The sequence below is a fragment of the Electrona antarctica genome (genome assembly GCF_951216825.1).
Source record: "Electrona antarctica genome assembly, chromosome: 11".
Taxonomy (NCBI): domain Eukaryota; kingdom Metazoa; phylum Chordata; class Actinopteri; order Myctophiformes; family Myctophidae; genus Electrona; species Electrona antarctica.
Window position 1 is genome coordinate 40,601,607 of NC_136792.1, and position 68,531 is coordinate 40,670,137.

Sequence of the window (68,531 nt, forward strand, 5' to 3'; positions counted from 1 at the left end):
GCCCAGAATGGGTTAGTGAGTCATTCAGTCAGAGTGACAGTGTGTGTGTTGTGTGTTTCAGGTCAAGGTGGTCCCTACAGTCCAGAGGGAGCAGCTCTAGCAGGCTACAGCCTGGACGGACAGGCCCACCTGCAGCAGCTCAGAGCAGCAGGTACACCACTATATACATTATATATGTTCTCAGAGGAACACCTGAAGATGTTGCTTGGTGCGCACGGCGGGGGCTCTACTACAACGTTATTTTAGTCAGCATGAGATTGCACATGAACTCTGCAGCTGTAGCCTATACTGAGTCACTTCAACACAGATAGAAGGAGTTACTCACCTAATGCCACAGGGGTTCCATGTTGAACGTAATAATTCCAAAGTGGGCCTGGGCCATGGCTCAATGGTCCAGGCACCTTGGCTGGTAATCCAGTCTGGCAGTGTGCCGCGGGTTCGACTCCCGATCCCGACGGCCTTTACTGCATGTCTTCCCCCCCATCTCTCTCCCCATTTCCTGTCAGCCTACTGTCTGTCCCTCCATAAAACATATAAAATAAAAAAGGCGAAAGCCACAAAAAAAAACATTTAAAAAAATAAATAATAATAATAATTCCAAAGTGTATTTAGTGACAGATGCATGGTTTACATATCGTATATATATGAACTTTGGCTAATCCACGTGGGTTTGTGATTTACTTGGTTACTAGTGCTGTGAACGGAATTACCCTGTATTCACCTGTTTCCTAGGCTGTGCGTGTTCCACTTCCTGTCGATTTCATTGGATATCATTGGTCATCTGACCAGTTTCATTGGATTTCATTGGATCAAATCGACAGGAAGTGGAAAACACACAGGTGGCTGGTCATGGCAGCTTGGTTACAACCGAAACGGACTTCCTCTTCCTCTTAAAAATAAGAGCCACTTCTAATGATTAGTCTATGCTACTTTTATTTCTAAGTGTACTTACAGGACGTAGATAGACATTTGTAGTACATGACACCAGAGCTCGTAATGGGGTTTGCTTCTTGGACATTTTGACGAGTGCCTGGCTGTAATGCAGCGGAATGTTGTGTCAGGATTCTCAGGAAGTAAATTCCGTCCCAGCGGCACCAGCTCTTGGTACGCAAAAGCGCCTCCATGCGTTTGATCGGCCGTGCAGCATGCATTTTGATGACGCATGCGCACTGGCACACCAGTTATGTGTACTCCTACATATACAAGTGCTTTCATGTAAGTGCTTTTCATGTGCTGTACCGTATGCTGTCACATAGTTTTACTATGTGACAGCATACAGTACAGCGCTGTTTCCCCAACAGTGGCTCAGGGACCAATTTTTATGGGTCGCGACTCGTGAGTAAATATGCCCCTATTTTTTTAACAAATAAATCACAATATTTTATAAATAAAACCAGAAAATCATTCCCATAAATAAATACATACAAATACACAAATGTTTAAGAAATAGTGAAAATAGCAGCATCATGTCATGTTGTGCTCTCTTATTTTCGCTTGTTTTGGTTCCAGGCAAACATGAAAAACATTATCTTTTGGGTCTTGAGCTGAAAAGTCAGTACAGTACATCACAACCCCCATTCCCTATAAGTGGCCTTCACAATACGTTATGAATTACACAGCGTTTGTCGAACGCTCAAATTCCGTTTGGACAGTCAAGGTATTCTAGGGTCAGACATTTCTGAACTGCAGACTGCCGCTCTTTCTCTATTTATGCTGCTATTGAAAGCAGATGCGTGTAATCTAAGAAAAATCATTTAAAGTCAATAGTTCCTGTCAAAGTATTGATGTCATTCAGAAGCAGCAGTATAATAAGTAAGTGAGATCATGTACAGCGAGGCTGTTGCGGTTTAGCTTCCAATAATGACCAGCCTCACATTACATTATCCCTTACTCATCAAATGTATCCTTCTATTATTAGATGTTATTAAAATGCTCTCTCTCTCTCTCTCTGTCCTCCAGGGCTACAAGGCATGTCTCTGCCAGGTGACTACCCGGGTGCCCTGCTGTCCCAGCCTGGCTACCCGCCCCACCCGGGACCTTCTCTGCACCCGTACCCCGGCCCACACCCCCACGCTGCCATGCTGCTCCACGCCCCACCCCACACGCACCCCGCGGAATCCCTCCTGGCACAGGGACTCGACATCCACGCACACTAGCTGCTGGGAGTGTGTGTGTGTGTGTGTGTGTGTGTGTCTGTGTGTGTCTGTGTGTGTGAGTGGGAAGGGAGGCAAAATATATGTGCGTCTGGGAATACTTATGTATGAGAGGATTTGTATGCGTTGAAGAATGTGTGCACGTGTGGCTGTGCGTGTGTGCGTGCCACGCATCTCTGTGTGCTTGTATATACTGTATGTTATGATGCACACGACACACAGTTTAGAAGAAAGAAAAGACACAGTGCTTTGAAAGTTTACATTCCCTGAAAGACACTGACCTCTACGTAGCTGCTCACATCCTCACCACACACACACACACACACACACACACACACACACACACACACACACACACACACACACACACACACACACACACACACACACACACACACACACACACACACACACCTGCGCACGCGCGCAAACATGCACACTAACAGTCAGAAGCTGTAGGTTTTAAGCCATATCTTTTTCACAGTAGAAGTGCTTCCTCTCTTTCCCAAAACCTTCCATTTCATTCTATGGGTGTGAACACTGCAGGATCAATGCTTTAAACTACACATCACACACACGCACACAGACGGACAAACAGACAGACAGACAGACACAGGCACATGGATGGACATTGGTCCTCTCACGACTTGACCTGGGATATATTGTCGCTGTCTGCCGGGCAAAAAGCTGGTATCTTCGTATTTCAACTTGTTTTGTTTCTTTTGGTTGTTTCTGTAAATTACACCCCAACTTATATCCCCTAAAATAGTAAGAATAGCCGATCACAAGCGAAAGTGGTTATGGTTTTATATCGTATATGATTGAAACAATGAAATGCATTAACAAGAGCTTGTGACTATAACTCACAACCGCATTGGATCCATTGGGACCACAGGTTATTCTCATTGGATCCATTGGGACCACAGGTTATTCTCATTGGATCCATTGGGACCACAGGTTATTCTCATTGGATCCATTGGGACCACAGGTTATTCTCATTGGATCCATTGGGACCACAGGTTATTCTATATATATTTCCATATCCTGAAATGTGACCGTTTTGGACCCGACAGCGACGATAACCAGTCAAAGACCGAAGGGGGAGGTGGAGGGGGTGGTGAACGGACAAACAAATACTGTAATATTTATATATAAAATATCCAGCTGTGTCTTCCTTGCTGCAACTCGTTAAAAGACCACACCCACCAATACCAGCTCCGCCCCCAACGAATGACCTCACTCTGCAGCCCAGGGATGCGATTGGACGGGACCTTTGCGGCGACGTCCCCCTGACCACGCCTACTCAATGCCTGTGGCTCAACGCTACTCCCGTCTTCCTGATCCTGCACATGTGTGGCTGTCGAAGAAACACACACACACACACACACACACACACAAAACACACAGTATTTAATTTCTTTTGTTTTCTAATCTATTTTTGTATTTATGCGTGCCACTCCAAGCGGATGCAGCTTCACGTGCGCTTGTTGAATAGTAGCGTTGTTGTTTTCTCCGCAGCATGAAGCTTCAGACTATGAATGAGCTCCAGTCTGCCTCGCTGTCTCACCACTGACCTCCTTAAGACACCCGCGGGTGTCATTTACCTATGGACCTTGAGATCTCATGCATATGCACACACACATGCACGCGCACGCACGCACGCACGCACACTAGAGCCCGACCAATGCTAGAATACTGAGTCAGATGCCGTATACCCCATTCTGGAGAAACCTAGACCAACGTTTTCTGATATATTTATTAATAACTTCGATTTCATTAAAGTTTCCGTTTGAGAATATTTAACTAGAATATATTTGATTTAAACAGTTTTAAAGCCCTATTGAACCTTTTTCAACAACAGCCGATCTGCCGTTTTTGAAAACCTTTGAACATTTTCACCAAGAATAATGGATGGGAAGTTTTAAAGTGGTTACATATTTCAAACAATAACTGATATAACGGTCGGGCTCTTGAGCTCACACACGCACACACACACACACACGCGTGCACGCGCGCGCGCACACACACACCTCGGAACTTCTTTAAGCATTTGTAGTACATGTTTGTGTGATGTTGGAGTGCACTGTAAAAAAAACCATGAGTGTTAAATTTAACCCTGTGGGTCTACTCTGTTTGTGCACTTTCAGAGTCAAATAAAACACTCAGGGTTTTTTCAGTGTGTGAGGAGGAGCTGCAGCCAAAGGACTTGTGTAAACATTGTGCTCCTGCAGGTCTACAGTATACTGGGTCAGCCAGAACGATGATGGGAAATATAATAATGATGACTATAATGTTATGATTATAGCATTAAATCTTTTTGTACAACTATGGTGTCGGCCGTCATCTGTTTGACTGTGTTTGTGTGTGTGCGTTGAACGTTGGTGTCTCATGAAAAGAGTGTAAAAGTTAGCTGTATACACATCTTGCATTGTCACGACAACATCTGTGCAACATCCTTTTCTTTTGCTTATGTATATTCCCAACTAAAGTGTTAACAGGTTGAAGTTTTGGGGGAATTTCCCCAAAATGTTACTTCCAGTTCTAACGGCCCTCAACGCTGAAATCCATAACTTAATTACACTCCTATGCCAGTGGTTTTCAACCAGTGGTCCGGGGACCACCAGTGGTCCTTGTGGGGGTTCCAGGTGGTCCCCATCTAAACCATTGAGAGTTGGTAACCAAATTTTGTCCACTTTGATCCGCTATCATGGATCATAGATCTGATCATTATCCTTCCAGTGAGAAATATACATATTTTCCACCAGTCCTTTCAAGGACTTTTCTCTCACCTCTCCTCCCAGATTCCTGTGATCTTATCCTGTCTCCATCCATCAGTCTGGCGTGGGCTGACACCCAGATGCGACCCTAAACACTCAGATTTTAATCAGGATAGATTATAGATCTTAACTCTTGAGAGTGTCAAATGAAACCAAATGGACCTTACGGGTCCTTTTGTTTCATTTTACACTCCCCAAGAGTTACATTATTGTTAAACATCTGCATCACTTAATTTATGTGTAAGTCTACACAATTAGAGAATGTAGAAGATAAGAAGGATTGTTATTTTGATCAACCAACATTAATACAGCATGGAAAAGTGGATAAAATCTTATCCAATGGGGTCTGAGGCTAAATCTCATCAAATGGTGGTCCTCAAATGCTAAAAACATAATGGGACTTGATATGAAACAGGTTGAAAACCACTGTCCTACACGGATTCAAACCCTGGTTGACAGAGAGACCACATTTCTACCATTAGGCCAAGGGGGCATCCCCACCCCCTGCCGCCTTGCATTGCAGCTTTACGAAAGTCCAGAACTTTGATCCTTTATAGTTTATACCATGGTATAAATAAAGGATCAGGTTCCCACGGGTTCTCAACCTGTGGGAACTGTGTGCTGTGAGGATATTACAAGTGGGCCCCAGAATAAGATAATAATAACGATAATATAACAAAATATATCGTGTTAAAAACAAATTTGTGGTATTTTTTTCTTTAAAACACACCGTATCACAAAACACATTTTCGTTGTTTGTGATACGCATAGGCGGATTTACCATTGGGCTAGGGTGGGCTGCAGCCCGGGAGCCCCCGACTGGGGGGGCTCAAAAAATAATAATAATAATAATAATTAGAAATTGTAAAGTATTGCAATCCAATTCAAGTGAGATTCATGTTTAGTTATTGCATATTTAGTATTATGGTTAAAACATTGGGGGCTTCTGCTCTGCTGCACTGCAGACAGTGACGCTGTGTTGTGGGGTAGCTGTGGAAACCCCTGCCAATGTCGACTAGTTGTCTGTCTGCCTGCCTGCCTTTCTCTTTTGGGGGGTCTGGGTAAAATATGGCAATTTTTTAATTAAAAAACAAAAAACAAAACGAAATGCACCGCACAGCCCAGGGGGGGCCTGAAATTTTGTCTAGCCCGGGGGCCCTTGGGAGGGTAAATCCGACCCTGGTGATATGGATAAATAGGACATTGAAGAATACTACAGTATGTTAGTTCCATCGACCCAAGCCGGAGCACAATCGATTCATTGATCATTAAAATAGTGGGCCGCGGATGCTTTAGAGAGTTTCAAAGTGGGCCCTGATCCAGAAAGTGTTGCTTTATAACCACTGCTTCATTCCTCTCACAAGATGTTTATTCCAATCTGAGTTGGCTGGCCTAGAGATTGTTTTCAGATCTCCTGCATTCTTTTATCTTGTAATTTCCATATACTGCTGAAAAAAACTGCTGATATTGTCTAGATACATCATAATTTTATCCCTGTACTGTTGCCGTACCTTTAATAACAAATCTAAAAACAGATGCCATGTGTTCTCTCCCTGTCTGGAGACAGAGTGATGCCAAGCGGAGATCAGTTGTTCAGATGTCCTCATTCTTCAGAGTTAATGGGGATGTAAGTCATATTTCTAGTTAAGTGAAATAGCTCTATATAGGCTATGCTCTTAAGACTCATTGTTAGTGTTTGTTCAGTAACACAGGTCTTCCCGTCTCTACAATTTTTAGTAAACAGAAAATACATTTTCAGATTGGGATACCAATTGTATCCAACCGAGAGAGAGAGAGAGAGAGAGAGAGAGAGAGAGAGAGAGAGAGAGAGAGAGAGAGAGAGAGAGAGAGAGAGAGAGAGAGGAGGATCAAATTTAAAAGGAGACAAAACAAACAAATACAATTCCTACTAAATTACTGCTATCATGAAACAGGATCATAGATCTGATCATTATCCTTCCAGTGAGAAATAGAAATATGTTCCACCAGTCCTTTCAAGGACTTCTCTCTCACCTCTCCTCCCAGATTCCTGTGATCCTATCCTGTCTCCATCCATCAGCCTGGTGTGGGCTGACACCCAGATGCAGACCAAAAACGCTCAGATTTTAATCAGGACATATACTTTGTTTTCCATACCTCTCTGAAAGGCAGGACAGAAGATCATTTTGAATGTTAGAAAGACAAATAATGTGAAAACAATTATATGTTGTGTTGGTGTTTGAACGATTAGTTACATCTGCACATGAGTCACATATACACAATTAAGGCCGTGATGTCAGGAGTGGAAGAAGAACTGCCCTGAAAGCACTGCATTGCAAATAGAGAAAGGTTTTAGTGCTATAGACATTTACAATGAATAGTTGTAGGCCAATATTGTATTGTATGAAATAGTAAATAGTAAATAGTGCCGTCAGTCAGTCGGTTGGTTGGTCACCCCATATGGTCATGCCTCGTGACTTCACGTGACATCATCAGGGATGGAGATCCCCGATGTCATCAATATTAAGCCCATATATGGGAATGCCCATATATGGAGAACCCTGATGTCATCAATATTGGCCAGCAACTCTACATCTAACTAGTCTAGTCACTGGAAGGGGGTATCATGCACCCCCCGGAATTATACTTCTAATCAGTGTTTTCTTATTGGAAAAAATGTGCTGAAAATGATGAGTTATGATAAAAAGTTGTCAAAATGTCCCACCTACCTCAAAACCCCCTTTTAGGTATATGGCTCTGGCGAAATTGTGTAAAGGCAAATATTAATTCACTAAAATTACATAAATAGACATGGTGGTCTGAAATTGGTCATGGAGTATCTTGACACATAGGGGTAAGTAGCAGAACAGGATTTGGTTGGTTGCTACCATTATATTCTTAAATATGACCCACATCATCCTCAGAAACACACAAAAATATGGTGTCCGCTTGACTAATAACAACAAAGATGGTTATTTTCCAACACATTATGGTGAGTATCACTGCCTCACTTGTATATAGAAAACTTCCCATATCCCTAAGCTTCAATTTGAGCCCAAGATAACCTTTCTATCTTGTAAATTACTCTTTCTGTCGCCAAAATTCTGAACTATACCTCAAATCGGTGAAAATTGTATATTCAGTCAGTTTCAGCTATACATTTGGAATGAATGATTGAATAACTGAGTTTGAACTGACTCCACATTATGGAATATTTCTTGAATAAGCCATGTTAAAAAGTTGGCAAAGTGTCCAATCTACCATTGTTATGCAAATGAGTTATGAAACAATCGATTTTCACTATATCTCAGCCAATATTGCACTTAAATGAACAAATAAGGTGTCTAGACCTATGTTTTGAGGGTCAACCGGTCAAGGATCTCAGTGAAACTATTCTTAAAGTGACCACATGTGCCCGTGGCATGCTGGTGTACAAATCAGTGCTGCCATTACAATAAAGTCACATTTATACCAAGTAAGAGATACCAATATTGCATATAACTTTTACAAATAAGGTATCTAGACAGGTGCTGTGCATTTAAGCAAGCTTTATAATTTAGAAAATACTGTAGCATAACATAAAAAACTAAAAACATTCTTAGTATGAACAATAGTATACGGCAGTATACACGCTATAGAATGGCCTGCAATATGCAGTACAAAATTCAAACAGTCACACAATCCTGTAACAGTATTCCATCCTATTACTATACACACTCAAAGGCAAAAATGTAAACAGTGTACAAACAGTGACCACCCTAGCCTGCACCATAAAGAACAAAATGCACAAACGTCACATTAATCAGTCATCGTGTTCATAGAACTCATCAGTCTTCTTTGTCTTCTTGTCCATGGTCTCCAATGACAAGGATTTTCAACCATCTCTGCCCTTCATATGGTTTTGTTTTTACCACAATAGCTTCATCAGCTCGCTTGTATAAGGCGATGGTTCTCTTCAGAGCAGAGTAGCATGGAGGAAGACGAGCCAGGTCAACTTTAGATTTAAGAAGTGAGTTTGTCATTGGTGACGTCCACTGGGGCGGCGGTGGCTCAGGGGTAGAGTGGCTGGATGGTAACCGCAAGGTTGCCAGTTCAAACCCGGGCTCCCCCAGAGTTAGTGTCGAAGTGTCCTTGAGCAAGACACTGAACCCCTAACAGCTCCCGATGTGCAGGTTGGTGCTTTGCATGGTTTCCGCTGCCATCAGTGTATGAATGTGTGTGTGAATGTGTGTGTCTATGTAAAGCGCCTTGGATAAAGGCGCTTTATAAATGCACCATTTACCATACTGAAGACTCGCAACTCTGTCCATACAGCAGACAGATGAATTGCTCCAACTATACTAATTAAGGATCTGTTCCATATAGTGTAGCACAAGGCACATTTGAAGGACCCCCATAACCCTTACAGGTCCATTTGGTTCCATTTGTACATTCAGAGTTGCACACCCGTAAGGGGCCCTGCATATCAACAGCTCAGTGGCCTTGTGGTCAGAGCGTTTGCCTTGAGACTGGGAGGTCGGGGTTCGATCCCCGGCCGGGTCATACCAAAGACTCCGAAAAATGGAACCCAGTACATCCCTGCTTGTCCCTGCTTGGCACTCAGCATCAAGGGTTGGATTGGGGTAAGTCCCTGATACATACTAGCGTCATGTCCAGGGGGTGTACTTGTACATCAAGCTGCCTCCTACTACAGAAACAGGAGATAGGCTCCTGCCCTATGGGCCTCATGGCTCTGCAAGGCTTACAGGTCCATTTGGTTCCATTCTGTACACACTGTAAAGTTACACACCCGTAAGAGGCCCTGGATATCATCAACAGCTCAGTGGCCTTGTAGTTAGAGCGTCCGCCCTGAGACTGGATGGTCAGGGGTTCGATCCCCAGCTGGGTAATACCAAAGGGTTGGATTGGGGTAAGTCCCTGCGACATACTAGTCATGCCAGGGAGTGTACTTGTTAGGCTCCTGCCCTATGGGCCACATGGCTTGGCTTGAGCTATAGAGCTATTTGAATTGTGAGTCTTCAGTGAAACAGTGGTGGGAGCAGATGACAAACTAATTTCTAAATCTAAAGTTGACCTGGCTCGTCTTCCTCCATGCTACTCTGCTCTGAAGAGAACCATCGTGTCTTATACAAGCGAGCTGATGAAGCTTTTTTGGAAAAAACAAAACCCTATGATGAAGGGCAGGGGGGGTTGAAACTAAAGAGTTTTTTAATCCAGTGTGTCCTGCGGTGCAGTCCTACCAACCTCACTGGTTGATCTCCTTGACACTGTCTGGAGAGCATGGACAAGAAGCCGACGAGATAGAGGAATTGATTTAATCGGCACTGATTTGTACACCAGCATGCCACGGGCACATGTGGTCACTTTAGGAATAGTTTCACTGAGATCCTCGACCCTCAAAACATAGGTCTAGACACCTTATTTGTTCATTTAAGTGCAATATTGGCTGAGATATAGTGAAAATCGATTAATTTGATAATGGAGACACTCATTTGCATAAAAATGGTAGATGGGACACTTTGCAAACTTTTTAACATAGCTTATTCAAGTAAGAAATATTCCATGATGTGGAGTGAGTTAAAACTCAGTCATTCATTCATTTATTCCAAATGTATAGCTGATACTGACTGAATATACAATTTTCACCGATTTGAGGTATAGTTCATAATTTTGGCGACAGAAAGAGTAATTTACAAGATAGAAAGGTTATCTTGGGCTCAAATTGAAGCTTGGGGATATGAGAAGTTTTCTATATACAAGTGAGGCAGTGATACTCACCATAATGTGTTGGAAAATAACCATCTTTGTTGTTATTAGTCAAGCGGACACCATATTTTTGTGTGTTTCTGAGGATGATGTGGGTCATATTTAAGAATATAATGGTAGCAACCAACCAAATCCTGTTCTGCTACTTACCCCTATGTGTCAAGATACTCCATGACCAATTTCAGACCACCATGTCTATTTATGTAATTTTAGTGAATTAATATTTGCCTTTACACAATTTCGCCAGAGCCATATACCAAAAAGGGGGTTTTGAGGTAGGTGGGACATTTTGACAACTTTTTATCATAGCTCATCATTTTCAGCACATTTTTTCCAATAAGAAAACACTGATTAGAAGTATAATTCCGGGGGGTGCATGATACCCCCTTCCAGTGACTGTACTAAACCTCAAACCCTTAGATCTCCATATATGGAGCTGACCTGTTCTGACATTCCATTTGTTGATCCTTCCCCATCCATCCTTCCTCTTCGATGTCTCCCTTTTGACTTACCTGTCCATTTAAACTCTAGATGGTTGACCCAGGGCAACCAAGGTTAATTAAATAAGGTTAGGAAGCGAAGACGGTGGACTCCATGTTGCTCCCTGTAAAGAAACATGCACCAAGGAAGCGGAATGCGGAAGTGTTGGCTGCATATAGCCCATTGCACATGTTTCTTTCTTTCCAGGGAGCAACATGGAGTATATATATATATATAGTAGTCCCGCGTAGCCAGACAACTATTCCACAATCTCAGAATGCTATAGTCTGGAATTACACATCCCGAAATCCGAGTTAGGAAGCTGCTATTTCCGTTCACAAAAATATATTCTAAAATATCATTACATTTTATTTCTTTTATTTCCTTTTCTGCTAAGCAACAAGCTATATGTTTAGATGATTTCTATTTATATTAGGATAAATCTGTGCGACTGTATAAGAAACGGAAGCGGGGAGGAGGCTCCACTAACGCTTTATATTTTACTCATGATAGAACTTCCGTTGCTCCAGACTGTATGACAGAAGCATTTGGAAATTGCGAGAGGCAACAGTTTGGCAACGTGGTGCCTGACGGGCGCGTCACGGGTTCGAGAAAGGGAGGCGTCATAGCCTATATTGAGATGAGGGTTGGCGGCCTATTCCATATAATTCGAGAGGGTCCTTTGACATAGAAAAAGTTTGCACACCACTGATGTATCAAGTTAGCAACATTTTCCCAGAAAACTGTTTTTGCAGAGCTGGCCTCAGGTCTTAATGTCTTAACAACTAATACATAAACCTATATGCCATGCAATGCAAAGAGGAGATCAGTGTAATTCAGAGCTATGGTGATGCTGTTCAGAGGAATGGTAGCTCAACTCTAGTAGCTGCCTGGGCCTGGGGAGGAGGGGGGGACGACAATAATAGGCCAGTTGTTTTCACAAGTCATAAAGAGGTCCCTTAATGTCAAGTTCCGTCCCTGGCCCTGGGAATATCCATTGCAGCCCCACCTGTGTCACTGCTACTTGTGGTGCCTCATTGTATATACGCCTATAAGTTAGTCCGTTTCAGGATAGAGTATAAGCAGCTTGCACCAGTATATGTGACAGGATTGTTATTTGTAAGCTTTAAACCACTTAAACTCTATATACTTTGTTGTATAAAATAGCACAACTAGCTTGTAGATATTTTCACTCCCAATCATAAAGGCATAGGATATGTTTGAGAACGTTTGACTACAGTAGAGACACCAGGGTTGATGTGGTTAATCTGAGACGCAAAGTTCATGACATTAATTCCTTCCGCTATTCTTTCCATTCAATCATTCATTCAAACCGTATCTCTGGAAAGGGAGAGAGGACATTGCACACCGAGATGCCAAGGTTTAAAACCATAAGATAAGCTCACAAGAATAACCCCTTGCAAACATTCCATCCATCCTAACCTTTCTCACCCCCTTGTGTACGAGTCACATCCATAACATCCACCTCTTCCCCTCATTACGCATTGAAATCTTCACCCTCTGCACCCCAAAAACACAACCGACCCCACTGCACCCCGCCCCGCTACACTACGCCCCCACTGGGCCTGGAGCAGCAGGGGTCAGGGGGCAGAGATCATCCAGAGGTCAACAGGAAATGGTTGTTCTCCCTGGAACTCAGGTCCTGACCCAAGCGCCCCACCACTTTTCATTTCTCTCTTTTCGTTCCCCCTGAAAATGCACGAGCCCGTCCGCACACGCACACGCACACGCACACACACACACACACACACACACACACACACACACACACACACACACACACCCCTCGTCTGTCAAGATGGACCCTTCTCTCACCCTCTCTTCTCCTGCCTTCTCATTAGCTCCTACACAGGAAAAAAAAGTAGGAGTAGAATATCTGAGAGTATAAAAATGCACCCGTAAGAGTCAGAAATGTAGCTGTGTACGGTATTCTGTTCTTGAGCAGTGGCATGTGAAGGCGTTCCATCACACAGAAAAACACACCAACCCCAAACATAATCACAAATATAGCTTTTAAGTATAAGATAACTGTACATCGTATTGCAGTTGTACAGAACAGTATATGAATCCTGAATACGTTCCCGCTGGCATGCCAAACAAAAGATTAAGCCTTGACGAACTACATTTTACAGAATTTATTTTCCCGTCAAAATCAACTGAAATGTAAGCAACGTTACTGCTCAGCACATTATTAAAACTCTGTACAAAACATATATATTTTTAATTCTCACATGCAGGCACATTCAACTGAGCCTGCAGTGAACAAGAATGCAAAGTGCACCGTCTGCCCAGCATAGAACATTGCGATCCTTCAACACATTGAACAGTGGCTTACAGCGTCAACAACACAAGGCAACAGTCTGGGGATGAAGCATCAGAGAAGATGAGAGAGGGCATTCATTCACACAGATCAGGTTTAGGATTGTGTCTGTTGGTTCTGCCCTGCTGCCAGGCCATTCTCTCTCTCACCAACACACACTTCATTAGACAGTGAGAATGCATTATATTATATACAATGCATAAGATATGTGCTACGCGTAGTAGCTTCAGAAGAGAATGGGCGAGGGAGGGGGTGTTGCATCCACACCCGGCGCGATCGTTGCATGTTTTTAGATACATTTTGTGTGTTGCAGTAATGTACTATAAAATGACGTGTTTATATGAGTGTGTGTGTGTGTGTGTGTTTGTGTGCGCGCGCATGCGTGCATGTGCGTGCTTGTATGTCTTTGTGTGAGAGTCGGGGAGCATTTACTGTACATCTGAGGAAGAGTTTGTGCTTTTTAGTAACTAAGTACATTTACTCAAGTACTGTACATACTGTAAGTACAATTTTGAGGTATTTGTACTTTCTTGATTATTTATAATTTCCAGTACTTTTACTTCTACTCCACTACATCTCAGAGGCAAATATTGTACTTTTACTCCACTACATTTATTTGAAAACTTCAGTTACTAGTTGCTTAGTAGATTTTGATTATTATTACAAAACATACAGTAACCACTTCAGCCCTATATACATTTCGGTCATTTGAAAATAGCCAATCTACAAGCTTGTAGATTTTCTATTTTCAAAATGAAATGAGACACTCTGCACAATGAGTACTTTTACTTTTGGTACTTTAAGTACATTTTGATGCGAATTTTTCACCACTGACTCAAACACACACATGTACAGTATATATCAGAAATAATAAATGATACAATATGAAGCTATACATTATGTGAGTTATCAGAGTCATGGACCACATACAAGGTACAATATGCATAGATGTGCACTGTCATGGTACAGCGCAAAGAGATGTGTGAGTCAGTGCACTGTCATGGTACAGTACAGTGTGTGAGTCATGGTAGAGTCATATGGTACAGTATGAAGAGATATGTGTGGTGTCAGACTTCACTGGACGCAGCGTGTCGCTGCATGGCTGCTACACTGTGGCTACAGTGTGCCTCACTGCTCCTGCTGGTTTGAGTTCCAACATTTGAACTTTGGGGATATTAAAAGGCAAAATGAACACACGTGTGCGACGCGAACATGATAATGCCTGTGTGTGTGTGTGTGCGTGTGTGTGTGTGTGTGCGTGTATGAGAGAGAGAGAGAGAGAGAGAGAGAGAGAGAGGGGGGGGAGGTACTCTGGGGATCATTAATCATTCAATTACACACCTGTCAGAGTTCAGACAAGGGGGAGGGGGGAGAGGAGGGAGGGGGAGGCGTGGGGGAGGAGGGGGTGTTAAGCGAAAGAGAAAGGAGTGGAGGACTGCAGGAAAGGGGGGGGAGACATGGAGGAGAGGAGGCATACAGAGGGGGAGGAATAGACACTGGCAGGGAGGGAGGGAGGGAGGGGGGGAGGGAGGGAGGGAGGTGCAATCAAAGCATGCCGATCGAGGGATACAAAACAAAAAAAGAAGGAGAAAGAGGGTTGGCAGAAAGACCAATAACAACCCAACTGACAGGAGAAAGATGCTGGTCTGTGACCGTTGACGAAAGGCCAGGCAAAAGACACACATGCACATATGTGTACACACACACACACACACACACACACACACACACACACACACACACACACACACACACACACACACACACACACACACACACACACACACACACACACACACACACACACACACACACACACACACACACACACACACACACACACACACACACACACACACACACACACACACACACACACGCGCGCACGCACACACACACACACATACACGCACACACACACACACACACACGCACACGCACACGCACGCGCACTCTGCAGGGCAACAGACTGTCCAGGTCAGTCTGGGACAAAACAGATAACACTGTAACATACATAAAAGAATACTTTAAGATGATCCTATGCACAATACATTCCTAACTCTGTGAGCGTATAGTACGAATGGTGAACCATTGTGGGTCTCACAACACTCACAGTCTATCAGCCGGGCAAAACAATTTCAATGTGTTAATTATTCCCTAACACATGCACACATTATTCATAAATAAAATATTCATTCTCCATTGTTACATTGGACGAAAACGTGATGCAGTAAATAAACCACTATGTCTCTGAATTTTACTATTTTGAATTTGAAGACCGACATGAAAAACCTTTAGCTAAAATAAGGCGTCTAGAAACATTTACAAATGGATCGTTTATCCAATGCCATGCATTAATGTATATCTAACCACTTGAACCAAAGTCTATTTTACAAGCTCAAAACGTGTAGCAACGGGACACGCTTTGACCTTGTAGATAGATGGAAAAAGAGCTGACCAAGTACAATGGTAATTCAGGTTAAATGTTTTTTTCTTCTTTTTACAAAGAATAGAGGGTTTAAGTGGTTAGGTCTGATTATAAGAGTGTATCCTTTGCAGTCATTTTCACTGTGTGCTGCTAGCACGATATCAGCATTTCACTGTGTGCTGCTAGCACGATATCAGCATTTCCATAATCTCTGCGAGGGCAAGATGTTGACTGTCTCTGAAACACACACACACATTCAGACATAACCATAACAACATGCATGAGTTACAAGAATGCAGTTGTTTACAGGGATGCACTGAATGGGATATTCTTGGCCGAAACTGAATACCGAATATAGGAAACAGTTGGCCGAATACCGGATAGCCGAAACTGATTACTATTATGTTTTACCAGTTTTTGTACCATTGCTGTCATAGCATGGGGCGGCGGTGGATCAGGGGTAGAGTGGCCGGATGGTATAACCACAAGGTTGCCAGTTCGAACCGGGGCTCCCCCAGAGTCAGTGTTGAAGTGTCCTTGAGCAAGACACTGAACCCCAAATTGCTCCTGATGAGCAGGTTGGTGCCTTGCATGGTTTCCACCGCCAGCTGTGTATGAATGGGTGAATGTAATGCACAATCTATGTAAAGCGCCTTGGATAAAGGCGCTATATAAATGCACCATTTACCATAGCCAAACCTTTGTTGTAGAGCTATCTACAGCTATCTACAATTTGTGTGCGCCGCGCTTGAAGCCGTGTTTTGATCACGTCATCTCAACAAAACGGTAGCTTACAAAAGGTTCTTTGACTACCGGTATTCTGTTTCCGCTCGAAAATCAACCAAACCCGAATACCAAATATGCATTTCTTTTGCCACTATTCCGCCGAATAGTTTTGGTGGCCGAATATTCGGTGCATCCGTAGTTGTTTATGAAAATAAAACAGAAGTGAATCATAAAATGAATTTCTTCCACACACTATATGAAGGATGCTCCATTTCTATAACTGTATGCATGTGTGTGTCTGTGAAGGATTTTGTATTTTTTATGTACTGTATGTAGATGCAGTGTGGCCTCTGTTTGTTGTGTGTACTACGCAAAGGGCGCACACGCATGCATGCAGTGGTGCAGCCTCTATATGTTTAGCAGCAGTACCCAGCACTGTGCCTCAGGCCATAGCCATCTGTGCACCCCCCCCCTCTTCTTTCCTCCTCTCCTCTCCTCTCCTCCCTCCATCCCTCCATCCCTCCCTCCCTCACATGCCACCACCATGGCCATATATCTAATTTATGGCCGCCCTGAGTGTGCTACGCACACCCAATGTATGCATAATATATCACATGTGTAAAAGAAGTGTGTGATCGTCTGTGGGTCTGTGTAAGGCACCAAAAGGTAGGTAGGTGTGTGTGTGTGTATCTCAGACTGTATTCCTTCCTCAGTCGTATCCCCTGATCTGCTACTGTAGTGTGTGTGTGTGTGTGTGTGTGTGTGTGTGTGTGTGTGTGTGTGTGTGTGTGTAGGCCCAGCTGTTTCTGGGCTTGACATCCACATGCAGGCAGAATGCCAGATGTCTCATTAGGCAAATTTGATTGGCTTGGTCATTTAGAATTCAGCAATGAGATGGTTCCATATGTACAGATGCATGTATGAGAAGGTGAGTGTTAGTGTGTGTGTGTGCGTGCATGTGAGAGAGAGAGAGATTTACATAAGAGGCCCGTTCTATAAGTATTTACATGTGTATGTTGTTGCCTATGTATATGCACTCATATGCTTTCATTATGGCTTTGCATGCGTTTGTGTGTGCGGGCAGCAAGGCAATGCATTTATGTGAGTGAAATGTGAGATTATTATCTACGTTGTAAAATGTGTGGAGTGGAGTGTTCCAAATACTACTATAAGTCTACTTGAGGTGATATAAATACATACTGTATGGCCTACTAGTTTTTTTCCACTACATTCGAGAAAAAAACAAAGATATCTGAGTTCTATCAACACTATCGCCTCCCTTACCAACAATCCACTTCATAACACTTAATTTAACAGTCCAAACAGGTAAACATATTCAAACAGTGTTGCTGCAATGCAAAGGCCACACACACACACACACACACACACACACACACACACACACACACACACACACACACACACACACACACACACACACACACACACACACACACACACACACACACACACACACACACACACACACACACACACACACACACACACACACACACACCCAGTATCAGTATCAGTATCAGTAAAAGTACAGTAAACGTGTCTTTTCACAAGGCGTAATGCTGCACTCTAGTGGTCAAAATGGAAAACACACAAATATCACTGCTGGTCATAAAACACAGCAGTTTGGATCATGTTCGCTGCAAGAAATACAAAATGATGACAGATGTTGGAATTTTACCGTAAGTTTAACTTACGGTAAATGTTCAATACAGCCTGTTGCCTCAGGAGAGGATTGAGGTGGCTTCGCTGCTACACATAACTGTAGAGAAATAAAAAATAAACATCATGTAAGTAAGACTATAGTTTAGATCAGAGGTTCCCAGCCACTGGTACTAGTACGACTGGTGGTACTTGAGCCCCCTCTGGTGGTACACAGAGGAGTAGCCCAAAAAGGAGAAAAAAAGACAAAAGTGCCGTGCTGAAATGAGCATGACGTACAGCACACCTAGCCAATAGAAGATTTATTAGAAATAGGATTAATCAGAAATATAGAAATATCATCCGTTGTGCTGATTAGTGATTAGACAGAGTTTTGTCAGAGCAGCAGCATTATTGGCTTAGGAATGGAACAAAAAGGGCAGCTCCTGTATCAGTTATTATATTACTTGGAGGGCCAAATATTTTCTGAGGTGGTACTTCAGTATAAAATGGTTGGGAACCAATGGGTACACCTTCAAAGGAATCCCTGAAAGCAACTGTACAAAAAATAAATAAATATGAAATTAAAGTTAAAAAAATAATAATCATATAAGACAACGAATTGCATACATGTACTGTACAATTTGTTTGTTTTGATCAAATAAACAAATAAACCCAACCAGACAAATCCAGTGCTCAGACTGGGCTCAATGGAACCCTTCAGTGCTCCTCCACCCTGCATGCATCTAAAAAGATTTATTTTAGACCTTTAAAAGGGGGGTCCCCACATGATTTTGGGGCGCCCCCAGATGACAGCGAAGTGACAATTTAAGGATTTTAAAGTCAATTTCAATACCTTAAATACCACAATTTTTGTATTTTCCCAGTTTTTCATGTGTCTATGAGGTGACAGTACTTCATTAGACACCCTGGAGCCGTTTTTATGTGCAATGGCGTATTAACTTTGTATTTAGGGTTTCTTCCTGGAGGCTGAACCCTCGACAGTCAAACGGGCCAATGAAATAAACAGTAATATAGTGACATCACACTATCAGCCCCTCCCCTAACCCCTCCCCCTTTATCATACAACTACAGCTGTGGGTGCGGCTTCAGTTCAGGTGGATCACCACCCACCATTCAGTCGATTTAGGGGTCCTTGACATGAACAAGTTTGGAAACCACTGCACTAAGCTATGGCGGCTTATGTGTTGTCCACATAACATCACAGTGGTGGTAAGTCCTGTGAACAGGAGCGTGCATGCTCTGCCCCTCCGCTCCTTCACCTTCTTCTCCTGGCTCTCTTTCTACTTCATCCTCCACTCCCTCCTTCTTCTCCTCCTCCTCATCGCGTCCCGTCGCGTCCCGTCGTCCGTCACTCCTCTGGGTCGGTGTTGTCCTTTGCGGCGGTGACGGTAGTGACGGAACATCACCACCGTCATCATCATCATCATCATCATCATCATCATCGTCATCCTGTGCTCTCGCCACCGCTTCCATCACCGGCTCTAGGGTTTTACCGTCGCCCTCGCTCGGCTGCGGCGGGTCATCCGCACCGCTGGAGGTCCGGTCACTCTCTCCGTCCTGCTGTCGCTGACGTGCTCTGTCGGTGCTCTGCACCGAATGCCGGCGGATGGTCCTGCGGTGCATGCTGCGGCGCGGCTTGTTGCAGTGCAAGGTGCGCCTGCGGTGCCACTGGTCGAGAGACTTCTGGGCCTCCAAGCTGCGCTGGCGGGCGGCAACCCGCGGTCGGAAGCTGCTGATGTAGTACAGAGAGGCGTAGACCGACGTCAGGTAGTAACCCTCTGTGGAGACAAGGAACGAAAACACACTGAATGACTCTCTCAGAGAGGCGACGTGTCGCTTGCCAAAAAGAACGGATTTTAAAACGTGACATATAGCCTAATTATACAACAGGTCGTTTTGCGGAAGCATTCCGATTGGTTGAAACCGCTTTTTAGCCGTGCTTAAACCACGATATACAGTATGAGCGGCTAATCAAAACAAAGAATTCAGCCGTGCTTTTCTCTCAGAGCGCAGCAGACTCGGTGGCTAGGCTAGCTAGTTTCTTGGGACATTTGTGGTCGTAGTGACATCTGTCATTGATTTTTTTAAATTTTTCAGCGATTCTCTTAGATTTAAAGGTAACTGTTGTATAATTGCAATATTACACTCGAGGGTGTTCTTTATCGTCAGTAATGCACTTCTGCGATACCTTTTGGCACCGCAGGCGTGCATTAATGACTCTCTTGCTTAAATGTGAATGCTAGAAAGTGTAATTGTGTTTGAATGAGTGTCCTGAGAGTAGTATGTGGTGTGTGTGTGTGTGTGTGTGTGTGTGTGTGTGTGTGTGTGTGTGTGTGTGTGTGTGTGTGTGTGTGTGAGTGAGTGTGTCTCACTCTCTCCTTGCAGCTGTGTGGGGTCCAGTAGCTCCATCATATAGTCGGTGTCTAGCTGTAAGGTGACCACATCACTGTGAAGCAGAGTCCACGTCAAGCAGGGCAAGAAGTCATCTGCTCCAAACACCGCTCCTACAGCAGAGGAGAGAGAATGTCATTGGTCTTGAACTTGGAAATATCTTCATCTGAGGTTTACGCAGAGGATCTTGACACAAAACAAGTGGGCCAGTGACGGAAGACAAACGCATGCTAAGTCAAAGACGGTCAGAAGAATCATAAAGCGAGACAGAAATATGGAATATACCTGGGCTTGCATTGGCGCTCATGCTCCCGTAGATGCTCTTGCAAACCTTGAGCAGTATCTCCACCTTCTTGCTGGGGGAGTAGGCGTCGTGCATGAGGCTCCACCTCTGCTGCATGTGCTCCAGGGTCGGGCCGTCGGGGACCCCGACCCCTGCGGACCCTTCCAGCTCCTTCATCGTCCGGCCCTCCAGCACATGCTGATTCCTGCGGAGCGAGTCGAGGCTTCCGTCTTCTTCTCGAGGCGCTCGCAGGGAGGAGTATAGGTGGGTGAAGACTGGCTTCAGCGCCACCTTGTGGAGGGCCAACTCCACCATGGAGTCTAGAGGAGAGGGGAGAAGAACGACACATTCCATACATCATTTATCTGGATGCCTAAGAAATGTATGAAACATTTGTTAGGAGGAGGAGACCATTTATTTTGTTGTCATTTCACCGAAGTGCTGAAGGTGTTACAGAGGGGAGCTCTAATCGCTCTCACCCTCTCTCTTCGCATGGTGTGATTACTTTTCCATTCAATATAGCTACACTTGATCGATAATTGTGTGTATTCGTATCGTAATCGTATCGTATCGCCATCAAGTGCTAAGAAGTTACATCTCTCTCACCCAAGGTTTCTTCGTTCAACAGCGTCTGGACGTCCCGAGAGGCCAGCAGCGGGTCCCTCAGTGCCGTGAGCGACGACCTCACCTCCTGCAGGAACTCCAGGCCTCGGACCCCGCCGGGGTCCATGCCTCCCCTCAGCGTCGTCTCCACGAATCCCCTCACGGCCTCGGCGAACGCCCCGACCCCCCGCTCGCACAGGTCCTGCGCCCGCATGGCCAGCCTCTTGTTGGGACACACCAGGCCGCCTATCGCCTGGCCCACCATGGCCGAGAAGCGGTTCTTCACCTTCAAGCGGTGGGAAAAGTACAAACGTTTTACTTAACCCCCTTTAGGACTATTCCGATTCTAAAAACGCCTTCTAAATACTGATCTAAGTTTTCTGAAAATGTTCAAATATTCATTCAAAAATTACAAAAATGTTATGCTGCCAATATGCATGCAAATGGGGCTGAAGTGTTTAACACCTTGGAGGCCCGTAACTATTTAATCCATTTCATCCATGTGCCCATCATTTATAGCGCACGGACCACTTTTACCGGCGCACCGGAAGCTGGTGTGCATGTTTGTGTAGCAGCTAACAATAGCCACACCACTCTAGAGTCGATCGACAACAATGGGAGGTAATAATAAATCTATCGCGACTAGCGACTGGACCGCGGAAGGCCGTCAAACACAGGATCTTTGTTCAGAATTAGACAGGATGATTTAGATCGGGAGTTATGATTGTTTTAAGATTTTCGTTTTCGTCAGCTAAACAGGCAGGGGACATTTTCGATGACGTGTCACTTTTTGACACGTCATCGGATCGGGCAACAAGCGCTCCAAGGCTCTAGAGCGATGCGAACGGTTTTGTTATCATTAATCTCCGTCCTATTTATCAATCTCCGTGTTGGGCACTTGACCATGACCTTGAACTTGGACGGAGAACTCCGCCCTGGGCCTCCAAGGTTTAATGTATGTTATTACAACTAAAGTTTTCAAATAAACGTAGTGGAGTACTAAAAGTACAACATTTGCCTCTAAGATGTAGTGGAGTAAGAAGCAAAGGTACTGGCAATTGGAAAATACTCAAGTAAAGTACAAAAACACCTCAAAATTGTACTTAAGTACAGTCCTTAAGTACATGTACTCGGTTACATTCCACCACTGTTCACCTTGGCCAAGCGGTGTGCGGACGGCTGGATGCAGGCGGGGCTAGACGTCAGAGCGTCCGGTTCGTCCTGGCTGTCCTCCATGCTGCTGATGGACAGCGAGTCCATCTCCAGGGAGTGGGTGTGCACGGAGGACGGAGACCTGGGCGGATGCCGCCACACGCCGTCCTCGATCCACGAGACCCTGCGAAGTACAGGTATGGGACAGGTTTTCTGAAAAATGTTATCAGCAGTGCAAGGACCCACAGAGTTACCTGTATGTGGCAGCGGACCCCCATCTGAAAAAATGTTGTTCCAGGGACCCCCCCCCCCCCCCCCCAGAAGCACAGAAGCAAATATTTGAGTTCAAAACGTCCAGTAGTCGCTGTAGTTGACAGTTCCCGTTTTTGCAACTATGCCTCAACCTAAACTTAACGCTAACCCTAACCTCAGTAAAACTATACCAAACAAAACCTAACCCTAACCTCAGTAAAACTATACCAAACAAAACCTAACCCTAACCTCAGTAAAACTATAACAAACAAAACCTAACCCTAACCTCAGTAAAACTATACCAAACAAAACCTAACCCTAACCTCAGTAAAACTACACCAAAATCATGGCCCGTAGCACTTGCCCTAGCCCTTAGATACTTTATAGCATGTTACGTAGACAGCACTAGAATTGCATTTTATGTAGTCATAGCACTTTATAGTATGTATATATGTGTATAGTATAGTATGTATCGTGTATATGTATAGTTTCATTATATAGATATTCCACTGTTACGTTCTTAGCTTACGCATGTTTCATGATAACTACTTTTTATGTATGTGATGTATTGCCATGCTTTTTGTTCTTGCTTAATGTAAATCGCTCTGGATTAAGAGCGTCTGCTAAATGCCTAAATTGTACCTAACCCTAACCTCAGTAAAACTATACCTGGTCAGGAGCTAATCATGTTAACCATGTTAAGGCGGGTCTAACCTACTATATAACGTTGGTGGGATTCATAATCACGCCACTCCTACCTACCTGTAAGGGGATATGACACTGCTTGGGGGCTCACTCCTACCTGTAAGGGGATGTGACACCGCTTGGGGGCTGGAGCTCTGAGCTCATATCCATGCTCCCTGCCCTCGAGCTGGAGCCGGAGGAAGAGCTGGGCCGTCTCAGTACCACCTGCTCTGTGGTGGTGGTGGTGGTTGTGGGTGATGTGGGTGTGGTGGTGGGCTGGTGGGAGAATACCTCTGACTGGGCTCTGGTTAGACCTGGAGAGGACAAAACATAATGCTGTGACCACAGACGTAGAATTAAAGAAGAAAGGGAGAGCCTCTTGCAATGAAATAATATGTCTTTGCTGTCGGGAGGGAGATTATCCTTTCATTGTCAATGGCATTTAATGTTTGTGTTGCCACAAAAAGCCGATTTGTTCAGACACATATGACGTAAATTCTCCTTTCATTGTCAATGGCAAATGTGACACATGTTGTGACGAAAAGCTGTATATAGGAGGGGCTAGCGCCCCTAAAAAATAGTGAAAATAGCCCTTCTAAAAGCTCACAAGTAGAAATATGGAGATATGATGTTTCTGCCAAACAATTAACGATAATGTTTTGACCACTTGAAAGGCATACTTCACCCCCAAAATGACTCTTGTTCTTCTATCAATTACTCCATTAATTACTTACCATGAAGCTGTGATTTCACGTTGTTTTGTGTTTTTGTCACTGTTCACAGTGAATGAAGAATTCAAAAAATGAAAGTCACGATTAACAGCAAGACTATATCACCAATCTGTTTATAAACTCCAAATCCAAAACAGCTTCTCACAGTATAATACTTTACTTTATTATTTACATGTCTTGTCTGTAGCGTAGTCAGTCATGATGGAGGCGCAGGTAGCAACATCACAAGCAGGCTCAGCAAGACCAGAAACACCTTACAGAGGCTTAACAACGTCTGGAAGTCGGCCCAGTACAGCACCAACACCAAACTTAGACTGTACCAGAGCTGTGTCCTGTCTACCCTGCTATACGGTTCTGAATGTTGGAGAACGACTCACGAATATGATCTACACAAACTGTCAACCTTCCACACCAAAAGCTTACGGATAATTCAACGAATATTCTGGCCCAAAACCATCTCCAACCAACACCTTCTTGATCTGTGCAAACAAGAAAACATGGATACCATCCTCCTTAATACCAAGACAGGGAAATGGATTGGGCATGTAATACGTAGAGAACAGGACAACATTGCCAAAACTGCACTTCACTGGACACCAGAGGGCAAACGACCCAAGAACACATGGCGTAGGACAGTGGAGGGAGAGTTGAAGACCCTGCATCACACCTGGGGATCTATAAAGACGCTGGCCCAGGACAGACTGAAGTGGAGATCCTTTGTTGCTGCCCTACATGCCAGCCGGCATAAAGGGCAGTAAGTAAGTAAGTACATGTCTTGTATCCAGTTGCATTATTAGTACTACCAATAATCACTCAAAACCTATTAACCTAGTATTAACACTTCTGCTATAAACTGACTCAAGAGTGCCTGGATGTGTGCGTTGGGTTCAACATGAGCCGAGTTCAACTGCACGCAGATTTCTTTTATATAGTTTTGCTGTTGTTAATTTTGGACCCCTAGTGTCTTCAATGCAGCAAGGATTTTTGGAGGATTTTTCCTTCACCGACTAGTCAAGATATTATACCGCAGTATGATGGATTATTGCCATAACGTGACAGTAATCAAAGAACAGTAATCAAAAAAGAATCAAAAGGAAAGTACCAAGTAACACTTCCTTACCTGAGCTCTCTGTGCTGCCGTCCCTGATTCCCTGATCCAATGAGCACGATCTCTGCTGGCTGCGTAGCCCCAAGCGTCCCCATGGCCCGGCGCCGCTGAGACGCCGCTCCTGATTGTAGATGCTCAGCTGGGCGGAGATGCGAGGGCTTAGTGGCTGGTTAGCGAGCCAATCATCTCCGTGCTCGTGCAGGTAGAGCCGGTTGATGAAACACACGGCCTCGTTGGCTGGCGCCATCTGAGAAAACGCATACATACACACACACACACACACACACACACACACACGCATGCACGCATGCACATAGCTGAAAATATCTTGTATGTAATGTTTACCTATGGTATGAATTCACAGATAACAGTAAACATTACAACGCAACTAAAATGTTATTTATATAGCACATTTAACATGACAAAGTCAACCAAAGTGCTGCACAGGTTAAAAGAAAACAAAGGGATATAAACAATGCAATATAAACAGACATTAAAGACACGTAGAATAGAAAATATCTATTCTACGTCCGAGCATAGACATGGTAACGCCCCGCCTGCCTCTGATTGGCCTACCGACACTGCCGGCCACACCAGACTTTCCTCCTTTTGTAGAAGAGGCAAACTAATATATTATTTATGCCGTTTATTTTACATGTGTACAGTGTAAACTAATACACGATAATCAACACTAACACTTTAATTTAGAACACACCCAAATCAAAACATACAAATACGTGTTCAATATATTAGTTTTCCTCTTCTACAAAAATAAAAGTTACAAGTTACTGTCGTGCGTGCCAAGCTGTCATTCTCTTGTTATTATGTCCCACCACAGAGTAACCTTGCGTGTCGGAGGACAGTCTGGTGAGACCATTGGGGCAAGATGGGGCGTTACCATGTCTAGGCCTGCTCGCTTTGCCTAAAAAAATGGCAACTAAAAAATACGGGGAAGCAGCTTTTTGCTTCTACGGGCCGACGGCGTGGAACAAACTCCCACTGTACCTTCGACAGGCAGCCTCTGTAGACATTTTTAAAGCTCAGCTCAAGACCCACTTCTACACCCTTGCTTTTAATTGATTTATTTGTCTTTTAAAAAAATGTTATTCATGTCCTCACTGTATTGTTTATGCCCTGCCTTTCTTTTCTTTTTTTTGTGTAAAGCACTTTGAGCTGCATTTCATGTCATGAAAGGTGCTATACAAATAAAGTTTTATTATTATTATTACTATGCTCGGACGTAGAATTTACACTTTATAGAAACAGTGCAATATAAACAGATATCTGCAGGCAATATAAAAACACAACTAGGAAACATTTGCTTCCAGTGAGGGGGAGATATATGGGGCAACCTCAGCTTTCACTAAAAGCCAAGGAGAAAAAGAATAAGTCTTTAGCAGGGATTTAAAAATATCTATTGACTGGGCGGCTCGGATATGTAGAGGCAAACCATTCCAGAGCCTGGGAGTAGCCGCCGCAAAAGGCCTGGTCGCCCTTAGTTATTTTATTTATCGCTCGCTCGGTCGGTCGGTGACAGACAGACAGACAGACAGACAGACAGACAGACAGACAGACAGACAGACAGACAGACAGACAGACAGTGTGTATACCTGTATTGAACACATGACAAGGTTTGGCTCCATGTTGGTCATGTGATCGTCCTGTGGGTCAGAGTTCACGCAGAGCCAGGATTCTATGTGCAAGAGAAGATTCAACTATAACAGTGGTTCTCAAAGTGGGGTCCGGGGACCCTCAGTGGCCCTTGAGGTGGTTCCAAATCATGGACCCTTATCTGGAACCCTGAGCACGTACACGTGGAAAGTTTTCTTCACTCTCAGAGTTATGAGTGTCCTTGCATTGTTGATTTTAACAGCAACTTTTGATTTCGTTTTAGTCATTGTCTTCTGAATAACATTTCATTTAGTTTTAGTCATTGTCTTTTGAATAACATTTCATTTAGTTTTAGTCAACTAAATATCATAAGATTTTAGTCCACTAAATCCACAGTTGATTTTGTCGATATATGTTGGCTGGCCTTGATTACGTCGAAATGGCAGATTTTACACTTTGTTGCATGCTGAAAATAGCCGATCTACAAGCTTACAACGAGTCGTGCTGCGACACGTTGTGAGCTTGTAGATCGGCTATTTTCAGAGCACAACATCTGAACGCAACCAAACGAAAAATTACGTGTTTTTTAGTTTTACTGGATCTCTTCTCCACTACGAAGAAATTGTCAATATATTTAGTCTTAGTTTTGGTCACCCTAGCTTAGTTTTTATTTAGTTTGTCAGTGAAAAAGGGTAGTCAACGAACATTTTTCGTCCTGGTTCTAGTCGACAAAATCAACACTGTGTCCTTGAAAGTCAAATGTTTGAGAACCACCAATCTATGCTTTCGTGTGACGCTGTAGTGTGATCAAGTAGTAGGTAGGGCGTTAATGTATGGAAAAGCACAAAAAGGCAAAATACGGAGATAAGAGGTTTCTGCCTGACGATGTACCGTATCTGTGTGCATTGTAGCATTTCAAATGAAGCACAGGCTAGTATGACAGAGAGAAGAACTCACTGGGATCCAGCTGAGAGAGACGAGCGTCCGTCTGCTCCGTCACACCGTAGTAGACCCATGACGGGATGGATAGACACACAGACAACACATCCCTGACGCGCACGCACACCCACACCCACACACACACACACACACACACACACACACACACACACACACACACACACACACACACACACACACACACACAATTTATTTATGTCCACATAAAGAAGAAACAGCTGTCGTGTGTATTGCTCTATTTAAGTCACAAGACTAGTGGTTTCCCAACATGCACGTTGGGAAAGCACTAGTCTGATTGAAGCAACACTAGTAAGGTGGGGTGGACCGTGTTGAGACTGTTGACATCTGTGTGAAACACATACAGTACATACATCTGAGTCAACAGCTTTGCATGTATGCCTGTACTAGGATGGAGTGCCAGGAAGGAGAATTATAATTTCAGTATAATTATTCATCTTGAGTTATGTAAATGTTAATTTAAAATTATCTGTATGTGGGACTGTGGTTTGGGTTTGTACTTTGTACAAATTACGAAGTACATTTTCTTTTGCATTGCTGTATTGCAAAACATTTTTTTTTTTAAATTTAAATATCTAGTACGAGCCTTGCTCTATGCTGCTCGGCTGTCAATCCTTCATAAATGGATAGATGACAGCCCTCCTAGTGTTTTTATGGTTATTATGGTTTGAAAAAGTACTACGCTTAATGCCATTGGAGAGGCTCTCATGTGTCCTGCAGGCAACCTGGCCGAATTCGTTGAAGCATGGCTGCCTCTGGCGCCTCATATAGGGGATGAGTGGTCAAATGTTATGTGTATTGGAATGACCGAGGAGGCCAGTTAGACGACACACCAATGAGGAGGTATAGGGGTCAGACTTACATAATCTAAAAGATGATGGTGGCAGCTATATTGTGATGTCTAATATACTCAATTTGGTGTGAAACTGTAAATAGGTACTTATGATTTGAATATACTTTCTGTCCTTGTGCCCCTTTGGCATATGTATTTTATGATTTGCATATACTTTTTGTTTTTGTCCTGTTATTGTACTGTCAACCCATTTGGGATTATGGTTGATCTCATGATTGTCTTATAGTTCTGTTACAGAAAAAAAAAAAAAAAAAAAAAAAAAAAAAAAAAAAAAAATAGTGTACAAATGGAACCAAATCCATTTGGTTATATTTGTACACTCTCAGGGTTACAGACCCATAGGGGTCAATTTGGTTCCAAACTATCATTTAGCTGGGGACCCCCTGGAACTCCCTCAAAGAGGACCTTCCCCGGTCCCCACTTTGACCCCACTGCTGTAAGGATTGGGTTAGATTCCCAATAAAACCGTGTCATGAGGGTTACATCTGATGGAGGTTCATTCATACAACACAAGGTCCCACACTACAGACCAGTGTTTCCCAAACAACGGGTCGGGACCCATTTGCCCCAAATGGGTCGCAGTTGGGACCCATTTTTATTTGTATTTTTTTTTAGCCCATGATTTTGCAACACATTTTTTCACCCAGTGTCAATTATCTAATGTAATCCTGGGCGCTACACTTCCTCTGCCAACCTGGGGGGGCAGCGGGCTGACCTCATGCTTCCTTCTATGCATGAGGAGTCCAAGCGGCTACTTTCACCTGACAGGGGAGAGTTTCCCCGACCGGACGCGTGGAAGGAACACGTTAAGTTTCTTTCCCCTCCATCAGGCGCCAGGGGGAGGTAGTTTAGAGACCAGGATTACTGCATGTTTTTTGTGAGGGTACCTACCCTAGGGGACACGGGGAGAACATGCAAACTCCACACAGAGGGGCCCTTTAGCCAACCCCGCCTCGGGTATGGGCACTGATGACGTGGAGGAGGGAACTTGTGCCCCCAGCACACACAGCGTCCCCAGCGGGAATCGAACCCAGGACCATGCCCCCCATTTTTCCAATTATTATTTCAAAAGATTTTCAAAAAAATAAAATAATAATAATAATAATAATAATAATAATCTAATAATAGTACAAAAATAAATCCATAAATATAAATTAGTTGATATATGAGCTGACAATGCATTGCATCCATAGACTGTAAAAATTGGTCGCATTGCATTTGCTGTTCTCACTAATCAATATTAAATAGGGTCATAACATTTGTAAGTTCAGGTCCTGCGGAGACAAGTTTATCTTTTGGGTTTCGATCTAAAACGTTTGGGAACCAGTTCTAGAGGCACTTTCTGCCAGTAGTTCTTTACCAGGCTTTTCTACGACATTAAGCTTTTGGTTCTTAGATAATTCCATTAAAAGAGATTCAAAGGCATGGTTCACACACATGACATGACCGATCAAAGTGTCTTAATCCAAGTTACTCACCGAGTCAGAGAGTAGAAGAGCACCAGCTGAGGCAAGTCTAAGAAACCTAGATGAGACTGAGACAGCTGGAAGGCTGAGAGTGAGAGAGAGAGAGAGAGAGAGAGAGAGAGAGAGGAAATGACAGAAAATGTTTTTATAGTTTCACAAGATAGTATTACTGTTAATGTAACGCAGCTCCGTTTACACGTTTATGTTATTGTTTAATCTTCATTGTTTTGTTCCACTTTTGCTTTGGCAATGTAAACGTATGTTTTCTCATGCCAATAAAGCTCCTTTGAATTTAATTGAATTGAGTTGAGAGGGAGACAAAGAGAGGAAAAAGTGTACATGTAGTTTTTTGCCCCATTCCATGACACATTGCTAAAAACCTTACTACCGATGCTACCAGGTGTGTGCCTGTACGCACTAGTGAATGTGTGTTATGTGTGTTATGTTATGTGTGTTATGTGTTAACCTGCAGAGGGACGTTGTATGGGGTAGTCAGCAACCTCGTCCCCGCCTGTAGACACACACAACAGCCTGGGCTCAGACAGACAGGTGTCCCTCTCGGTGTCCCTCACAGCCAGGAAACTCTGGAGAGAACAATCACAGAGACCACACACAGACACATGAAAGGTGTTAATAGCATTATGTCTGTGTATGAGGTGCTAACGCCTGTTAAAACAGGAACATGTTTGGAGTGTTAACACAGACTGGCTGCCACAAGGCTTGGCTTTTTCCCTGATGGCTCCTCCTTGGCCACACCTACACAGCAAATACTGTACATTTAAAATGTTTGTTTCAAATTCTAGAAGAATTATCATGGAAAATATGGGAACTTTGGCCTATGCCTATAGGGGAGACGATCTATTATGGGAACTGAGCAAAAATCATTGTATTTCCAAGTCCCAATGTATTAACAACAAACCCATTTTTTCTCACAGTATGAGTAAGGTGTGTGAGAGAAGAGGAAGATATGCAGCATGGGAAAAAATCCTCTTCCTGGGGCATAGTGGCAGCTCAGCCAGTCAGCACACATACCACACACAGTTAGACACACATCCAACTGTCAATCTCAAGGTTCCAGATGACTCACTATATGTCACATGATCACATCCCCTTAAACAAATGCTTTGGAGAATTATTATAGGAATGATGTGACCAGTTTCTGTGTGTGTGTGTGTGTGTGTGTGTGTGTGTGTGTGTGTGTGTGTGTGTGTGTGTGTGTGTGTGTGTGTGTGTGTGTGTGCACGCACATAAATGACAGACACTGTGTATACAAAAGTTAGTGCACCCTTTATTTTGTGGCCTGTGTTCCAGACTCCAGTGAATGGAAATCTTAGTCCTACTGAAGAAGACAATCTCAGCTCTTCCATCCATAGGTAAGTCCATGTCCGGTCTCCTGTTACAGGCCCAATGTTGTGCGTATTTTATTTTATGTTGTTCCGACCGCAGGTCGCAGTTAACTATGAAATCGTGCATTTCCCGTCAGTCAGTCACGCCCCATATATGGTCATGCCTTGTGACATCACGTGGTCATCAATATTAAGGCCTATATGGCCTTAATATCCCTGATGTCATAAAACTAGAGTTCTCGACAGGCCCGAAAATTAAGGCCCGGCCCTACCTGGGCCCTCATCAAACCCTGTACACTCAAGACACTGCCCCCGTTGGCCTGTTCTGACATTCCAATTTCCATATGTTGATCTGACCTCATCAAACCATGTACACTCCATATATGGCCAGTACAGAATTCCTTCCAGTTTTCTGTTTGCCCACAGGAATTGTAGAAGTTGAGGGATTAACATTTAGTTTGACATGGTTCCACAGATAAACCGTGTTGCGAGTTGACGTAAGCTTGTAGATCAGCAATTTGTTTTTTCTTTCTTATATTATTTAACAATTTGGACGTTTGACCAGTTTTTATAGTTTAGTTTGTTTTTGATGCAGTAATGGTATTTTGTCTTGTCTTTTTTGCCTGGCCTATTTTTCGTCTGCCCCGAGTCTGAACCCATACTCTGAAACGCTGCCTAAGCCAATGGGAGTGCCTCCTAAACCCTGAAAGTCCGCAAGGCGGAAGTGTTAAGTAAAATGATACTCATACAATGATGTTACACTTTTAGCAGCCAACTGCTGCTAAAGATGAGAAACAATAGAAATTATCTCACCAAATATGTGAATTTGAAATGCACACACAGGCACGCACACACACACACACGCACGCACGCACGCACGCACGCACGCTCAAACGGATGGAAGAGGAAGTGGGTTTTATTCTCGGTACGTTCAGACTATAAGTCACCAAGCCAAAAGCATCAAACACATGCAGGCAGCATTGGCAGCTCGTGAGCAAGAGAGGCACATACCTGTCGATTGCCAAGAACTCTACACAACCTTCACTTGTTCTACAAGTTCAACACTGACAAAGACAAACTAGACAGACTGTATAGAATTAGAATTGCTCGGCCTCCCTGCAGGTTATAAGGAGAACGCCTGCACCCTTTTTTAAGTGCTCATGAAACTCTGCTGTGTTTTCCTGTGGTCCTATACAGAGAAAAAGGCATAGAGTCAGTTCTTCTATTACCACATTACTCACGTGTCAGTGGCTTCTTGTCGCTTGCTAAATAAGCCTTTGTCTCAGTAACTATGTACAAATACAAGTACGAGCTGTTTTTTGTTGTTGTTTTTTGTCAAGACTTATCTAATATCCCCTTCCTTCTTACCACATGCATTCCGGGTATTTTCCTTTGCAGTGCTAACAGGAGGTCTGTATTGTAACTTAAATGCTAAACACACCCTTTTATAGTAGCACCACTTCCCCATTAACCTCTGAAAGCAGCACTATCTGATGACCAATAAATAAGGAACTGCTTTTAAGATGACAGTTAGCTCACTAGATTGACCACTTAAACCAGGGGTGCCCAAAAGGTAGATCGCGATCTACCAGTAGATCACAAAGGCTGTGCAGGTAGATCACATGACATGCCCCTAAAGAGTATTTCATTTAAATATATTGAAGAAAAGAAACGATTAAAAAAAAAAAACATTTCTCCTCCTCTATTTCCCATTCCAAGTGCATTTGTCTTATACTGTACAGAATGTAACACAAACTCTACTATTCCGAAGCCCCCTTAGGTACATATTTAAACTATTTTCAGCAATGGTATAATAATTGATTTGGTGGGTAGATCTTGCCGAGCTGGTCATTTTGAAAGTAGCTCTCAAGTCAAAAAGTGTGGGCACCCCTGACTTAAACACTCTATTCTTAGGAAAAGGGGACCTGCTGGGTTTCTTACTGTACTTGGGCCACGTTTTTTCCCTCTAATACACCACATTTGTTTGCCAAAAATAGCCAATCTACCCGTAGATCGAATGTTGTTCCTCCCAGAAAAGGGATGCTGGCATTCAATGGTTCAATGGTTAACTGACTGTGTGCACCACAAAGATGGCTCTACATGCACAGGGCCCACTGAATTCCCAATTACTGCTAATACAATCTGGCAATATGTCCCCTCCCGTTCCCTCAGGTCTGGTGATGCAAACCTCCTTGAGGTCCCCAAAACCAAATGGGGGCTGCCCTAAGGTTCGACCTCACGTTAGTTTGACCGGATTAAATAACTCAAATCTAAAACTCTCAGCGATGCCCCCCACTCCTTTAAACCTTCAAACCACCCTCCAACTATTGATTCTATTCCATAGTCTTTTCCTCCTAATAAGTTGTTTTTAATTGTTGTCTTAAACAGCATGTGGTAGGCTAAAAGGACAACACAAAAAGGTCCTTTGGACTTGTTTCCTATTTGACTATTTCTGTGTTTGACTGTGCTGTGTTATGTTTAGTGTTTTTTCTGCAACATTCATGTCTCCTGAGTTTGTTTTGAGTTTTAAGTTCCTGCTTATGGGTCCTAAATTTAACACCAGTTCCTGACAATAGGGTTTTGAGTTGTTAAAGCTGTACGCACCCCATCCATCCATGCAACCACATTCAGGTCAGCAAATTAAATGAAATGAAATTAAATGAAATGATTACTATATTTACCCAGGGTATCTGGGCTAAGCTCAAGAACTTGTTTCCAGCCAGGCCCTGCTCATAGAACATTTCATCGTAGTGGTTCAATGCCTTGTTCAAGGGCACTTCAGCGGTGGTAATTTTAACGTGTCGGACCGCTGATTCGAACTGGCGACCTTCCCGTATCAAGACCGCTCCGCAATCCGTTCGGCCACCGCTGACTGGCATTCTGGTTAAACCACTAAACCAACCGGCGCTGACGGAGGTTGGCGATCATCTCAGAGTAATGTGCGTAAACTGTCACACCTAGGAGCGTAACATTAAATTGTGATCTCAGCAACAGTGTCATTAATGAGTAAAGGTTAAAACAATAGTTCCAGATGCAACAGAAATGCATACAGGTCAGGATACCAAATGTATCCATTATCATCAGGATAGAGAACCCAGACAGGATACAGATTAAACCAGTAAGACGCCCTGAGGGCAGTTCATGTGGTTATAACAAGAGCTACTGAATGAGACATGAAAACTGAGACTGAGAAAGACAACCGACCGAGTCTACTGACACAATCTAACTCAGTGGTTTTCAACCCTTTTCATATCAAGGTCCATTATTTATTCAGCATCTGAGCCACGGACCACCATTTGATGAGATTTAGCCTCGCAGACGCAAAACTAAAGAATAGTTTGTTGTCGTTGGGTAAGATTTTGGCAACAATTCCATGCTGTATTGTACGGAGAGATAACAGAAAACCTTGATCAAAATAACAATTCTTCTACATTCTCTAGTTGTGTAGACTTCTTTGTAAATTAAGCAATGTCAATTAAGCAATGGCAATTTAACTCTTGAGTAAAATGAAACCAAATTTCACACTCTCAAGAGTTAAAGATCTAATAATAAGCGTCCATTTGGTTAACAACTCTCCATCATTTTGCTGGGGGCCACCTGGAGCTAGCCTGGCTAATAAGCCAGACTAATATCACACAACACTGCAGGCAATTTATTTTTTGCCAACGGCTGATTCGGTCTGGCTTATTAGCCAGGCTAACCTGGAGCCACCCTCAAGGACCACTGGTGGTCCCCGGGCCACTGGTGGTCCCCGGGCCACTGGTGGTCCCCGGGCCACTGGTGGTCCCCGGACCACTGGTGGTCCCCGGGCCACTGGTGGTCCCCGGGCCACTGGTTGAAAACCACTGATCCAACTCAGGGGTTCTCAACGTTTTTGGCCGGTGACCCCCGGAAATGCTTTGGCAATGTCTCGGGACCCCCGCCCCGCCCCCTCCCAACCCCCAATATAAATTGACTGCTGTACAATAACCTTAATAATAGAGACAATACACCATAAATAAATACTGAAACCAGATATAATCATTAGGAAAGGTGTATTTGTATTTTATTATTTATTTTTATTTTTATTTTTTTTATAATTTGGTGACCCCCCGAGGGGTCGCGACCCATGGGTTGAGAACCCCTGATCTAACTGACTGACTGACTGACTGAGGTCAAGTTCAACACAGCCTGACAGATATGTTAATGACAAAAGCCATTCCAGAAACACACATAGAGAGAGAGAGAGAGAGAGAGAGAGAGAGAGAGAGAGAACTCACCCCGGCAGCAGTTCCTGAGAGTGCAGCGTGGGCTCTCTCTCTGTCCCATGGTGCCCCGGGGCACCAGGCGTCCTGAGAGCCTCTCAGTCTCTCCAGGACGGGCTGGAGGGACGGCCTTCTTCTGCTGGCCGGCCACGGGAAGGATGTCGTCCCATTGACCGGACTACTGAGAGGCCTGGAAACAGAGGTGCACGCACACACACAATTCTATTACTCAGTGGTGGAAAGTGACTAAGTACATTTACTCAAGTACTGTAATTAAGTACAATTTTGAGGTATTTGTACTTTACTTGAGTATTTCCAATTTCCAACACTTTCACTTTTACTCCACAGTACATCTCAGAGGCAAATATTGTAGTTTTACTCCACTACAATTCTTTGAAATCTTTAGTTACTAGATTATTATTACAAAACATACATTAACCATTTCAGCCCTATATATACATTCCGGCCATTTCAAAACAGCCGATCGACAAGCTCACAATGCGTCGCTGTGAGCTTGTAGATCTGCTATTTTCAAAAGATTTGTATGCGTTTGAAAACTTGAAATGGGACATTCTGCATGCTGAGTACATTTACTTTTGGTACTTTAAGTACATTTTGAAGCAAATACCTTTGTAGTTTTACTCAAGTGATGAATTCTGGACTTTTACTTATATTGTATTTCTATTTTGCAGTATTGATACTTAAATTGTGATTGTGACTTACATTTCTACCAATGCTCACATGTATGTCCAACAAAGACACGATAAGACATGAGTTTGGGGGATTCCGAAAGGCAGAACTCTTTTGGAATCTCTTGAGCTGACATGTGTAATTTCTACTGTACAATGATTGTTCTTACTTTTTATTGTTAAGTGTTCTTACTTCTTATTTTGTGGCATGGTAACGCTACACCTGAAGACAGTCTGATACGGATCGTATTGTAAAGACACAAGCAAAATCTGTGGTTAAAGTGTTACTCACCTGTTTGAAGCTTGCTTCTCCGTCTCTTCAAGGCCTCGCATCTTCCCTGGCTGCACAAACTGACAGTCATGTACTGTAGATATCATCAGCAGGCAGTTTTTCATATATTTACATACTTACTACATATACATACTTACAAAGAAACAGACTTGAAATATTTTCTTGTTCAACATTGAGACCATAAACAAAACGAAAACAACCACAAACATACAAACTCAACTCTATAAACCTAATAGGTTTATATGATATAGTGATAAAAAAAAGACTTACTCGTGGTGAGCAATCTGCTACAGAAGTTGTTCAAACAAGTCTCGCCCTTTACTAGTCTTTTCTGTTCCACATGGTGAAATCGCTCAGAAAACCATGTCTGTTGCAAATACGTTGGAAGGCAACAACCACCATTTAATGCCTTCTCGTCATTTCAACGGTCGCCTTCTTCTGTGCAAGCGGCCGTGCGCATGCTGTCATTCGAAGTTTCAATCTTCCTCATGACACTTGAGACATGACACACCCCCCCCCCCCCCCACACACACACACACACACACTCTGTTGTGGTTAACCTAACTGAGCATCCTCACACTCAAAAACGGCATACACAGTGACAGCAGCTTAGTTATATCAGAGTCTGAACTTTACTCGCGTGTTTCAACCTACTACACCATCTCCACACAAACATGGTACAGAGTTGAGAACTGCGAAGACGTGTTGAAAATGTTAAAAAGGCAGTACGTGTTGGTTTAAGGTCTCAGATGTTATCTTGCAGGTGCAAAAGAAACTAACTAACCGTCTACAGCTAGACATACTACTGTACATACCTCAAAATGAGGAATTAGAAGCAGGCCCAGATGAGAAACATCAACCTGGAGTCCAAAGAATCGGTTAAGAAAACTAAATGGTGTATTAAAAGAATAAGACACGAAACATCAGACGTCTTTGAGTGTCTTATTAAGACATGCGCGTGCATGGCAGTCTGTCAAACACAAAAAGACTTTTGGCAGGAACCACAACTGGAAGTGGCACCTATTGGTCAACAATATCTCCATGACAACAACTACCCTCAGCGTAACTCGCCATTCTACTGCAGTTTGTGTCACGCCTGCTGTTGAAACGGTTTCCTGCCAACATCACAGTCATGTTAACCAATTCTAGACGGGAACCCCTTTTGGTATTTTAACTAAGCATTATGTTATGCTTTAGCTATTGAAAAATAGCAGATCTATAGCAGATTTTTGAAAAATCGTAAAAATGCGGCACAAATCTTTGAATATATATTCTTTCAGAGCGAACGCTTTTTTATTTCGACATCAGACCTAAATGGGTTAAGACGCTACCTAGAGAGCATCACTTCCCCAGGTATACAGGAAGTAGCTATGTGGACACAGGCTCTTTACAGCTCTTTGCAGAACACTGTTGGCCTTGGGTCACTTTCGCCTTGTGAAAATTACGAGCATCACATTGGGAAAGAGGATGTTCATTTGTAATTTAAGATACCGGTAAGCACTTTGACAGCCCTTAACACAGGCCTCTTTACTGACAACAAACCATTCAATCATAATAATAAAACTTGTTTTTATTTGTGCATGAGGACAACTGCCTAACATATCAGAGAACCAAAGTGTGCAAATATTTGGAACAATTACTAATCTGGAGATGCACGAATATGATGTCCAGTGCAATATTGTCACGAGACTTAAGAAGTTAAGAACTCTTCCTGTAACTGGTCTAAAGACCCTTCTCTAAATTGACATCTCCCCTTCTAAACCAAGCAGATTTAAAAGTTTAAATCTTTAAGAGATCACACTTTATTACCTGGGTTGTTTATTTTCAAGGAAAGCAATGGTCCTAATATTTTGTACACTTAGTGCATGTTCCAAAATAATCAAAACTAAGCATTATGTATAAAGCATGACACGTATTTATGTTAATACATTTAAGAAAGCTTCCATAGTGAAAGAATCACACATCATAGGGGTACAAAGTAAACATGAGAAAAAGATTAAAGAGAAAAATTTACATTTGCATTCACAGTATACAGCTGTTGTGGCATTACCTGAGCACGCCGATCAGCAAATTATTTACTTTGTCAGTTCCGGTTAGGGATCAGCTCACCCGATTTGGGGATGCGTTCAGTTGGGCAAAACGTTAGTTAGCAACTTTAATTAACAGCACACAAGTATTGCATTACATTCAGAATAATGGTTTGCCAAACTCGCAAGGGGCTGAAAAGATGCGTTGTGAGACAAAATACAATATTCCAGGTTGATGACAATGCAGAGGCTTTTGTGATGTTTAATGCAATCCAAGCATTGTGAGATGTGGTGTCATGACAGTATACCGCTATCATCGACAAGGTAAACAGCCGAGATTGTGATGTGAGATGTGGTGTCATGACAGTATACCACTATCATCGACAAGATAAACAGCCGAGATTGTTCCGTAGGTGAACTGGATCAACATCATTGCATACAACAGTCTGTCCATAACTATAGAATAAAACATACTGCTTTAGGAACAGACAATGTGTAAGCACGGAGAGATGTTAACCCATTTTGGGCGGGAACCCCTTTTGGTGTTAGCATTACGTTATGCTTTAGCTATTGAAAAATAGCAGATCTACAAGCTCATAGCGCGCCACCGAGTGGCGCGCTACGAGCTTGTAGGTCTGCTATTTTTGAAGAATCGAAGAACGACTGACACAGAAACATAGCTTTTTCAGAAAACTGTCAGGATGTAGAAGACATTTTTAGAATCTGATTTCAGGTCAAAACACAGGAAGAATGGAAGTGGGATATTAGTAAAGTGCAATAACTGACATGACCAGAAGTGCATAACAGAGGCCCTAGAGGTAGGTTCAGGAGGATGACATGACTACGCTGGCCTATAGGGCCTCGATATGACAAATATACTACTGTATGACATACAGTATTTTATAGGTGACCTACTGCTTAATATTTGTGAAGGCTTGTAGGTTCCCCATACTTGCAAAAAATAAAGCATTTTTTTAGATTCTTTAACCCTAGAACACTAAACCCAGGTGGAATTCCATACTCCCTGCCTACTCCCACAATGGGATTTATCTTTTGTAATATATTTTGATGAGAAATGTTTGTTATTTAATATATTACATCAGGTAAAATATACCCAGGTTTAGTGATGGTGTAGCCTGGAACTCACCTATGCTTTTTATGGCATAGGCAGCTCCCGGCAGGATCCGCCGGCAGAAACTATGCGCAGCTGCTAGACATGAGACTAATTAATTAGAGCGACAGAGAGAGAGAGAGGAGTGTGTGTGTGTATATGTGTGCGTGTGTGTCAATTTAACAAAGGTGCAGACGATCAGAAATCAGCAGAGAGTGAGTGATGTTTGCGCTACTCCATGCCGAATTGAAGTGGACTCGGACCCAGACTTTTTTTTCCTCCCTGGAAATAAAAACGTCTGGGTTTCCGAGGCTAGTGATGGTGTGACAAAAGTTGGGTTTAGTATTCTAGGGTTAACACCCAACCCTCCTGAACAAACCCTTGGTTATGCACACCTCTCTTTGAACTCCAAACTGGCTGATAATATTACAATGACATTGGTCACTCTTCCTTGTCAGTCTGTGGAGCGACCGATGCACAACCTGGCTTATCTGCGGCACCTTTGCTCTGCTCCGTCTTCTCCTTGCTATCCTGGCTGTCGATTCTGGCATGATCCTTCTTCACCAGCTCTTCCAGCTCCGCCTGGGGGACAAGAGAGGGAGAGTGGGAACGAGAAGGGAGGAGAATATGACAGGAGAAAGGGAGCCTTAACCAATTTTGATCTGAGATCAGATTCAAAAAATGTCTTCTACATCCTGACAGTTTTCTGAAAAAGCTATGTTTCTATGTCAGTCGTTCTTCGATTTTTCAAAAATAGCAGACCTACAAGCTCGTAGCGTGCTATGAGCTTGTAGATCTGCTATTTTTCAATAGCTAAAGCATAACATAATGCTAACACCAAAAGGGGTTCCCGCCCAAAATGGGTTAAGAGTACTGAAAGCATTTAGCAATTCCTGCTCAAGTGCCATGTTGCATATCAACTAGTCAAACAATTTTGTATAGGAGGCTGTGATCATCCGTTTTAGAATTTCCATTCCCGGGGGGGCGTCGATAGCTGCTTATGGCACGTATACCACATAGAATCTGATGCCTGACAGCGAGTCCTGGGTTCGATTCCCAAGCCCAGTGGACCTTAGCTGCGTGTCACTAGAGGCAGAAAAATGCCCCAAAACCATACAAAGAATTTCCATTTCACCTAATCAGCAAGCTAGATATTGTAGTACTCCGATTCATTTTATATATGCACACTGTAGTAGGACTTATTTACATGACTGCAAAGGGAAAACGGAAGTGGAGCCAGGAGCGGGACATAAAATGGTAAATGGTAAATGGTGCATTTATATAGCGCCTTTATAAGGCACTTTACATAGTTTGTGCATTACATTCACCCATTCACACACACATTCATACACCGATTGCGGCGGAAGCCATGCAAGGTACCAACCAGCACATCGGGAGCAATTTGGGGTTCAGTGTCTTGCCCAAGGACACTTCGACATGTAGACAGGAGGAGCCGGGATTCGAACCGCCGACCCATGGATCATTGGACGACCTGCTGTACCTCTTGAGCCACAGTCGCCCCATATCCTGACATACAGGGTATTCTGGGTTATTGTCTCAGCATATTTTATGTTACCTTCCATCCCAGCAAGTCAGCCAGAGCCAAACAGCCATCATCACATGTACTGATGTGGGCTACATCTCTGCAAAGAAAAACACACGGACAGAGATATGACCACTTCACATTTATCACTCATTTGTCCTCATGCTTCTCATCATCACCACATTTTAGAACTACTCCAAAAGCAGTGGTTCTAAACGGGTTTGCCGTTTTTTTTGACAACCATATAACTATACAATCTTTTAATATCTTTCAATTTATTATATCAGTACTTTGGTACGCAATAATTTTTCAATAAACAGGTACATTCTAAATACATTTGAACCACTTTCAACCTGGCATCCTGTCATATCCGTGCCTCTACAACACAAGTGCTCTATAACTACAGTACGTGTGTGCCTTGAGATTTTGACTTGGCCTTTGGGCACAGAAGGTTTTAAAGGTGTAGGGAAACAGAAATGGTGGGCATTTTATTATAGCTTGAAACAATCTGAGTGCAATGGCTTTTTCGGTCATTTTATTTTGAAGTTTCAGTCTGAAACGGAAGCCTGTACGTTTCTGAACCAATTGGCTATTGGATGTTCGGAGCTCCGCTAAACACGGGTGCAGTCTGTTTGTTTACAAGTGAGAGACAGATGGCCATCTCAGCATGTTTATGTGGCATATTTCTAACCTATAATGTTTTCAGATATACATTTTAGCGTGCTGATTTAAGTTTAAAATGAGTAATACGCTGTCTGGAATGTCATCTTGAATGAGATTCAAAGTTCTGTAATCAAAATCAGCTGTGTTTGGACGAACGCGCAGCAATGGGAATCAGGTGAATGAAATCAAGTTTCATTTAAATTCATTGTGCCTCGTTACGTCATCAAGCAGCACGTTTCCATTCAAAGGAGTAATTAAAATTGGCTTTTTTATGGACCTTTGATACACAAAAATGGAAATGTTCCCATTGTTTTGGCATTTATTGTTAGGTATGCGGCCCATATGATGACCATGGATATGCTCTAAAAGTGTGAAAATCATATTTTTTTTGTTTTTAAAACCACTGCTCTAAAGATAGACCAGGTTGTGTAGCTCACCTGTAAGCCTTGTCTGAGTCAAAGTCCATCCCTCCTCCGAAGCCTATCAACCCAAACAGGGGATCAGCCTGCACAGGAAACACAAACAAACAATGCAGGAGTTACATAATTATGAGAGGAGGAACAGAGAGGAAAGGAGAGAGCATCAAGACAAAGAAATAAGGGAAACTCACCTGTCCTGCCTTCTCCATGTTAATGAGCAGCCTGGGACAGTTTTTAGAAACCCTGAAGTGAGAATGATAAAAGGGAAGGGAAAGAGAGTGTGACGGAATAAGAACGATGGAATATAGTTTGAGGGGTAGAAAGTCCAAGAGCAAAAGATAGAGAGGGGGAGAAGAGGATTTTGAGGGAGACATGAGTGAAATCTAATTAATGTATGGTACCTGCCAACAAGACCGGCAAATGGTTGCACCTGCAGGGATGTACCCATGACGATGAGAAGGTCACAACGAGGAAAGTCCTGAGAGAGACAGATTAAGGTCACTGATGCTGCCGACAATGAATAAAACCAATAGACGAGATCATAAACACCAAGTTCTCACCATCTTCATTGATGTGAAGAAACGGACAGGCAGGCTTTCTCCAAAGAAGACAATATCTGGATGGTAGAGAAATACATATTCATCTGGTTGCCAGCCATGTTTGTAAAGAAATGTGTGAATAACTGTCAAATGATCCTAAGTTCACACCTTGGAGTGGATGGACATTTAAAACCACAAGTGAGTCCTGAATTAAATTTCTTTCAAGCGTAATGCTAGGTACCCTTGGCCCATTTTCAACCTTCATATAATTGGTCCTCCTCACTAACGCTCATTATAAGATGGCACCATTTCTCTACTCGCTGTCTCGGAGGTGGGTTGTGCACAGTTAAGAAATGTTTTTCCAATGACAGTGGTCATTTCAAACAAGATTACTTATGGCCACAATAAAGTATCGTTTGCTGGTGTCCCTTTAGACGAGAACGGTGTTTTCAGGAGGTGAAAACGCAACAAAGTGACAACACCTTCCAGAGTGGCAAAACGGTGAATCCGCAAAACTTGTGACATCATGGCTCACGTTGGCTCACAGCGCATATGTTTATTACATTGATGCAGAGCCATATATGATATAATGGAGTTCCTGAAAAGCCTCCCTCCTCACCTACAAAGCGCTGCTCATCAGCGATGGTTAATGTAAAACCATGATGTAAATAAAATGCCTTGTGATAGGCGGCAGCACCGTTTATGTAGCCTAATGTATTATAAAATATATAACCATGCCGTGGTGCGCTCTGCCTGCATCCTCTGTGCTGCCTGTGTGTCACCTCGATGCGTTAGTAGAAACCAGGCAGCGAGCGACGTCCACAACCACGTTGTGTTCTGGAAGCGTCATTCAAAACCCTGATAGGGTTGCGTGAAGGGGGACCAACTGGTTCTTCTTCTTGTACGTGAGTGACTGGTCTATTTGGCAGCCCGTTACCGCCACCTAGCGACATTTAAACTTTTTTGCATAAAGTGTGCGTTCTCGTGTAAAGGGTCAATATAAAATGAGAACGCAACAGGACTTTGCCGTTTTATCTGGAGATGGTCGCCGTCTAAAAGAGGCCTCAGAGCGAGTCGACAGAAATTGTGCCATCTTGTAATGACCATGAGTGAGGACTAATTACATGAAGATAATAGTTAAACAATGTGCTCTAAAAGTGCTCCTTTAAAATGCCACCAAAGTGAAATGAATCAAATGAGACTAAATTGGCAAAGAAAACTAACAAACAAACAAAACAAAATAAAACAAGAAATGATTACATAGTAATATTTGTGAAAGAAGCGCTGTCTCCGTTGTGTTCTCGTCTCCGTTGTGTCCCCCTCCTCATATTAGTATTTATTATATTAGTAACGTGTATGTTTCTGTGTCACAACCTCGCGGCCGTTGTTTGCCTTCGTTTCCGACGTTCTGTGCGTGGTTCAATGACTGTTTTGTTGTCGCTTTCCTGCTGTCCAGCTCATAACATTAGCAGCTGTTGCTTCGAGGCTGCCGCTGCAGTTGTACAGCTTGCTCGCTGCGGTGCAGAGTCTAGAATTAAATCAGCCCTTTCGCGGTGCGTGTGGCATAGCTTAGGAGGCAGGCAATCATACTACACTCCCATTGGTTTAGGCAGCGCGTGTGGCAGCCAATCAGGCTAGGCCGTCAGTATGACTAGGTCTAGGGTGTCGATCTGTCGTCTACATTTCATGAGCTTTCATTAGTCAGGTTTCACCTGACAAAAAACATCTAAAAAGACAAAAAGACTGATAGAAACTGACCTGGCTTGACCAGACTGTTGCACTTATCACATTTGGGGATACCCCCGTCATCAGCGAAGATCTTCTCTGCAGGACAGAGGAATGGCGTTGACTTGACACCAAAACGTACTCAATCACACTCACACAACAACCACTGTACAGAAAAATACCTCACAGCTTTTCCACATAAGCGGCGGTGTAGCAGTTAAAACCAATTGACTTAATCGATTAAAAATATAATCGATATAATCGATAAAATGAGCAATTTTAACTGTACACAGGCTATAACTTAAACTATATGTGTGTTGACTACATGTTGTCTGTATGTATACACTATGTTAATTGTATTGTCTTGACTTGGACACAAGACAAATTTCCCTTGTGACACTAAAGTCTATCTAATCTTCAATGAACAACGCTATTCCCGAATACAGTTCAGTTCATATAACAGAAATAGCCAACATTATTATGTGACTACCGGGATATACAGGAAAATATTTGACTGGGAGGACAGCATAGAAGAGGAAAATACAGGGGAATTGTGAACATTAAAACGTTAACATTATGCACACTTGATTTAACCCATTTTGGGCGGGAACCCCTTTTGGTGTTAGCATTATGTTATGCTTTAGCTATTGAAAAATAGCAGATCTACGAGCTTGTAGGTCTGCTATTTTAACGACTGACATAGAAACATAGCTTTTTCAGAAAACTGTCAGGATGTAGAAGACATTTTTAGAATCTGATCTCAGGTCAAAATTGGTTAAGCATTAACAGCCTAAATCCAAACCGATTGTGACTACACACCTATTGTTCATGAAGTTAACCGATGCACGCAGGATAAATCGGTCCCCCCCCCCCCCCCCCACACACACACACACACACCCCCACAAACCTTTCATCCAGTCCAGGTCGTACTGCTTGCGGCATATGAAGCTGACACAGTGGGACGTGTAGAACGTGCCATGGGCCTCAATCAGGTCGTCTCCCTCCAGCCCAGCCACACGCTCAAGAGTGTCAATATTCTGGAAAATAACAGATAAAACAATGTATTCTGTAGTTGTAAATAATGTATTCTATTATTGTAAAATAACTATTCTAAAAAGGTTTGTATGAGAGCGTGCGTGCGTGCGTGTGTACGAGAGAGAGAGAGAGAGAGAGAGAGTAGAGAGAGAGTAGAGAGAGGTGTGTCTAACCTGGGAGTAACAGCGTCTCAGGAGCCCCTTGTCCTTCAACAGCTTCATGAAGTAATGACACACTGTGGGCTGAATAACACTGGTGATTTACTCAGACCACCATACAGAACCCTTTATACAGCTACACTATGACAGAAACAGTACCACACAGAACCCTAGCCGCAAGCAACCATCTGCATCAACAAGCTACACTATGACAGAAACAGTACCACACAGAACCCTATAGAGCAACCATCTGCATCAACAAGCTCCATTGACAGCCCATTCATGAAAGTCCTCTCTGACTGGATTAAACGACATTAAACCAAGCCCCCAGTAAGGCTATCCAACGTTGAAGATGCCACCACCTACTGGTGAAATGTGGAATTGCAGCACTTTAATGGAGGTGGACGGACGTTCATGACGTGACGTGCGTAAGCCCGGACCTCAATGGCTAAACTTCCGCTCGCTCGAGCCATTGAGTTATAATTATACTTCCGGCAGTCTTCCGGGTGCTTCAAAACGCCACTGATCAACTTCCACTGAAATGAATAGCGGGGGGTGGGGCTAACGCTCCGGTTCGGTCTGAGTCTGAATCTGAGTCAAGTTTTTTGTTGAGGATAACCCATGCTTTCCATACAGCTGCAATATTGGTGACGAGTTCATTGTTGTTTAGGAACTTAAAAGCAAAATGCAAACAAAAAAGGTTCATGGAGGCCTGGGCTGTGGCTCAGCGGTCCAGGCACCTTGGCTGGTAACCCAGTCTGGCAGTGTGCCGCGGGTTCGACTCCCGATCCCGACGGCCTTTACTGCATGTCATCCCCCCCACCTCTCTCCCCATATTCCTGTCAGCCTACTGTCTGTCCCTCCATAAAAAATATAAAATAAAGGCGAAAGCCACAAAACAAACAATTTAAAAAGGTTCATGGATTTACAAATGATATGGACGTGGAGACATGAGAAGACAGTTAAAATACAAAATACTACATGCTTACACACTATGACGTAATGGTAGACTCAGTAACTACTAACTGATTACCAACAGACAGTTGCCATACAGGACCCCACATACAGTACAGCTACGAACACTATGACACTGTACATTTTGCAATGATACCCACTGCTTGGTGGATAAAAGATTATTAATATTTTCTCCACTGCTGGGTAATTCTTTCATATTTATAGTGACTATCTACTAGTATGGATTAGTGGCCTAACAGACAAAGGTAATTGCGTTGTACCTTAAACTGTCCTGGGTACAGTTCCTTGGCCAGGGCGAAGAATGGCTCAGGGTGTTTCTGAATGACACAAGGAGGTGGAAGAAACAATAGATATGTGCTTTAATGTGACAACACAACAGTGACAAACATGTATTTCTGGAAAATGGCCACTGAGCTCAATAACAGACCTCTGTCTAAACAAAGGCTCAGAGCACAGGCTCAGATTCATTTTATGCTATATCCAACTTTATGCTGCATCCCACTGCAATGGGAGCCATGCAAACAAACGGAAGCTAGAAATAGACAATGCAGTAACCGAAATTGATCAACATTTGCTGTTGTTTTCAGAGGCGACCGCGTTGTGCTGTATGGACGGCCACACCTGGCATAATTAATGGAATACTTACTTTTGGGTCAATTTGTTAATGCATTCATTAACTGTCCGTGTAATAAGTGGCATAATTAACGGTGAGCCAGTTATCATTTGGAAATAAACCCCTTCAGAGCGATTAAATCCCTCGGCTTCGGCTTGCCGTTAATTATCCCTTTGCTGAGCCATTTCTTTACAGTGTACTGATATATTATGTAGTGTTCAACACACCTTGAAGTAGTCTATCTGGAAGATGGCTTCTGGGTAGGGCAGGTTGTATTTCTGCAGATTGGCATAGAGGCCTGTTTCTGGTGAGCGGAAGTCAGGGATCCCAGCCGCTAAGGAGGTGGTGATGGGGGTACAGTTTAAAACAAAGAAAAACAAATCAGATAAAGAATTGACTGAATAATTGCTAAGAAGATGATCGATAGTTTGCAGATCAGTTTTAAAAATACAGCACATGATTACTTTTAACATTTATAGCCAATGCTAATGTAGAACTACTCACATGTAGATATTCCTGCGCCGACCATGCAGATGATGTTTTTACCTAAATGGGGTGGAGCATCAAAGCACACAGTTAATTATTTAAAAAAGTGTAAAATAATAAAAATGAATCACATGAAAGAATGGTGTTTTCTTAACCCATTAAAACCGGGAAAGCATCTGTGTCATTTTCGATTTTAGCTTTGGCTGTTCAAAAACAGCAGATATACAAGCTAGCAAGCTTTTTGATTTTATTTATTTTTTTATCTTGAAAGTGTGAGAACTACTGATTTGATTTAGAAGGCATGTTGTAGATAGGCCTCTGGTCTTAAAGTTTAACATAATAAAGTCTTTGGGGGGGATTGGGTTGTACATAGAGGTTGGAGAGAGACTCACATTTGCCACTCTGTATGTGCTGAGCGACCCCTTCCAGAGTGAGCTCATCCAGAACCTTCTCTGATGAGCCCGTTCCCAGGGTTCTGGAGAACAGGTTGCGCAGGAAGTCCACTGAAAAAAGCATGCAGAATGAGAACAACAAGCAATCAATGATTGGCAAGGGTGATAATGATAATACTGCAGCCGCTGCACATCTGAACAAAACGCTAAAATGTGAGACTACTGATGAAATGTGGATCTACTGTATTAATAAAGTTAACAACTTTAACCCTGGTGTCCCTATTTTGGACATAGCATTATAGCCAAGAATAAAACATTTGAATAGCCTAGTACCTACAAGCTCACAAAGCATCTCATCTCACCACGCATTGTGAGCCTGTAGATCAGCTATTTTAGAAAATTGTTTCCAACCATTGCTTCCCAAACCATTCCAAAGGTCATTGTAACTTGTAGTGATAGTTACTTAAGGTGGCCTTACACAAGCCGATAATCGGGCATTTTTTACGCTCGGGGAAGACCGACCGCTCAAAGCGCGATCGGCCCGATCAACATCAAGAATGTTTGATATTTGCTCTGCCCCGCTCCGATTATCCTGTAGTAGTGTGTGGTGCTATCAGATTTCAGATTGAAAAAAATTGGCTAGTGTAAGGCCACCTTTAATGTCTATTAACTGATTGTAACTGATGAGATCACTTATTCAAATGGGATCACCATCTGTTGCACCATATCACCATCAGAGGAGTGACTATGAATCGTTGTTTTTGTTTTTAAATAGGAATCTGTGTTGCTCCCTGTCAGCAGATGCCAGGTCTATTGACCGAAACATTGCCGAAATAACGTCGTCCTCATTGTGTATTAGTAGTGTGTAGGTGTATGGGTCATTTTATTGTATTCTGACGTCTGATCCCTGCCTACGCTGTACGCACCCTGAGCTGATCAGGTGTGCATAAGACCTTGCTTTTTCATTTTATATAGTTCCAAATAACTAAAGAAGTTTCTGCATTTCTTCTAGGCATCCCCCAAAGCAGTAAACCGGCTAGCAAAAACACTGAAAATGTCAAAGATGTTTGCACAATTTTTAAAATAGGGCTTAAGTGGTTAATGCACCAATCGTAGGAAAATATATGAATGTTACAGTATATAAAATGAAATATTTGACGTGTTTTTTTCCACCCACTTTCTGTTTCTCCAGATGCCTCGCCCTCTTCCTCGTCACTGCTTTCGTCAGACAGATTCTACAAAGAAAACAAACACAAGCAACATCACACATTCAACTATAATGGATCCATGGTTTCTGCAGCTGTAAGTCATTGTCATCATCATATGATCGTCGTTTGCTGAAATGTGTACCGAGAGGGCAACTTCTTAGACACCTTTTTCTTGTCAGGAGAGGTCCCTTAGCCTTTGACCTTGCAGGGCCTCACTACAAGGCAGTATAGTCTCCTAAAGGCATCGACAGAGTCCATTTTTGCCTTACGGGGGGTGAGTCAAAAGCACACAAAAGTTGTAAGACTTAACCATGATTGCCCATGCCCAGGCAGTGGCATTCAGCTCCCTGAGGCTTATACGAACCCACATACTTACAGACAGGCATGTCCAGGCAAGACAAGCATGTCGATTGTCCAGGCAAGACAGGCTTGTCCGAACAGAACACAGATTAATGAGGCTGGTCTAAATATCATAATATTTTAAATACTTTGGATTTGTGGGATTGACAGACTGAAAACATGACTAATGACAAAAAAACACCCACCATATCTCTGCTGGGCGAAGTACAACAATGTGCAAACACAGCAGCAATTTACCTTTTAAACACGTTTGAAAAAGAGCTATTTGTTTTGTGCACAACTTTGCATTTACATTGGTTGAGCCCATCTTGTCAATAATATTACCTCGTTGTTGTTAAGACCAACGCCATAGCCAAAACCGCACGAATGATTCGCAATGCATTTATGCAACTTGAAAACATTCAACTCCTGCAGCGGTGGCCGAACGGATAGCGGCGCGGTCTAGATACCGGAAGGTTCCCAGTTCGAATCAGCCGTCCGACACGTTAAAATTACCACCGCTGAAATGCCCTTGAACAAGGCATCAACCACTACGATGAAATGTGTTCTATGAGCAGGGCCTGGCTGGAAACAAGTTCTTGAGCTTAGCCCAGATACCCTGGGTAAATATAGATTTCATTTCATTTCATTGCACTCATTATCCCCAATGGCAGTTGCAAGGATTTTGCATAGCCCCAATACGTTCCCTCAGTCCCTACGCTCATTCTGTAGCTGAGCCTGAGAGTAGGAACTGACTATTGGGGCGTTGCATTGGTGCGGCTTAATTGGGCTTTACAGGAAATAACTTTTGTTTAAAAATCTTAACTACCTCTGGTTCAGGGGTAAGAGCCTCCTCTTCTTCTCGAGGGGTCTCTGCGAACAGAACATTAAATACATTGAATTTCACTCCCTCCCACTCCTCAATAACTCTGCAAAGCAATTCATCCACCAAGCTAATGTTTTGATTGGTTTGCTAAGCTAGTAACTACTTATATTATGTTGTTAAAAACAGACTTGTAACCTTCATACCTGATGCTTCAGACATCTATCCGTCTACTCAAAAATATTAAGATGAAAATATTCACGGAGCCGTCATTAGCACGGTGTCGCAGACGTTTACAACTCAGCTGACGCGATCAGATTGTTGTTGTCCGTCGCCTATAGTGTCCGACTCCGGGTGTATTGTTGGGAACAGTCAGTTCCTCCCTGCCTTCCAGCCAAGTCTACTGTCTGGAGCCAGTTGCACAAATTGGCATTGGAAATGCAACTGCAAATGCCACGTATTGTAATTAGGGACCAAGAAGTCACGTAGTGACTTTGGTCACTTATTGTTTTTGTGTTTATTTTTCTTCTCCTTCTTCTTCTTCTCCTTCTTCCGCCAAAAATAGCTGTTCTGACTGAATGGTGCAGTCGGTTTTCAAGAAACGCGGTAATCTGGTAGAGGGCCATGCCAAACGGTGAATATGCGAAGCCCAAGACGATTGGCCAAATGGTGGCGCTATAGCGCTCAATTGAAAATGCTAACTTTGAACGTGCATAGCTCATGAACCGTTTGACCGTTGGCAATGACACTTTGATACCCATATGCGTCTCCTCATGCTGAACAACCTTCGTGTTCTGACTTTTGACCTCTGACCTTTAGATCACCCGCCATTTTGAATTATATGATCAGTACTTCTTCTCCTTCTCCTTCCGCCAAAAATAGCTGTTCTGACTGAACCGTGCAGTCGGTTTTCGCAAAACTTGTCAACATGATGGAGGACCATGCCAAACGGTGACTATGCGAAGCCCATCATGATTGGCCAAATGGTGGCGCTATAGCACTCAATTGATGCAAAACTTGCAAACTTGCAAACTTTGAACGTGCATATCTCATGAACCGTTTGACCGTTGGCAATGACACTTTGATACACATATGTGTCTCCTCATGCCGAACAACTTTCGTGTTCTGACTTTTGACCTCTGACCTTTAGATCACCCGCCATTTTGAATTATATGAAAAACAGTTCAAATGTAACTCCTCCCAGAATCTTTGCTCAAAATGCACGAAAACTTCTACACGTGAACTTTGGACCTATACGGACAAATAATCGTAGCACAAGTGAAAAAATGAAGTTTTTATGAGCCAATGAAAATTGCGCGCGCACACACACACACACACACACACTAAAGTTTGAGTACTTATGCTGAACTAACACTGAATGATTTTCCTGTTAACAATGGAGTAACTGATTGTCTCCGTGTAGCTCAGTCAGTCGAGCTCTTGCCCTTGGACCGCAAGGTTGTGTGTTCAAATCCATCTACTGACAACTCAGCTTGTCAGTCTTATTTGTACATATTGTTGAACGCCCTGTGGGCTATATCAGTGAGATCAATAACTTTAAAGACTGGTGTGATAATAGCCACCTTATGTTAAACACCACAAAAACTAAAGTGATGATCTTCAATCCAAATCCATGGTTATGAACGATTGTCTGCCTAACACACGCACGCACGCACGCACGCACACGCACACACGCACACACGTACACACACACACACACACACATGCAGCCACGCATGCCACGCACGCACGCATGCGCGCACACACGCATGCAGCCACGCATGCCACACGCATGCCACGCACACACACACACACACACACACTTTAACTGTGCGTGAAAACACACTGTAGTAATGGAAAGACATGCCCAAAATGAGGACACACCTTCTTGTTACCAAATCACTGAATGGTTTTACAGTTTACAATGTAGTCACTGATTGTCTCTGTGTAGCTCAGTCAGTATAGCTCCCGCCTTCGGTCCACAAGGTTGTGAGTTCAAATCCAACTCCAAATCCAAAAGACAACTCAGCTCGTCAGTCTCATTTGTGCATGTTGTTCTAATTGCGCATTGTTCTTCTTCTATCTTGGTCCCGCTTTATCGCTGCTTGCAGCTATATTGTTGTTTGTTATTAGGAAATGGACTAAGTATGGGGGCGGAGCAAAACCGAGTTCCTGTTTTTTTTTACACAGAAAATACAGAGACATAATTCTGACCACAATGTAACCAACTAAAAACTAGCCTATTTTGTGCCATTTAATTGTCCTCAAGTGATACACATGCCAAATTTAAAACAATGCACAGATTTAAAAAATTACGTCAAAAACAGCTATCAGGAAGATGACAAAATTAATTCCAACATACAAAATAGCTGTGGGTCCCTCATTCAACATCCAATCTCTGGCTGGCACCGCCACCTACAGTAGCCTACTAGCCTAGCCTGGATTATAGGCTTTACTACTGTCTAATAAGCTTGCTTTAAAACCATAACATACTGTATAACCTTATGGTTGGTTTCCCCATGTCTGCTATGTACAATATTTCACAGACTTCCATGCAATAGTCATATATTTTTTTAAACAGCAGAATACTTTACAATACAATCTTTATTTGATAAGTTACATGACCAACATATTTACAAATGAGGACTCATTGCAACAGTTGCTGAAGAGTACAATATAGAGATAGTGACAAAACATTGTACTGTCCCAATTTCCCAAACATTAATATGAATTAACATGAATTAATATCTCTCAAGCCTACAGTATTTATTTGTGATACTGTACATGTGCAAGTAAGGAAAATAATATCCTTCTATCTAAAGCAATATTACACTGAGCTTTACTTTTTACCTTACCACACTACAAATGGACAATGGAAGCTTTACAATGTTGCAACAATGCTAATGGAAACAAATGGTAACTTGGTAAGTGTGATATGATACCCACATATTTTTTGGCTCAAGGACAGTCAGTCTCTCTGATTCAAAGCCAGGGAGCTCTGGCAAGCCTCAAGTTCCTCAACAGAAGGAGCAGCTTGAGGTGAAGATTCTCCTCCTTTGATTTAGTGTCACAGACAGCAGCCTGTAGGTCAGCTTACTCCATGTTACCACAAAGCATACATTGGGCATATGACTCACGGTCCAATCTTTGCTACAAGCCTCCCCCTTCTGCAACCACTCAACTTGACTCTTCATCCCTTTCCTCCATTTAAAATGAGCCCTATCGTCTGTCCTTGTCCATGTTGCCTCTCTCTCCCAGGCTGGGGTCGTACCCCAGTGGGCGTGATGGCACCAGCAGATTCTCTCCTTAAACCTCATCCGCTCCCCTCTAATACTCTCCCTCTATCCGACCTCTGCCCCTGCTCCACCATCTTTCCACCCTCTGGCCTCAGGCTGAGGTCGTACCCTGTAGCAGTGATCAGACAGTGGGGCAACATCTCCTCCAGCAAGATGATGACCAGGCCTGGACTGCTGAGCCCGGGGAGGGACGATATGTCCAGACGTCGCAGCCGTCTGGAACACACACAGAAGAGCAACAGTGGTGATGGTGCTTATACACAAGTGAAAACACACATACACACACAAATAATCAACTTAAACTTTATTGTCACATCACAGTTGAGTTTACATGTGTAAAAAGTGGGTGAATTTGGTTTTGTGCAATCATTTTTTTTGTTACTTTGTACAAGGGGGAAAATATCTACGTCATAATATACAAATCAAATCAAACAGCGTAGACCAGTCCAGCAGGTACACACACACACACACACACATAAAAGTTGGGGAAACTATTACAGTAGGCAAACGATGATTTGCTGATTAGCCTGTGCAGTGTGTGTGTGTGTGTGTGTGGGGGGGGGGGGGGGGGGGGGGGGGGTTAATTACTTGAGATGGCTCAGAGCTGACAGCCCACCGACGGTGATGTGTGGACAATGAGAGATGTCCAGTTCCTCCAGGCTGTCCTGGAACTCATGCAGCCTGGTCAGCGACCAGTCGTCCACTTCTGGACACCCCCGCAGCGACAGAGTACGCAAAGATGTCTGACCCACTGAGGGAAGATGAGACGCTAAGGTTAGTTCTCCATGTCCAACACAAGATGCACTGATACACTGAACATTATATAGTTTAACCACCGATCATCCTTGGGCATGTCATGATAGGTGACCATTAAGTAGTGGGACATTCAGCAAAAATAACTGATTTACAAGCTCACAATGCATCACAAACTCACAACAACCTGACGGGTTTTGAGCTTGTAGATTGTCTATTTTCAGCAAGTTGATTTGAAGGAAAACCTAGGCATAGACCTTTTCTGGTCCACGGGCAACAAAGTACATAGGGTTTGAAGTGGTTAATCCATGTATAGAAGAAAGAGAAAGACAGAGACTGAGCAGAAGGCTCAGAGACAGAGATAAATAACCACAGAGATTGGTTGTAACACTATGTTTGATTGTCCTATACACTTAACTGCACATACACTCATACATTACACGTGTTTTTCATCTTTATTTTAATTTGACACTTGTTTTGATGATGTAAGACCTACGTTTTTCCCATGCCAATAAAGCCACTTTGAATTGTGAATTGTCAAAGAAAAGATCATTGTTGATAAGAGACAATGGGGAAGGAGGGGGAGCTAGAGAGATATAGAGAAAGAGTATTGGAGTCCAGTACCCAGGTTGTCCATCCCTCTGTAGTTAATAAGCGTGTTGCTCATGTCGATTTCATCGATGAGTGTTTCTCTGTGATTTAGGAAGTCCCAGTTGAGTCTGCCCCATCTGCCTGGACGGAACCACTCAGACTGGCTGACGTACCTGAGGACACAACAGAGTGTAACACAGCAGTATGTAACAGTAAACGGCAAAAATATCAAATAACAGATCATTTTCACCTCCACATGTCCTAGAGACCCGGACTGGGAATTTATTAGGGATGCAATCAAACTAATCAAGTTCTAAAAATTAGGAGTACGGAATTTTGCACGTGAATCGTAGACAAAAAATAAAAAACATGCTGCTACGTAAAGAGGGTAATCAACAGTTGTGCTATATCATACAATGAGGCTATAACAGACAAATGGTGGCACTCACCTGAATCCTCCCTTCATACACAGGATGTAGTAGGCTGTCGCTATGTTTTCCCCATAAAGACTCTGAGTGTAAGCATAGTAACTGAATGGAAAGGAACAATACACATCAGATCGGTTGAGGCAGTGGTAAAATGAATGGTCAACAGCTATATCAAATACCTGACTACAGATCATACATAATATGAACATCACACACAACATTTATTCTAGACTCGGTTATGCATTACTTTTACCCTCTAACACCGTCTTGGGATTACTGAAAATTATGAAACCCATTTTCTCCATGTTGTCATTGTTTATTAGTATTGTGAAAATGGTCTAAATACCTCATTATAGACTATTAATAATTTAATGTCAACTCAATACAGAATACAGGCCTATCAGTCCAGTAACAGGCACCCTTTCCACTGCTGGACTTCATTATTGCATCCATAATTTATTGGGCATGTCATTATAGGCAAAAATAAATAAATAATAATAAAACAGCAAATCTACGAGCTCACAACACACCAATATGTGACGCACTGTGAGCTTATAAAAGCTTAGAACATTTTCAAGAAAATCTAATGTCGTGACTGACTGTCCTGACGAAATTTGATCATTATCAAAGATCTTTTTGTGAACGTTTGGACCTCACTTTGTTCTTCGCAACAACTCATCAACCTTTAAGGTGTACATCAGCCTTCTTTTCAAGAAAATCTGAAAATAATTTGAATGTTTTGATTTCTAACAACATAATTCTTGTATGGGGGTCCCTGGCACAAAATATTTTCAGATCTGCATTGCTTAATTTACAAGAAGTCTACACAATTAGAGAATGTAGAAGAATTGTTATTTTGATGAATATTTGTCTATCTTTTGTTATCTCTCCTATGGTACCAACATCAATACACCATGGAATTGTGGACAAAATCTTATCCAATAACAACAAAGTATTCTACATTTTAGGTTTGAGAGGTTAAATCGTGACTCAAATGCTAAACAAATAATGGGCCTTGATATGAAAAGGGTTGAAAACCAGTCCACTGGTCTAAAAGCATCCGTGTCTAGGCGGCCTTACGCATTCTTCCTCCTCAGTGAACCGTGCTTCCACCGAGAGGACCAGTTGAGGAACATGTCAATGTCGTAGAATTGCTGAGAGAGGAACAGAAGCAGTCTGGAGTGCAGTGTGGCTGGAGCCACTGGGCTGGAGCGCAGTGTGGCTGGAGCCACTGGGCTGGAGCGCAGTGTGGCTGGATCCACTGGGCTGGAGCGCAGTGTGGCTGGAGCCACTGGGCTGGAAGTGGAAGTGCACCATCGCCTGGCCACCAGGAGGACAGATGCCTGCCTGCAGCATCGCTGCAATCAGTGGCCATGGATGGAGAACAGAGCGAGAGAGAATGAAGAGATTGATTATTGGAAAATGTGTATTCACAGTTTGTAGAATAGGTACAGTTCAAACGAAAGTACAGGTCAATACAAAAACTGCTTCGAGATTATACAACCAGAAAATGCACTAAGACTTGTTTTACATCAGGGTCCGAACATCAGGATCAGAACTTTTCTATGGCATGCAAGAGGGGTGGTGATGAGTAAGAAGGTAATGAACAGGGGAAAGCATCTGTGTCATTAGCCCTAGAATGTATCTGTTGTTACAGTATTTCACATACCAGAGCCATAGAACTCTTCCATAGACTTGCGGTTTCAGCGGCAGAACGGCAGCATAATGAGGTCGGCACTCTGTGTGCACTCGCTCAATAAATAATTACAAAGACTTGGGAGTCAGATATGGTCCTCAACTTTCATATCCATGTGAAAGTTCTAACTTCTGTCATAAAATGTTTGTTTAGTCAAATATCTCTACATTTTCACGAGCTGCACCCAGACAGCTTTCTCTCCGGTCAAAGGGGAATGGCTGACAGCTGCGGACTTCATTTATCAAAACTTCCTCTGATCACCACAAACGTCATCACAAATTGACCAGGGAAGCACAAAAGTTTGGGGCACACAATTGGCAGGTGGTGTGATTAATTACCCAGCACCTATCGCAACACACCTGCCAATTGTGTGCCCCAAACTTTTGTGCTTCCCTGGTCAATTCGTGATGATGTTTGTGGTGATCAGAGGAAGTTTTGGTCAATTCAGTCCAGCTGTCATTCCGGACCCCTTTGCCCGGAGTGAAAGGTGTCCGTGCGAATGCGGTGGAAAAGTGGAGATATTTGACTAAATACACGTTTTGTGCCAGAACTTTCACATGGATATGAAAGTATGTAAACTGTATGTAACAACAGAGACATTCTAGGGCTACTGTGTCATTAAAGATTTTTGCTATTTATAAATACCAGATAGGCCTACAAGCTCACAGAGAGCTTAATTAATTTGCTATTTTTGAACATTTTAGAAAAATCATGAAATTGTGAAAACTACTGATTTAGAAGGCATAGAATCAGCCTCAGGTCTTAAAGGGGTGTTGAGAGTCTTCAGAATGTATTAATGTGTATTGTGTACTGACATTGTACCTAATCAGAGACCGATGCACATGCACTCTTTCCACTCTGTCACAAGACAAGACAGTTCACGTTGGTTGAACCAACTTGGTTGTTCATGAGAAAAGACAAACTCTTTAGTAATAGGCTACACATTATTTGAAAATCATACCATTCAATGTCAAATAAAATAAACCTTTATACGTTTTAATGATAACAGTGCAGCGCCCGAGGCGGCCTACAACAGTACAGTTAGCAAAGAATTGTCCACTATAGGTCGGAGACTTATTTAGCTCTCATAAGTCATAATGTCTCAGTCAGTCTCCATCTCTACTAGCCGCAATTTGCAACTCTAGATTTTTTTATAATGGGATGAATCTAGAGTTGCAATACCCTCCATTGACTCCCCACTCATCATTTTGCGTTTGCGATCTGCTTGTCTTAAACGACGTTAAACTCACCAACATTGCAGCTGTAGTCCAAGCTTGAATTATTCTCTTTCAATCTGCCGAGCTTGTTTTTCATAAAAATCCCCCGTAGACATGTTATGAGCTACTTTCTGTCAAGAAATTCTGTGCAAGTGATTCTTTTTCTAAGTGCTGGAGTTTGGAAGCGCTCGTCGTAAGTCACTGAACGTCCCTGCATGCATCTGTTTAGCATTTGCACATAATGCAGGAGGCAGCAGCGCGACCCCTTAATACAAACGAGCGCTTCCAAACTCCAACATTTCTTCTTCTTGACAGAAAGTAGCTCATAACATGTCTACGGGGGATTTTTATGAAAAACAAGCTCGGCAGATTGAAAGAGAATAATTCAAGCTTGGACTACAGCTGCAATGTTGGTGAGTTTAACGTTGTTTAAGACAAGCAGATCGCAAACGCAAAATGATGAGTGGGGAGTCAATGGAGGGTATTGCAACTCTAGATTCATCCCATTATAAAAAAAAAACACACCCGTGTGAACTGAGTGGTGTAAGGTTTTATATAGCATGATCAGCTGTGGTCTGACGTAATGTCTGACGTAATGAAATAAGGTAAGGTATTATATACCCTGATCAGCTCTGATCTGACGTAATGAAATCACACCTGGATGTGATTTCACAACTGGCTTTTTTTGCGCAGAGAAAATGACCACGGTTGCTACGGTCATCCAGTTCACCCGGGTGTGATTTAATTACGTCAGAAATTATTTTGAACATAGCAACCATGGTCATTTTTTTATGCACACAAAAGCCAGTTGTAGGAGTGGTTTACACCACTCAAAAATCTAGAGTTGCAAATTGCGGCTACATCTCTACCACCGACGTCGTAAACAGTGGATGTATCATGTATGTGGATGGCGTCATTGCGAGTTCAGAGTATTTACTACCGTTTTGTTATAACTATACTACTAGCTATATTGTCAAGAATTTGCATTAAAATAACTGAACATTAACGTTATACTTTACTGTCTTGTCTCTATAGTTAATAAGAAGGGTACACTTCTACACTTACCGTCAAGGGGAGCGCCATGACACCTGGCACATTGACGGCAATGCGCAAGGGACATACGTTGTGCTTTCGCGTTAGACTTGCGGTTGTTCACCGCTTCCACCATTGGGGGGCGCTCAAAGCTTATAGCATGGATCTGATCTGGCCGTTGGGGTGACACTCCTTTATATACTCTATGGGGTGACATCATGACATGGGTGACATCATCGTGAGCCAAGCAGTGGCTTTTTACAGAGGAAAATGGAAATTACAGGTAAACCATTCTCAGAGCCATGCTTCTTCTAAGTGTTTGCTGCTAATAATATTTTGAGCAGGCCTGCTTGGACAAGCAGCAATAAGCACTCAATTACTAAAATAATGACCACAAGGTTAAGAATGTAATTGAGATCCTATAGGTTCTTTGTCTATCCTAGTTCAATCATTCAATGCTAGGCTACAGACTATATTTTTTGATATCTAATTGTTCTTGGTTTAACTTTTCCGGAGGAATTTAGGAAAGACTAACACTCTTTACATAATGTGATTACTGTACATACTGCTACGTGTTTACTTAAGTAGGCCTACTTAAAGGATAATTTCACCACTTTTCAACCTATATCTTCTACGTTTCGGCCCCCAAACTCTGGAATGAACTCCCCAACCATCTCAGAGTTGCTCCCTCTCTCCTCTCATTCAAAACCTCACTCAAAACCCACCTCTTCAGGATAGCTTTCCCCAGCTGAGGTCTGGTTAGGATGTCCCCGGCCCCTTCCCTCGTTTATCCTTTTATCTTTTTAACCTTGTACTGTTGATGCATCTGTTATGTTTTGCTTTGTTTTCCTATTAAAGTCTGTTCCTAGTGTTCTTATGTAAAGCGCTTTGGGTATTAAGAAAAGCGCTATATAAATTTGAGCTATTATTATTATTATTATTATATACCGTAATTGGTCCTCACTAATGATCATGATAAAATAGCACAAATCTTTTCTACTCCGTCTGTGTCCCATAGGAGGTGCTGTGGGCAAAACACGTTTTATTATTATTATTATTATTATATTTTTAATTATTATTATCGCGAGAACAATGGCTTCCATTATCAATGCAACTTTTCATGAATAGAAAGCCTGGAGTTTCTATTAGTTTGGATTAGTCCTCATCAATGATGTCACTGGTGGACAGGTTTCTGAACTGCCCACAGCCCTCCTATGTAATGACTCTGAGACACAGACTGAGTAGGAAAAAATGCTGCTATTTTAGTGAGGACCAATTATATATATATATATAATGTAGGTTGAAACGTGAGAATCGAGTGTCTGCTATTAAGTGCCTAAAATGTAAATTGTATTGAAATGTGTTAAAATTAAGGGTTTTAAGAGGAAGAAGAAGACTAGAAAAGGATCGCTGCAAGCGGGAAGGCAATAAGAATAATATGCACAAGAAACATGGAAGACTAAACTTGAGAAAAAGACCATGGAATTGTGACAGGGTCGGTTTTTTATAGTGGGGGGCAGGTACGGGTTCTTGAAGACTCATACACAGAGTTGGCGGTGCCCAGATTTGAACCCATGACCTTGTGTTGCAAAGGCAAGAGCTCTACCTACCGAGCTAACAAGCAAAATCATTCAGTGTTTTTGTAGCAAGTTGCACAAGGATAACTAATGATAAAGGTGGGTAAAGATAAATTAATTGACTGCATATAAACCAGAAAATGTACCAGATTCAGACGAGGAGCTCAATGAGTGAGTGAAAACCAATGAAATGAGTCGGAAACAGGGATTAAAGGTTAACTGAAAAATTATTATTAAACTTCACAGAAAATAAACAGCTTTGAACATTCATGAAAAACAAACAAATGGGGCCCACTTGAAGTTGTTGAATTGAAAAGTCCCAGTTCAGTTCCTCCAATTTGGAGAACCAGATTACCACATTTGTGGGTGAAGGGGGGGGTTCAGAGTTCCGGGTCGGCTCGCCAGGTCTGGGTACCATCCAGTACCAGAACCATCCATGCAAGGGAATCCTTTCAGGACACAAAAAGCCTGAACTGAAAGGCCAGGTGTCCAAATCAGTCTTTGTTTCAAAATCACTGTTGTACAACATCAAATAATCTATCAATTCATGATTAAAGAACCTGATTTGATCAGGATCAAGTTCTTTATACATGTTTCTCACTAAACAAATCAGTTTCTAGCAATGTTACGGCCCTTTAAACTTGGCTCAACCAAGGGCTAACATAAAAGGACACAAAGTCAGATCAAAAGTTTACAAAGATATTACACATTTATTTAAAATCCTGCATTGCAAAACAGGGACTGATGGATGGCAAGAATACTTACGACCAGCCCATCTGAAACTTAACTAATAACAGCTACAAAAAGGGAACACAACTGTTCAGTTTGGGTGTTTGGGAGACAATGAGATGCTGGCCACAGGTCCACTTATATAGCCTGCAACTAATCAAGAACAGCTGACTAAGGGTGTGGCAGCCAGAACTCTCAGGTGATTGACAGGTGAGGCACTTTAGACCAGCAGAGGTCAGCAAAGCCACAGGCACTACAACAGAACAAAGTAAAGACAAACTTTCACAAAACGGCAATTTTCATTGGCTCATAAAACCTTAATTTTTTCACTTAAAAAAACGTACTATACTTTCCCATGTCTGTATAGGTCCAAAGTTCACGTGTAAAAGTTTTCGTGCATTTTGATCAAAGATTCTGGGAGGAGATGCATTTTAATTAATTTTCATATAATTCAAAATGGCGGGTGATCTAGAGGTCAGAGGTCAAAAGTAACAGCACAGAACTTGTTCGGCATGAGGAGACGCATATGTGTGTCGAGGTTTCATTGCCGGTCAAACGGTTCATGAGCTATGCGTGGTCAAAGTTTGCATTTTCAATATAGCGCCACCCTTTGGCCAATGGTTGTGGGCTTCGCATCCTCACCGTTTGGCATGGCCCTCTACCATATCTCCAAATTTCGCGAAAACCGACTGCACGGTTCAGCCAGAACTGCTATTTTTGGCGGAAGAAAATAAACTACAATTCCAAAAAAGGACCAAGTCCTTTCAGGACTGCTTGGTCCTTTAAAAATGATATATTCAATATGCTGAGGTTGATATGATCTAATGTATGACACTGCCACAACTACCCCAGGCAGCAAGAAAAATAATACACATTTTTAGGTTGATGAGATTGTGCATCCCTTTGTGATACGTAATAGGAATCTGTCAAGGAGAGAGGGGGCCCATTTGGAGCATACTGCATCTCCAGGAGAATCTCTCTTGTTAGTTCAATTTCCTTCCAGGCCTTCTTGGGGAGTACAGAACAAACAGGTTAAGACATACCTGCTATCTGACAATGGAAAACCAACAACATCCCCCCCGATATGATTCCCCCATTACCACCAGCTCTCACACATGTAGCCCAGCTGCCCTATCCCCCAAGGTCCCAGCACACTGCAGTCAGTGGTGGAAAGTAACTAAGTACATTTACTCAACTAAATATGCACTACAATTTTGAGATGTTCTTACTTTACTTGGAGTAGTTGCATGTTTTGATACCTTAGGGGCGACTCACACCTTCGCATCTAGCATACAACATTGATGCATGCTTGTTGTATGAGATGTATAGCTGATGCAAGCTCGCAATGCATTTCCAATGGGAGTCACATGGTTTGACACAACATTTGTGTTGTATGGCTTTCGGCTGTGTTTCGACTGCCCCCCTAACCCCTCATACAACACAAATGTTGTGTCAAACCATGTGACTCCCATTGGAAATGCATTGCGAGCTTGCATCAGCTATACATCTCATACAACAAGCATACATCAATCTGTTGTGCACGTGTGAGTCAGGCCGTATTTTCCTTTAACACTGTAATGCCAATATGTTTGTACTAGTACTACTTTTACTCAAGTAGGGGAGACACGATCTAAATGTATCAATAGAAGAGCAGGGAGACAAAGTTATATTGTATTATCATAGGCTCTACCATACAGATTGTTGCAAAATTACATTTCTAATATCTATCATGAAAAAATCACACCTGTGTAGTGGGCTCTTATCATCGTACATCATCATCGCCGACTTCTTACTGACAGTTTAGAGTTGAAAGCCTCCTATGTACACAACTTATCAATGATTGTGTTATGCAATGTTTACACTATGATGTAAAATTGTCCATTCATTGTCAATGGGAATGTAATGTTTGTGTAGGACAAAGTGTGTGCACACACACTAAAAGCTGGACATAGGAGGGGCCCTCGAAAAAAGTTAAAAAGTGCTGCTTTAAGTTTAAAAAAAAATCACACTTGTGTGACGAGAGCAGCGCTCTTATCATCATACATCACAATCCGTGCTAAACCAATCCTCATTCCATGGTTAAACAAACGGACAGACAGACAGACACACATACACACAAAGCTGTGCATATAGGAGCGGCTAAAAAAAGTACTTTTAATAGAGTACTTGTGATCTTCCACCACTGCATTTCCCTCAGGTCCCAACACAGCACACTCCCAGTGTGTGAGTGTGAGTGTGAGTGTGGTGACAGGCACAGAGGCGCTTCACACCTGCTCCTGGCTGACAATTACCAAATCACTGAATCCTCCCTTGCACTTTTCTATACTGTGTGTGTCATGTGCGTGCGTCAACACACACGCATGATGGAGCAATAGAAGAGGCTATAATGGAGATATTTAAATAATGAGATTTTTAGGTGCAACCACTTCATTAAGTAGCTTTGTGTGTGCCTGGCTGGCTGGCTGGCTGGCTGGCTGGACCCCAGGAAGACTAGCTGACTGCCATGGCATCATCTATAATGGGGTCCTTTTCAAATAAACAAATTGTAGGAATTCAGCAATCCAGTCAAACCCTATAGTCAAACACACAGACTTCATTATTTTTCAGGCCATAGGGTGCAAATTTCAAATTGTGCTTAACTTTCTGTATAATCTTCCCTCAGTGGGACAGCTGTCACTATGTGGGAATGTCCAGAAGAAGTGGAAGACTGGTTGCTGACCATGAGTTCCAGGACACCCAGATGTGAAATCTCTCATTGTCCCACACATCACCATGGGCCTTGCTCCAAGCACTGGTATGAACAACTAGCGATATATGATGATGAATTCCTGTTCTGTTCTTTGACTATATATAGAAGTGTCTATTTGTACGTCTCTAAATGTTTTGATGAATTAATTGAACAAGGTGGACCCTCTTGTAAACAAGTGTAATGCTTAATTGGGTTGTCCACTCACAGTTAACAGTCTTTGTATTGAGTTTGTGCTTGAAATGTACTGTAATTCTGCAAACTGTTAATAAATATTTTAATCAATCAATCAATCAATCAATCAATCAATCAATCAATCAAGCGGGAGACACGGTGAATAAACAGTGAACTCCTGTGAACACAGGTAGAACACACCCACTACAAAGTGTTAGTTCTGTTGTTATAATTGCAGCATTCTCGAGAATCACACGATCCAATTGACTTCACACTTGAGACTTGACACCGCGCTCCCTAATTGGGTCCTCAGCACCCAAGAGTAAAGTGATGAAAGGTTTTCATTATATGTGAAGGAGAGACAGAGATTCCATGAATTGATAGTGTGAGGCCTTTAGGAGGGCCATTCAAGCCGCAAGCGGAGCCTGCAGCACCACCATTGCTCAGGTGGAGCCTGCAGAACCATTGCGGCAAGAATCCACCACTCCTGAATGAAGTGTCTGGTGCTGGGACTCTGGTGCAACGCACAGGTCCTGGACCTGGTGAGAGCAGGAATTGGACCTGGTGAGACGTATAGGAGGGGCCCGGACAGGAGTCAAACCACAGAGCCTAGTCCTTCCACGCGCCAGAAACGTACCTCCCAGTCCCGGCAGAGTAGTTCCGGAGTAGTTCCAACGGATTGTGTGGCCCTGGTCTTTCCCGAATGGACTGATCTAGGGTAGCTACTGGGACGTACTGTAAGTCGGGACTTGATCAACCTCGGCTGGGTCGCCTGAGTGAGGCGTATGATGTTCGACAGACCCGAAACCCTGATGACCTTGGGATACATCATTGAGGATACGTCTCAGGTGCATCCATGCAATGTTTTTTAGTTCTGTTCTGAAAACATAAATAAAAATATGTATTCTTGTTTAAATACTATTTTCATAACATTTCCACCAGTCTGATACAGCTCTCTGTGAAATATACCATGAGACCGTAACGATTTAGGCTATAATATATTATCTCAATAAAATGGTTAACTCTGACAAATTATAAGGCACTATTGGTAAACAGGGGCTTGATCGCTTTACCACCATATTCCTGTGGGTTAGATGGAGGGACGCATAAAATGATTGAAAAAATACTGCAGCGTATGACAAACTGAGTTAAGTTCATTAGAGTCATGACTGGATCAATATATGGAACCAAAGCAATCACGTTACAGAATAGCTGGGGGAATTAATATATGGAGCAACGGGTTCATACATGGGTGATTCGGGTGAATGACAGAAAGAAAGAATGCATTGAGACTGGAATGAATAAATGAATGGATGAATGCTTCAGTGGAACAGAAGTTCAGTGACAGGAACAGATGGGCAAATTGAAGAGGAAATAGAGAGAGCGTGTGGTGTTGACTCTGTATATCATAGTTAGTAGGTATTCACATATGTGCACACTGCACACGTGTGTGTGTGTGTGGGTGTGTGTGTGTGTGTGTGTGTGTGTGTGTGCGTGCGTGTGCGTGTGCGTGTGCGTGCGCGCGTGTTAGTGAGTGACACTGACATGCACTCACTGGAGCAGCAGACTTGATTCTCACTTACATTGAGATTAATGATCTTGAGGCATTTCAGCTGGAAAATACAATTATATTCTGTCCATATCCCTATAGCTTTACTTAATCTATTTAGGCCTGAGATCAGATTAAAAAAATGTCTTCTACATCCTGACAGTTTTCTGAAAAAGCTATGTTTCTATGTCAGTCGATTTTTCAAAAATAGCAGACCTACAAGTTCATAGCGCGCCACTCGGTGGCGCGCTATGAGCTTGTAGATCTGCTATTTTTCAATAGCTAAAGCATAGCATAATGCTAACACCAAAAGGGGTTCCCGCCCAAAATGGGTTAATCTATCTCTGCCGGGATTAGACGGCAGTGTATTTACTGATATCAATCTGATGAATATTAATGTTTGTTTTTTTAGATCAAACGTTGTTTTTTTTTGCTGTGAAAGCCACCCTGCTATATTATTGATGGATTTTCCTTAGTAGTCATTGTATTTTGATGTATTCATGTACGTATGTTTGTGTGTACACATACATTTTTCATTGTGCCTTAATGGACTGTCTGAGAGCCAAGGCACGTAGGCCACTGTAACAGTTTGAAGCTGTTGTACATTACTGCCCAGTGGATATGCTAAAACAGTGAGTTATACTCTACGGAAAAGATAGCTGCTGTTGGATATGTCATGTCTCAAATCATAAAACATTAAAGACTTTTCGCTTTAAAAAAAAAAGTTGTACGCAATAGCAATGTGCGGTAATCAGATAATAACAGCCAAGATCAACAGGCAGTGCCTTAACCCATTTAGGCCTGACGTAAAAAAAGAAATAAAAAAAAAAGTTGTACGCAATGTGATAATCAGATAATAACAGCCAAGATCAACAGGCAGTGCCTTAACCCATTTAGGCCTGACGTAAAAAAAAATCACACCCGTGTGAACTGAGTGGTGTAAGGTATTATATAGCCTGATCAGCTGTGGTCTGACGTGATGTCTGACGTAATGAAATCACACCCGTGTGAACTGGGTGACCGTAGCAACCATGCTCATTTTTTGGTACGAACAGACAGACAGACAAACTAACAAAGCCAGTCGTAGGAGTGGTTTACACCACTCAAACAAATAGCAGACCTACAAGCTCATAGCGTGCCACTCGGTGGCGCGCTATGAGCTTGTAGATCTGCTATTTTTCAATAGTTAAATTATAACATATTTATAACCAAAATGGGTTAATTTGAAGGTTGAGAACAAAGTAATTTGCAGTTGAATACAAATGTCTGATCTTTACCCAGAGCACCAGAATGGATTCATTTACATCTTTGAAGGTTTCTGTGCTGGGATCCATGTTGGAAAAGCTTCCCATAGCTGTGACAGTGATCCCATCCCTCCAGGGTCCATCCGGCTTTGGGGCTTCAGCGCTGGTGAGAGAGGGCTGGAAGTACTGTTCCACAAGTGTTCACATTGAACCCGCTGGAGCTCCTACGGTGCCCAATGGTATTCTTGTGCAATACAAATTAATTATGACTTTGCAAACTTGCTGAACTGTATGCTTATTAAGCTGCCCCAATGGGGGAGCTTAATAAGCAGAGAATGTGCTGACAGTGTCAAAATACTCTAGTCTATACTGTACCTCTCGTCCTCTCCCAGTATACCTCTTTGCATAGTCATATCGCTGGCTTCCA

The 68,531-nt window shown here is 42.7% G+C and overlaps 4 protein-coding genes across 7 annotated transcripts in view; 1 reads left to right on the plus strand and 3 right to left on the minus strand.

The window, feature by feature from the left end:
* meis3 (myeloid ecotropic viral integration site 3) overlaps positions 1-2,156 on the plus strand; it is a gene marked incomplete at its 3' end in the record, with an annotated part of 15,214 nt that extends 13,058 nt beyond the window's left edge. The window contains exons 11-12 of the mRNA XM_079514071.1: positions 62-151; positions 1,960-2,156. Coding sequence (XP_079370197.1) covers positions 62-151; positions 1,960-2,156 — 287 coding nt within the window. The remainder of the gene's footprint in view (positions 1-61; positions 152-1,959) is intronic.
* A 16,451-nt stretch (positions 2,157-18,607) lies between these two features.
* Positions 18,608-37,310, minus strand: rinl (Ras and Rab interactor-like). Its single transcript, XM_079514299.1, has 14 exons — positions 37,287-37,310; positions 37,017-37,075; positions 36,051-36,225; positions 30,912-31,029; positions 30,458-30,530; positions 28,106-28,197; positions 27,148-27,230; positions 25,550-25,784; positions 23,817-24,012; positions 22,766-22,946; positions 21,614-21,896; positions 21,010-21,327; positions 20,706-20,837; positions 18,608-20,111 (listed from the first exon to the last, which is right to left on the minus strand). Exons 2-14 carry the CDS (start codon positions 37,055-37,057, stop codon positions 19,501-19,503), a joined length of 2,538 nt encoding a protein of 845 aa, XP_079370425.1. The 5' UTR covers positions 37,058-37,075; positions 37,287-37,310; the 3' UTR covers positions 18,608-19,500.
* Positions 37,311-38,565: 1,255 nt separating this feature from the next.
* Positions 38,566-51,476, minus strand: sirt2 (sirtuin 2 (silent mating type information regulation 2, homolog) 2). Of its 4 annotated transcripts, none has more exons than XM_079513387.1 (16): positions 51,279-51,476; positions 51,079-51,122; positions 49,880-49,937; positions 48,703-48,813; positions 48,329-48,370; positions 48,052-48,158; positions 47,472-47,528; positions 46,252-46,320; positions 45,951-46,080; positions 45,077-45,142; positions 43,340-43,395; positions 43,181-43,257; positions 42,971-43,022; positions 42,798-42,865; positions 41,731-41,797; positions 38,566-40,736 (listed from the first exon to the last, which is right to left on the minus strand). In XM_079513387.1, the coding sequence occupies exons 1-16, from the start codon at positions 51,292-51,294 to the stop codon at positions 40,596-40,598; spliced, it is 1,161 nt and encodes a 386-aa protein (XP_079369513.1). In that variant the 5' UTR covers positions 51,295-51,476; the 3' UTR covers positions 38,566-40,595. The 4 variants fall into 4 exon arrangements, with proteins under 4 accessions (XP_079369513.1, XP_079369512.1, XP_079369514.1 ...); XM_079513386.1 differs by having other exon boundaries at positions 51,079-51,110; positions 51,264-51,476; XM_079513388.1 differs by lacking the exon at positions 51,079-51,122.
* Positions 51,477-53,312: 1,836 nt separating this feature from the next.
* Positions 53,313-60,256, minus strand: dmac2 (distal membrane arm assembly component 2). The gene is made up of 6 exons (XM_079513525.1): positions 60,119-60,256; positions 57,221-57,498; positions 56,162-56,242; positions 55,746-55,885; positions 54,957-55,119; positions 53,313-54,584 (listed from the first exon to the last, which is right to left on the minus strand). The coding sequence occupies exons 1-6, from the start codon at positions 60,134-60,136 to the stop codon at positions 54,386-54,388; spliced, it is 879 nt and encodes a 292-aa protein (XP_079369651.1). The 5' UTR covers positions 60,137-60,256; the 3' UTR covers positions 53,313-54,385.
* Between the last annotated feature and the right edge of the window lie 8,275 nt (positions 60,257-68,531).

Excerpts from the sequence above, each read along its gene's own strand:
- sirt2 (XM_079513386.1), bottom strand. The coding sequence starts at position 51,294 with ATGTCTGAAGCATCAGGTATGAAGGTTACAA. Across the intron at positions 47,529-48,051 it reads TCCAGATAGACTACTTCAAG|AAACACCCTGAGCCATTCTT; the intron begins GTGTGTTGAACA and ends TGTGTCATTCAG. Across the intron at positions 46,081-46,251 it reads TGAGACGCTGTTACTCCCAG|AATATTGACACTCTTGAGCG; the intron begins GTTAGACACACC and ends GTTATTTTCCAG.
- dmac2 (XM_079513525.1), bottom strand. Across the intron at positions 56,243-57,220 it reads TCACTGAGGAGGAAGAATGC|TTACTATGCTTACACTCAGA; the intron begins GTAAGGCCGCCT and ends CTTTCCATTCAG. Across the intron at positions 55,120-55,745 it reads CAGAGGGATGGACAACCTGG|TGGGTCAGACATCTTTGCGT; the intron begins GTACTGGACTCC and ends ATCTTCCCTCAG.
- rinl (XM_079514299.1), bottom strand. The coding sequence starts at position 37,057 with ATGCGAGGCCTTGAAGAGACGGAGAAGCAAGCTTCAAACAG. Across the intron at positions 31,030-36,050 it reads TCTCAGGAACTGCTGCCGGG|AGTTTCCTGGCTGTGAGGGA; the intron begins GTGAGTTCTCTC and ends TGTTCTCTCCAG. Across the intron at positions 25,785-27,147 it reads TTGTCATGTGTTCAATACAG|ATGGCGCCAGCCAACGAGGC; the intron begins GTATACACACTG and ends GCGTTTTCTCAG.